The sequence below is a fragment of the Podarcis vaucheri genome (genome assembly GCF_965113315.1).
Source record: "Podarcis vaucheri genome assembly, chromosome: 13".
In the NCBI taxonomy this organism is placed as follows: Eukaryota; Metazoa; Chordata; class Lepidosauria; order Squamata; family Lacertidae; genus Podarcis; species Podarcis vaucheri.
Window position 1 is genome coordinate 7,624,687 of NC_138751.1, and position 61,601 is coordinate 7,686,287.

The 61,601-nt window shown below is 48.7% G+C and overlaps 3 protein-coding genes across 6 annotated transcripts; 1 reads left to right on the forward strand and 2 right to left on the reverse strand.

Annotated features, from left to right (window-relative positions):
- Positions 1-618: 618 nt before the first annotated feature.
- On the reverse strand, positions 619-5,668 carry MRPL52 (mitochondrial ribosomal protein L52). 2 transcript variants are annotated; one of them, XM_082194599.1, is made up of 5 exons: positions 5,523-5,668; positions 4,285-4,369; positions 4,039-4,106; positions 2,811-2,875; positions 619-784 (listed from the first exon to the last, which is right to left on the reverse strand). In XM_082194599.1, exons 1-5 carry the CDS (start codon positions 5,563-5,565, stop codon positions 638-640), a joined length of 408 nt encoding a protein of 135 aa, XP_082050725.1. In that variant the 5' UTR covers positions 5,566-5,668; the 3' UTR covers positions 619-637. The 2 variants fall into 2 exon arrangements, with proteins under 2 accessions (XP_082050725.1, XP_082050726.1); XM_082194600.1 differs by having other exon boundaries at positions 5,623-5,656.
- Positions 5,669-7,314: 1,646 nt separating this feature from the next.
- SLC7A7 (solute carrier family 7 member 7) lies at positions 7,315-25,992 on the forward strand. Of its 3 annotated transcripts, XM_082194589.1 has the most exons (11): positions 7,316-7,664; positions 7,815-8,035; positions 8,875-9,408; positions 16,459-16,584; positions 17,082-17,226; positions 18,417-18,540; positions 19,449-19,552; positions 21,579-21,675; positions 23,314-23,463; positions 24,394-24,577; positions 25,615-25,992. In XM_082194589.1, the coding sequence occupies exons 3-11, from the start codon at positions 8,877-8,879 to the stop codon at positions 25,695-25,697; spliced, it is 1,545 nt and encodes a 514-aa protein (XP_082050715.1). In that variant the 5' UTR covers positions 7,316-7,664; positions 7,815-8,035; positions 8,875-8,876; the 3' UTR covers positions 25,698-25,992. The 3 variants fall into 3 exon arrangements, with proteins under 3 accessions (XP_082050714.1, XP_082050715.1, XP_082050713.1); XM_082194588.1 differs by lacking the exon at positions 7,815-8,035 and having other exon boundaries at positions 7,315-7,664; positions 8,853-9,408; XM_082194587.1 differs by lacking the exon at positions 7,815-8,035 and having other exon boundaries at positions 7,322-7,664.
- Positions 25,993-27,545: 1,553 nt separating this feature from the next.
- On the reverse strand, positions 27,546-38,541 carry OXA1L (OXA1L mitochondrial inner membrane insertase). Its single transcript, XM_082194594.1, has 10 exons — positions 38,414-38,541; positions 36,406-36,549; positions 36,074-36,263; positions 34,380-34,523; positions 34,002-34,087; positions 33,416-33,580; positions 31,112-31,216; positions 30,159-30,321; positions 29,343-29,423; positions 27,546-27,722 (listed from the first exon to the last, which is right to left on the reverse strand). The coding sequence occupies exons 1-10, from the start codon at positions 38,501-38,503 to the stop codon at positions 27,619-27,621; spliced, it is 1,272 nt and encodes a 423-aa protein (XP_082050720.1). The 5' UTR covers positions 38,504-38,541; the 3' UTR covers positions 27,546-27,618.
- Between the last annotated feature and the right edge of the window lie 23,060 nt (positions 38,542-61,601).

A 61,601-nucleotide genomic window follows, 5' to 3' on the forward strand; every position in this document is an offset into this window, starting at 1 on the left:
CTTAACCTGAAACTGTTCTTAACCTGAGGTACCACTTTAGCTAATGGGGCCTCCCGCCGCCACGCAATTTCTGTTCTCATCCTGAAGCAATGATCTTAACCCGAGGTACTATTTCTGGGTTAGTGGAGTCTATAACCTGAAGTGTCTTTAACCTGAGGTACCACTGTATAGCCGTTTGCTGCCAGCGCCGCTCCAGCACTTTACGGACAGTGCCAGGATCCTCCATTTGTGGCGGCAACGGCGACGGAGGGATCCCGGCACCATCCGCATGGTGCTGGAGTTGCGCCGGTGGCAAACCGCTATACAGCGCATGTGCAGCATCGCTACGTGCAGCGCATGCGTGTGATGCCGCACATGCGTTGTATTTAGCAGTTTGCCAACGGTGTCGGGATCCTCTGCTTGCGGCTGCAGCAGCGAATGGAGGATCCTTCACATGTGGCAGTGCGATGGCTGCTCACGCCGCCGCGAGGTGACTTCTTGTCACCCCCGCAGATATGGAACCCAGGGCGCACCGCCCGCCCCCCCGCAGCAACGCCACTGTTCCTTCTTCCTTGGTATTAAAAAAGAGAACATTTTAAAAAAACAACCACAAATCAAGCACCAAATTGGAGGGGTGTGTACGTAGGGAGGAAAGTATTTATTTGGGGTCTTGCTCTTGGGAGCTTCCTTTAGGTTGAAGTCTGTTGCGTCGCTTTTCCTCTGCCTGTTGCTTTTGTTCATTCTGCTTAGCTTGCCACTTCTCCATCCCGTGATCCATTTCTGCGGAGATCATGGCTACCCGACGCTGAGGAGGCAAGGTGAAGAGCAGAGTGAGCTCAGCGCCTGAGGAAATCCTCAGCGGCCATTGGACAGGCGCAGTCTCTGTTGGCCCCATCTGCATTTGACGTTCAAAGCTGTATCATACCACTTTATATTGTCACAGCTTCTGCCTGATTCCTGAGAACCATAGTTTTTTTTAAATAACACACACACACACACAATCAAGCAGTATATAAATTTTAGGAAATAAAATAAAGGGTTCTGAGTGTTGTTAGGAAACCACTATTTCCCTCAGAGAACTATCATTCCCAGAGTTCCCTCTGAGAACTGTAGCTTTGCTTGAGTTTTAAGTGATTCTCTTTATTGCAGTCTATATTCATATTGGATCTGGAATGGTTTCTACACATGAAATTGCTTTTAAATAGCGTTGTTTCGTTTGTATACATGGAAACACTTTTTAACATATGGAATCTTAAAAATCGCTTTTACATATGGAACTGCTTTTAGCGCTGATGCTTTTTTAAACTGCGAAATCACTTCAAGGTGTTTTAGGGGGGAAGTGATTCATATGCTGGATCAAATAAATAAATAAAATAAGTACATAATCTGTTGCTGAGGGTACATTACGTTATGCCGTGAATTTTAAAACGGGTTTCAAACTGCACTGTCCTTTCTCAAGAAATCTTGAGAACTGTTCAGCAGTATTCCGGAAGGCACAAAGCTAAAATTCCAAATCTTCGTGGGTAGCGATGGGATTCAAACTGGTTTACGTTCATAGCTTTAATGGAAACGCACCAAGGCTCATGCTTCTCTTCCATCCTTATCCCAGTTTCAAGAGGTGAAAGAGCTGGCTGAAGTTGCTCAGCAGTCGGCACTCTGCATATGCTCATAGGCAACCTGCCTCTGAGCATATGCAGACTTAATTCATGGGATCCAGGACTGAGTCTGCCATTTAGATTGAGGTTGAATCCTGACAAAACAGAAGTACTGTTTTTGGGGGACAGGAGGCGGGCAGGTGTGGAGGACTCCCTGGTCCTGAACGGGGTAACTGTGCCCCTGAAGGTGTGCAGCCTGAGAGTCATTCTGGACTCACAGCTGTCCATGGAGGTGCAGGTCAATTCTGTGTCCAGGGCAGCTATTTATCAGCTCCATTTGGTACGCAGTCTGAGACCCTATCTGCCCGTGGACTGTCTCGCCAGGGTGGTGCATGCTGTAGTTATCTCCCGCTTGGACTACTGCCCTGCGCTCTACGTGGGGCTACCTTTGAAGGTGACCCGGAAACTACAAATAATCCAGAATGCGGCAGCTAGACTAGCGACTGGGAGCGGCCGCCGAGACCAATAACACCGGTCTTGAAAGATCTACACTGGCTCCCAGTACGCTTTCGAGAACAATTCAAAGTGTTGGTGTTGACTTTTAAAGCCCTAAACGGCTTTGACCCAGTATACCTGAAGGAGCATCTCCACCCCTATTGTTCTGCCCGGACACTAAGGTCCAGCTCGAGGGCCTTCTGATGGTTTCCTCGCTGCGAGAAGCCAAGTTATAGGGAACCAGGCAGAGGGCCTTCTCGGTAGTGGCCCCTTCCCTGTGGAACGCCCTCCCACCAGATGTCAAAGAGAAAAACAACTACCAGACTTTTAGAAGACATCTGAAGGCAGCCCTGTTTAGGGAAGCTTTTAAGGTTTAACAGACTATTGTATTTTAATATTCTGTTGGAAGCCACCCAGAGTGGCTGGGGAAACTCAGCCAGATGGGCGGGGTATGTATGTATGTATGTATGTATGTATAAATAAATAAATAAATAAAAATAAACAACAACAACAGACCTCTAGAGAGAAAATTCCCTGCCTCAGAACCCACTGTATCCTTTTCCTATAGGGCAACAGAATAGTAATAGCTCCAGATTGGCTCATTTCCATCTGTTATTACACCTGTGAGGTTTTTCGGCGTTCTGCCAATCCGGGAAGCCCCACACTCTTCCTTAACGGAATTCCAAAATTCCCCTCAAACCAGGACTCCTAAGACTCTTAGGTGCTCTGGCTCCCACTTACAGCCAATTTTTCGTTCCTTTCCTTCCGATGGAGATGATTTTTCATTGGTGGGGCTGGCCGCCCATCTGGGGTAGAGAAGAAACAAAAAAAGAAAAAGAGTTTGGATTTGATATTCCGCTTTATCACTACCCAAAGGAGTCTCAAAGCGGCTAACATTCTCCTTTCCCTTCCTCCCCCACAACAAACACTCTGTGAGGTGAGTGGGGCTGAGAGACTTCAGAGAAGTGTGACTGGCCCAAGGTCACCCAGCAGCTGCAGGTGGAGGAGCGGAGACGCGAACCCAGTTCCCCAGATTACGAATCTACCACTCTTAACCACTACACCACACTGGTGTAGAAAAAGGATACAGATACTTGCTCCTTCCCTGTATGCTCAAAAGTACAAGAAAGTAACCTCAACAGCACCTCACGCCAGGTTGTTAAGGTTACTTCAACACAGATGCATGCTCTCTTCCAGCCTTCCCAGGCTGGTGCTCTCCAAAGGTTGGACTATAACTCCCATCACTCCCAGTAAGGGGCTGATAGGAATTGTAGTCCAACAACCTCTGGAAGGTACCTGCTTGGCAAAGGATGCTACAGTCACACCCTTTTACTGCGCCCTCAGATCATGGCAGATAGTAACAAGTTTTATGGGCCATTTTTGTTTTAAAAAATATTTTTTTATTAAAGATTTCTTAGTTTACCCAAGTATGTGCAATGTCTCTTTTTTCAAGCTGTGTTTTCTACAGATCAGTTTCATTTGCTGTGAGACAGTAGTGTTACATTAGGAAGAAAAGGGGGAAAGAGGTGGAGGGAGGAATGGTGATTATGGGCCAAATTTTAACACTAGAAGTTAGTGCGCTTAGCGAAGTACATTGCTTCTCTTACAGATTAACCGAGTCAAAATAAAAAAATTCCTTCCAGTAGCACCTTAAAGACCAACTTAGTTAGTTCTTGGTATGAGCTTTCGTGTGCATGCACACTTCTTCAGATACACTGAAACAGAAGTTGCCAGGTCCTTCTATATAGTGAGAGGGTGGGGAGGGGTATTACTCAGAAGGGTGGTGGGAATGGGAGATTGGCAGATAGCTGATTAACCGAGCTGTGAGTTGGAGTGGAAGATGAGATTATAAATACTGACTTAGTTGGATCAATGGTCCGATATTATGTAAAGGCAACATTATTTTTATTTTGCAAGTCTGTAACTTAAATACAGTGAAACAAATAATACAAACACCCATTTTTCTTACCAGCAAACGACCAGTCGGGAAGGTCTGTTAAGGGTCCGTAATGTGAAGGGTTTATAGGGAAACCGTGCCTGGAAGGAAGTATACAGAGGGCAAAGTCATTTGCAGTGCTGCCAGAAAAGTAGTAGTAGTAGTAATAATAATAATAATAATAATAATAATAATAATAATAATAATAATAATAGAGTAAGTAAGATGAAGGATCCCTCTCTAGCTCTGAAGATGCCCCCCTCTATCTCTGGCACTCACTTCACTCTCCAGGCCCCACCAGACTGATCCACAGTACTGCAATGGAAGGTCCGAGACTTCGAAGCAATTTTTGCCAGCCGAGGTCCTGCAGGGTTAGAAGGGGAAAGAGAAATTCAGGATTCAGTTAGACTCACGGTGCCTTCTACTCTTGAAACCACTGCATATAGATAAATATACTTTAGGGGACACAAAGCTTTCTAAGCAGTCTTCTGGTAATTGTTACAACAACTCTGTTAGGCAGGTCTATACTATTATTAGTATAGTATTAGTATTAGTTTCAATTTCATTGTTCTGTATGGGACAATGACAATAAAGATTATCGTATTGTATCGTATTATTCTTATTCTTATTGCAAATGCTCCACTGCCCCAAGGCTACCACCAAGTTCATGGGCAGAGGCAAAACCTGACCCGAGAACTTTGAAAGGATGATGTGCTGTGTGGTAAAGAGAAGCAGGTACTCATTTGAATTAGCCCCCCCACCCCCACATTATGGCAGGAGTGGGGGAAACCTATAGTTCAGCATTCACCAAACCTGTGCCCTCCAGCAGTTTTCGACTACATTTCCCATCAGGCTGTGCTGGCCCAGGCTGATGGCAGTTGGAAGTCCTACATCTGGAGGGTCAAATCGCCTCTCCCTCTCCTGACTTACAGGAACATAAGTGAAGGCGACAGGATCAGGCCAATCTAGCCATCTAGCCATCCTGTATTCACAGTGGCTGACTAGATGACTGTGGGAAATCTGCAAGCAGGATTCGAGCCGTCTCCCCACTTGCACGTTCTAGCAATGGGCATTTCATAGGCACAACAGCACAATAGAATAATGCTATAGCCAGAGCATAAATCAGTTATAACAATTATGGGCTCTGGCAACAGATCGCGCTTAAAATGTAAAAAGTCATATTCTATTTTCATCGCAACGCACAAGCTAAAATAAACTAAGCAAAGGCCATTTAGAAATCTTTATATATACAGTATATAAAGCCATTTAAAAGTCGTGCGCCCCCCCTTTTTCAAAAGTTGCTAGAGGGGCAACTGTGCATGTTTCACCATCCACTTGGGGAAGACCTTTCTTTTAACCCGCAATCCTCCCATGCATGTATACTCGGTAAGGACTCCCCATCGGGTTCGGTGGGACTGACTCCCAGAAAAGCATAGAGCATCCTGCTTCTGGACAGCCATGCAAAATCCATAGCCCCGCTCCCTTCCCTAGCTCTCCCACCGGTAAGATTTCCGTACCCAGCCTCCGAGCCACGCAAGCTGCCATTTTGACACTAAACATCGGAGAAAGGGACCATGCGCTTCCGTTCGCAGAGGTTGTACGGAAAATAACACACACCTCCACTGGGAGCCGCCATTTTTAAACGAGCGCCGCCATTTTGGGATAATTCGTCAGCGGAAACCACCCACTTGCGGCCGGAAAGGTCGCGTCATCCGGAAGCCTTGCGAGACGTTAACAAAAAAAGGCCAGGAGGGCGCCATCTTGTACGGATCGTTTCATAGTTCTAAGAAAAAACCGTAGGAAAGAGTAGAAAACGCCCGAAGGCTCCGTAAACCCAGTCGGATATAGCTGCACATTCCCACAGGCCCCGCTCCAGGGCCTTGGGATCGTGAGCTGATCAATATTCCTAGTTGCCGAAAGGAGAGCTTTTCATTAGTGAGAGCAGCCATTTTGGTACGGAGACCCGGATGTGAGTACCGGCAAAAGAAGAGCGGCGCCATTTTGTGATTTAAACCGGAAGCTATATCCCCACTCACCGTATTGGGTTAGGGAACATGCTCTGCGTCGCCTTTTCACGTGAAAAATGCATTTCCCTTTCAGAACTAACACCTCTGTCTCTAACACAACCCATAGCCTCAGGAAAGGCGGCGTGCTTGTTTGTTTGTTTGTTTGTTTATTTCTGGTGTGCCCTGACTGCCATTTTTCTTAAGGGCGGAAAGGGGCTCTTTGGCCATCTTTGAAATGGGCAAGGCTTTTCCGTCGCCATCTTGGCCTTTGGTTGCTAAGGAAGCCGTCGCCCTTGGAAATGGCATAAACAGGAAGAGGAGTCGCATTGTGATCTGATATATATTGAACAGGCGTGCATGTATGGTTCATGCAAGTGGACTCCTCATGCATGATAACTGGAGCCCAAACCCCCTTGCATTTCAGTGAAGCCAAATCAATGCGTGTTTCTGCCTGTGATACAACTGAAATAAAAGGCGCAGGAGCACAGCCAGTGAAAAAGATGGCAGCCCTAAATGTAGCCACAGGGGTGGGGTCGGGGTGTTAATTTAACAGGGTGAACCCCTCCCCTGCTGCTCTTGTCCTAATTCTCTTACAGCGTGATCCTGTGTATACTTGCTAGGTCCTCAGTCCCACGCTCTTTATTGAACGGGGCTTGCTCCCAGGGAAGTGTACAAAGGATTGCGCTCTTGCAGTGTAATCCTGTTCGTGTCCCATTGAATTCGATTAAGCTTATTCCCAGGTAGGTGTGCATAGAGTTGCAGCCTGATTCAAAGCCGTTATATGATTTGCAAACGTGGAATAATGTGTGGCTCATTTTATCCAGAAAACGACTTGCAAGTAGCCAAGATGCAGGGTGTGTGTTGTGTAGCAATTGTCAAGAGTCGCACAGGACTTTTTCTGTCTGAAGAAGATTTAGATGTGGCTTGGAAAGTTGCCATCGCGTGTGATTTATACAGTCTGGGAAAATATAACATTTGAAGTTTGGGATTCCCACTTGCCATTCACTTGTCAAGTTGTGAAAACAACAACTCCCCTGCTCCAACTCCCAACTACTACTATCAGAAGCGAAGGTTAAGTCTGTGGATCATAGAACTGCATAGTTGGAAGGGACCCTTGAGGGTCATCTAGTCCAACCCCCTGCAATGCAAGAATGGTGGCGAGATTTTCATCTTGAACCAATCTGACAGGCTTGGTTGCCTTCAGGGCTGATAACTTTTTCATTTTGAACAAGCTGCCGATTCCCACAGGTCTCTTTGTCTCTGAAGAGGCGCTCTGTGTGACTTGAGAGGCTTGACGTCTCACAGGATGCATGAGGGGGCTGCTGCGGGAAACTGATAGCGCCGTTTGCGAGGGTGCACATGCACGAGACGTTCCTGCAGGAAGCCACTTCTTGGATGGCTCAGCCATGGGGTGCCCCAGAGGCACTGCCAGTCCTCTTATCTCCCATAGCACTCCTCCTGCCCCCACCTGGCACCAGACGGACCTTGGACTCGGTCAATGGCTCACCCTCCTTTACCCCCCTCACCCCGCCCCCGGCAACCCTGGTTAGTTCCTCATGTTAAAAGTGCTGTTCTGGCAGCTTCTGTCTCTTTATTCTTAAGCTGGTGTGGGGATAAGACGACAGAGCAGGAGGAGGAACTGCGCTGTGGACTGTGAGTATCAGTCAGTTTCTCTTTCCCATCATCCCCATCTATATACCCCTTTCTGTCCCCTAATAATATTGTGTGGGAGGTGGGTGGGAATCCAACCCCAGAACTGCTCTCTCAAAGCTGAAACCCACCCTCTCTTTTCCTGGTTCCCAGCCCCCTGCATTCTCCACCCCCCAGAAACCTCTCCCTGGGCAGAAGAGGAAATCTACAGTGACTAGCTCCCAGCCTCTTAAGATTACCCAACCATTACCTGTTTGGGCTGTTCAGATTTAAGAGATAGTGCCTAGGTAACCTCAGTGCCCCAAACTCGCCTTCCAGAAATGAGGATCGAGGTTCTAGTGCTCATTCTTTGCAGTTCTCCAGGCAAATAAGAGGTAAGAACCAGGCCCTGGGTCCCAGTATTTGGGAGGCAGAGGGTGCCTGCTTCTAGCACTTGTTTGTCTCCTGGGATAGCATGCTCCCCGCCCCCTGGGAAAGTAGAGGCACTCTTGTCCGGTTTCCTTCCTGCCTGTGCATGCCAACTTACACCCCCAACCTCTTTTCTCCCAGTGCCCTGTCGCAACCTGCGCCTCCTGGAAGAGAACGCCATCTTTTTGGGTGTTGTACCTCCTAGAGCTACTGCTTTATATTAGCAAAATGTGCCATGAGTACAGCAGAAACGGGAGAGTGTTCTTCAAGTTGTTAAGGAGTTTGGGAACCGCTGCCTTTAATGTGCAAGAGACAAACCCATCTTCTTGGTTTCGAAATGTACCAGGTGCAAGAGTACAAGATGCCCTAGAGCTCAAATGCCTCAGGTCCCAAAACACCTGAAAGATTGCTTACATCCTGACCCTCTTAGATGCTAAGATGGGCAGAAAGGGTCCTCTTGGTAGTTCCTCCCCCCTCTGAGGCTGGGGTGTAGGTGGAGTAGCAGGCCAGGAAAGGACATGATCTCTGGTAAACCCCTAAGGCGTGGGTCTTCTTCCCCACAGACATGTTTCTGGCACCTTCATTATACAGCTCCTGGAGGATGCTGAAGGCTGAAGACACCCCTCCTTACCCTGGCTTTTGACACTTGAGGTGTATATTTTTATCTGTATGATTGTAAATCGTCTCAAATGGTTTTTAATGTTACATTTCAATGATGCAACCTGCCCTGGGAAGCCTTATGGTTGTAGGGCAGGTGATTAATAATAATAATAATTATAACAGAACCGTTCCTCTTCTTGCCAAGCTATGGCCAAGACCACCCGCTATGAGGCGACTCCTCAGGATGAGCTGCCGGCCAACTCAGTACCCAACGGGACCTCCTCCCGCCAGCCCCTCGAGGACTCCTCCGCCACGTCTCCCGACGACTCCATGAAGCTGAAGAAGGAAATCTCCCTGCTCAACGGGGTCTGCTTGATCGTGGGCAACATGATCGGCTCGGGCATCTTCGTCTCGCCCAAGGGCGTGCTGATGTACAGTGACTCGTACGGCCTCTCCCTTGTGGTCTGGGCCGTGGGAGGGCTGTTCTCTGTCTTTGGGGCCCTGTGTTATGCAGAACTGGGCACCACCATCAAAAAATCGGGGGCCAGCTACGCCTACATCTTGGAGGCCTTTGGGCAGCTGCTGGCCTTCATCCGCCTGTGGACTTCTCTCCTCATCATTGAGCCCACCAGCCAGGCCGTCATTGCCATCACATTCGCCAACTACCTGGTGCAACCCGTGTTCCCGTCCTGCGAGGCGCCTTACCTGGCAGGCCGACTCTTGGCTGCCGTCTGCATCTGTGAGTGAGACTGCCAGCGGGAACTGTGGGGAGAGTATTTGGGGGGACCCAGCGAGGCTGTGTGAAGTTTGTTGGGGGGGGGGGCCATGAGTTGCTGTTTGAAAAGAAAAGTTAAAAAGCTCTGGCAGTGCCTGAGCTGATTCAGCCTCAGGTGGGCTGAAAGATAGCCCTTTCCCCCCACTTATCTAATCTCCCATTGTTCCTTTATCTTTCTCTGCTGCGACCTTTCCTTCCCAGTTCTGGGAAACTCTTTCCTTCCTTGGCAATGGTTTTGAATCTCCGGCATGAGGGAAGCTTCAGACTTTGTGCTTTGCCAAAGCTCCACCTTGAGCTTCTGGAACTGGGCGTGGGATGGACCCAGGAATTCTGACACCCACAACATGCCTTTAGCTATGGGAGTACCACTCCCCTCTCTGCTTTGGAAGGGGCGGCAGGGCAGGGGAGCAGAATTTGAGGGGGGGGGGGAGGGCTTACTGGGTATAACCAATAGATATGGCTGTTATCTCAGATAAGGCCCGGCTTCTAGCTCCCCTTGCCCACAATACATCTCACTCCTCTAGTTAGACATAAAAGAGAAAAGTATAATTACTGCCTCGCCAGGGCTCCACAGCCTTTATCAGCTGCCTGTTTGCTAGAAGTTAACCTTGTACCTCCAAGATGGAGAGATAGAATCATAGAAGTGTAGAGTTGGAAGGAACCCTGAAGCCCACCCAGCCTCATTCTCCTCCGCTGGAGCTCTAGGGTGGTCTCCAGCAAGAATGAAGGGGGTCCTGAGTCTCTGCTTGGTGGAAGATGAGTTGGTTAAAAGCTAAACTGTTTGCATCTGGGCAAGTCCGTGCCTGCTTGAGGCTGTTTGGGACTGGGTTTTGCCACCTGTTGCCTTGGACTGAGTCAGGTGCGTGTATTTGATCGGTGGGGAGGGACAGACACTCTGCACATGCTCAGAGTGACACCGCTTTCACATCAAGCCTTTCTGACTCATGGTCTGGTGATCCATCAGTGGTGTCTAAACCTGGCACGATTTAGTGCCTCCGGGGCCTCTCGGCTCTCCGTTCCTCCTAACCCTGCGGGTAATTCTGGGTCTCTCTCAGGAAATGAGTGACTTCAGCTGGGAGACGGGCAGTGTGCTGAGTCGGCAGCTGTTGTCCAGATCCAGCTGGCGAGAAACGCAATGTCAGGCTCCCCGAAACCGCTCCCGTTGCAACACACAGGAATGTGACGGCTGAGGGAGGCACGAGGTCAGGCATGAATGCCGGCGGTGATGGGAAGCTAGCCGAGAGCACCCCATAAGCCCAGTGTGTCTTCGAGCAAAGGGTGCCGGGAGAAGGTTAGAACAGAGGATTATGTGCCACCCCCCACTGCTGCCCAGGTGCTCAGTGCTTTACAAACGCTAACTCTGTAGCAACAGGTCTGTAAGTTAGGCCAGTGTAGTAATCCCCATTTCACAGACGTAGAAGCTGAAAGATTCATTAACCACAAACCCCTAAATTTGGGATTCCCCCCCAAACCTCTTATAGGGCAAGTGAATGGGACAATGTTGGAGTTTATGGGGGATACCCCTGGTTTGAGTATCAATTACTTAGTTTGAGGGGGGCACTACAAACCATGGGGTTCGCACTACAAAACCCAACAAAACGACCATGAAACATTGGCACAGGTTATGTTATGAATCGGGACAACATCACATTTCTGTGTGTTAACTACAAACCCTGGTTTGATGTACCAATTACTCAGTTTGGGGAGCCCTGCAAAACGTGGGATTTGCCTGACACAACCTTACAAAACGACTGCAAAACCCTAGAAAAGGTATGGAGGGTATCTCAAATTTAGGGGTTTGTAGTGTTACGCCCCCCCCCGTTCCGTATCAGTAGTTAATGATGTTGAAGCTGAAAATCAGAGATAGAAAGAGAACCTTTCTTAAGGCAGTGCTCTGAGTTTCTATAGTGAGATCTCTCGAGGATGTGGTCCTTGCCCAAGGATGCCCTCTTCTTAACAGCTGCCTTGCCCTAGATGTGACAGGAGCTCACACCCACATCATAGAATCCTGGGAACTGCAGTTTAGCCCTCACAGAGCTGCAGTTCCCGGTGCCCATTGCAAACTACTGTTCCCAGGATCCTTTGTGTGGGTGGGTGAAACATGATCATTAAATGTACTGTGTGGATGTGATGTATGATTGTCTCCTGGTGTGAGATTCCTACTGGCTTGTCCAGAATGCCATCCTTAAGGCCAGGCTCCTAATGCTGAGACTCAGGTCTGTTTTGAAGAGGAAAGCTGCCTCTCTTTGATGAGGAAAGTGCCCTCTGTTCATGCTCTGTGGCACCCTTGCTGTCAGGCAGCCAGCTGCAAGAAGTAGCAGCCAGCACTCCTGCAAGTGTATTTCTAGGTGGAAGTGGGGTGAACCATTAGACTTCCTTTTCTTAATGGGTTGGAAGAATATTAGGAAGGGTAGTTCTGTCCCCTTCTGCCCCAGATGTGTGGAGCCCAAGGGGCTTGCTCACACACAATGCTTCCATTTTAGGCTGGGTCACATCTAGCCTCAGATGAGATTATTTGGAAACTAGGCTGGGACAGAAAAGGTGGATTTGAGATGGCCTTGGTCCCCCTCTCCCCTGAACTGGGGAAACTGGGCTGCTTCATGCTTGGGGAATTGCTGGAGCCATGTGCAAGTGAGTTCAGCTCACGGTATGTGTGGTTTTCTCTGTTCAGAGCATGTCACCCGCCTGATAAGAGAGAGGAATTTATGGCCTTGTTTATAAAGAAGCAGAGCCGTTGTTTGCAAGGTGTCCCCAGTTCCCCCCACTCCTGCCAATAGGAAAGCTCCATCCACACCCTGGAGCCAAGGGGAAAAGGTACAAAGTGTGTGTGTGGGGGAACCTTCTCTGAGCCCCCCTGCCCCATGTCTCACATCACCCTCCTGCCGGGTTTGGGCGTCTGGTAGAAAGCTGAGTCCCACACAGCCCCTTGAGTCATAACAACTTGTTCCTGGAATAAACATAAAGATAAAGGTGATCAGAGTGCCAGGAGCCGGAAAGGGATAAACAACCAACTTCTCCACCTCCTCTCGAGGACGTCCCATCTCCCTCCCTCTTAATTCAAACTCTGGATGATCCTTTGTGCATTAGCCACAATCCTTGTTCTGTTTGCCCATGTTGTTTGGTTTTGTGAATGTTACCTTTTTTATGAGGGGCTAGGATGCGGAGGGGGTCCCCCAAGCTTCTCAGCCTGCAGAACCACCAGCCCTGCTTTGCATCCTCCTCAAGGTTTCATGGTGGGTGCATGTCTGTGTCTAGAAGCCAGAAGGGAAGGTGGAAAAGGTCCGTCCCCACAGCCGAAACACCTGCCTTCAGACATAAAAAGACCAGGAGCTGCCTTATACCAAATCAGGCTGCTGGGATCTGCCTGACTCATTGCATCCTGATCAAATTTGCAGATGACACCAAACTGGGAGGGGTGGCTACCACGCCAGAGGACAGGATCACACTTCAAAACGACCTTGACAGATTAGAGAACTGGGCAAAAACAAACAAGATGAATTTTAACAGGGAGAAATGTAAAGTATTGCACTTGGGCAAAAAAAAATATGAGAGGCACAAATACAAGATGGGTGACACCTGGCTTGAGAGCAGTACATGTGAAAAGGATCTAGGAGTCTTGGTTGACCACAAACTTGACATGAACCAACAGTGTGACGCAGCAGCTAAAAAAGCCAATGCAATTCTGGGCTGCATCAATAGGAGTATAGCATCTAGATCAAGGGAAGTAATAGTGCCACTGTATTCTGCTCTGGTCGGACCTCACCTGGAGTACTGTGTCCAGTTCTGGGCACCACAGTTCAAGAAGGACACTGGCAAACTGGAACGTGTCCAGAGGAGGGCAACCAAAATGGTCAAAGGTCTGGAAACGATGCCTTATGAGGAACGGCTAAGGGAGCTGGGCATGTTTAGCCTGGAGAAGAGGAGGTTAAGGGGTAATATGATAGCCATGTTTAAATATATAAAAGGATGTCACATAGAGGAGGGAGAAAGGTTGTTTTATGCTGCTCCAGAGAAGCGGACACGGAGCAATGGAGCCAAACTACAAGAAAGAAGATTCCACCTAAACATTAGGAAGAACTTCCTGACAGTAAGAGCTGTTCGACAGTGGAATTTGCTGCCAAGGAGTGTGGTGGAGTCTCCTACTTTGGAGGTCTTTAAGCAGAGGCTTGACAACCATATTTCAGGAGTGCTCTGATGGTGTTTCCTGCTTGGCAGGGGGTTGGACTCGATGGCCCTTGTGGTCTCTTCCAACTCTATGATTCTATGATTCTATGAACACTGACGGCCAGTGACTTTGCGAGGTTTCGGGCTGTTGTAAACAAAATCTGCCCTTTTTCCCTTATGGGGTATCCAAGAGCCCATATAGAGTCCTTACGTAGGTTCCCTATTGGTAGGAGAGAATAACAGAGGCCAACCAGAGAATATTGAGAAGCAAAGCAGCTAGTAAGCCTGATCTTTATTGATCTGTTGCAACAGGGTGCTCCCCTCACACGCAGGAGGATGGAGGAGGACCCAGAACCAAGGTGTGCCTGCCCTTATATGTTGTTGTTGTTGTTTAGTGGTGTCCGACTCTTCGTGACCCCATGGACCAGAGCACACCAGGCACTCCTGTCTTCCACTGCCTCCCGTAGTTTGGTCAAACTCATGCTGGTAGCTTCGCGAACACTATCCAACCATATAGCCCTTATATAGACATTTTTAATTCCCTGCCCTGGAGCTCAAGACCAGCCCTCCATACATCGTACATCCATTGCAGAAGGGGTGTAGCTCGAGACCACTCCACAGATACATCATGCCTACATCCCAGAAAAGGCGGTCTAAAATAGAAATTTGAATGTTGTTTTTCTCCTGTCATTGTTTATCTCCTGTCTGGCAGGTTCCTTGATTGGATACCCTGCTTGCTTGATTGGATACCCTGGGGAGCCTGGCCAGTCTTTTGTAATGATAAATACTTAGTTCCTGAGCCAGTTCACAGGCTCACACCCTATTCATACCTTAAATGTACCCTTAAGACAGGATTTGTGAAGGAAAAGACAATGGGGAGGCTTTTCCATTTTCCTTTGGCCTTGCAGAGAAAACATTTGCTCAGTTTGGGAATCAAAATGGTTTCAGGTCGGTCTTCCTGTGCTGATCTATGTACGTGCTTGGTTGGTACACTTATGAACATTTAACATATATCTAAGACCTCAAAATTCCTATCACAGGGCAAAGGCGCATTCTCTCAGTTCTGCCTGGAAATGCCATCAGGGATGGAACCTGAGACCTAGGCAAACCCCACTCCTTCTTAGGACTAGGAATAGGTGATAGACTCTGTGCCCTGTGTCCCACCCCCTTTCCATCTTTTGCTCCAACTCTTGGGCGCCATGTATCTATCAGGTCTCACACACGCAGGAAACGAGGGGAATGAAGGTCGCCTTTTAGCTGGGGCAATGCGTTCCTTTTGGGCCGAGGCTAGCATCCTTGCTAGACTCGTTTGCTGACAAGCCATTTCCCAACGCTTACTTTCGCTCTCTTTTTCGCTCGGTCTTGCATCACAACCCAGGAAGGAAGTAGGACTGGCAGGCCAGGGCTATGAGGATTGGACTGAGCTCAGCAGCTGCATTCATTTTCCATGGGAATAAACAGAAGCCAAGCAAGTAGCGGGCTCCAGGGAAACACCTCCCCACCCTTTAAAATCACAGAGAGTCAGGATTCAGATTTTGTCTCCCAGTGATATCTTGTGAATACACACTCTTTCTCACATCTAGTAGAAGGGGTGCATGTGAGAGCATCATCCCATGACAACGGGAAATGGAGATCGGAGGGTCATAGTGGTGTGGGGTGTGTGTGTGTGTCCTCCTTTGTGCCTGGTCCTAGACTAGAGATGGCTAACCTTTGGACCCAGGGCTGCAGTGCCTCCTTGCAATTCCTCCAGGAGTACACATGCCAGCCACGGCCTTGTGCATCACAAGACAGACAACACACACCCTTGCAGAGAGGCTTCTGTTAATAGCAACTCACGCCCAAGAGACCCACAAAAGAAGAAGAGTTTGGATTTGATATCCCGCTTTATCACTACCCTAAGGAGTCTCAAAGCGGCTAACATTCTCCTCTCCCTTCCTCCCCCACAACAAACACTCTGTGAGGTGAGTGGGGCTGAGAGACTTCAGAGAAGTGTGACTGGCCCAAGGTCACCCAGCAGCTGCATGTGGAGGAGCGGAGACGCGAACCCGGTTCCCCAGATTACGAGACTACCGCTCTTAACCACTACACCACACTGGCTCTCAAAAGTGGGGCAGTTAAGGGGTCAGGGAGTCTCCTCCTTCACCAGGTCACTCCAGGGGTGCAGCCACCCCATTTGCCTGAGGACGCCTTGGAAGGTTTGGTCCAACGGCACTAGACTTCTGTACCTTTTGTTTTATTTGCTCCTCGTTTGGAGCAACCGAGGACCTCAGTCCCTCCAGGCGAAGCGTGATCCTCCAGGTCTCTCTGTCCAGTTCTCAGAACTCTTCCCTGCTCTCTCTTATCCTTGAGGGCTTTTGCCTGGCTGGATCTTGGCCTCGATCTGCGATGTTGCCTCATGTTTGCCTGGGTAGAGAGAGGTAAAAAACTCTGATTCATACTTTAGAAGAGTTGCACCTGTTGCTCCACCCACTTTTGCCACTGGCCCCGCCCACGACAGGGAGGTGGCCCCCAGGAGGTTCTCTACAGGGGAATGTGTCCCTTGGGCTGCCCACCCCAATATTTTCCCACCTCTGCACTAAGAAAATAAAATGGAGTCCAGCAGAAAAATTACAGGGCAGCTGCGTCCATTTCTTCCTCTCCTTCTCCTCTCTTTCTTTCTCTTTTTCCCTTTTAGGAATCAGCCGCTTAGGCATGCATTTATATTTCCGTATTGGATATACATTTGAATTTAGAGAGGGAAAGGATTCAATGGGACTTTGCTGTGTATGTGGATGGTCTAGGGTGGAGGGGGCTGGTGTAATCCAAGGGTCCCTTGCCATGGGATGACCTCTGGCTTGTTTTCTCTTCCAGGCCTCCTCACTTTTGTCAACTGCGCCTATGTGAAATGGGGCACGCGGGTGCAGGATTTGTCCACCTACGCCAAGGTGCTGGCTCTCATTGCTGTGATCATCGCCGGCGTGGTCCGCATTGGGCAAGGTACTCCCATCTCTACCCCTGGTCTCTCCCCTCTTGCCCTCCCTTCACATTAAGGTTTAGAACGGACGGACATGGCACTTTTGATGCACATAGGCCTAGACTCATTGGAGCCTTCTTGACCTTTACTGTGTTTCGACCTCACTGCCTTTCGGTGTAGGCCTCTGTGCCCGTTCCGCAGTGCGAAAGCTGAGAGTTAGTGGTCCACTCCAGGCAACTCACTGAACCCACATCTGAGGCGAGACTTGAACCCAAAGCCCAAACCCAGACAGACCCACAGCCCACTTTCCCACATATTGTGGTTTGTGGGCTTTCGTTTGCACCTGAACAATTTTCGCCTGACAGCTGTGAGCATCTAGCGATGGCTTGCGCTAGGGAACAGTGTGTCAGCACCACAGATGGGACTTTTGTACCCATTCCAATTTTCCTGAGGCAGGATGTTTTTTCATTGCAACTAGAAGTTGACTGATTGACCCAAGTGTGGTTATCTTTCCATGTAGGACATTCGCAGAACTTTGCAGACCCTTTTGAAGGATCCTCCTGGCACACGGGGGACATTGCGCTTGCCCTGTACTCTGCACTCTTCTCCTACTCGGGATGGGACACCCTCAATTTTGTCACTGAGGAAATCAAGAACCCTGAAAGGTCAGCATATGCAGAGAAAAGCGTGGCTTTCGTCCTCAGCTAGCGAGACCGATGTGTTTTGGCATTTTGTGTGGGATGAGGCTGCAGGGACCTATTGGACAGCGCCTGTGACATCCCTAGGGACAAGCAACACTGTTCCCTCCTTAAAATCTGTGCTCTGCTTCTAAAGGAATTGAAACTGACTAGCCTTAAGTACCGCCCTCCCTCCCTGCTTCTCCTGCGAAGAAGTGTTGGGCTTTCTGTTGCAGAGAAATGGATAAGGGTCTTCTCCATACTTTGCCTGGAGAGTTGTTTTTAAAACAGCTGAGTGAGAGCTCTCCCTCTTGCGTACTTGAAAGCACATCATACAGTCTCAAAAAATGAGAAAAGAAAATATGGGTGTGTGTGATGGAGTTGTGGTGGCAGAACCCCAGTGATCCCTTCCATTCTATAAGTAGCTGAATTTCCTTTCCTCATTTTAAGGGGCTTTGTCTGCGATGGGCTCTTGTGGAGGAGTTCTGCCATCTAGTTGCCACAGCTGGGCATTGCATCACAGTCCGGGGACGGCTGAGAGAGGTTCAGCTTGCTTCCTGGGTCCTGCCGTGGGCTTGGCAGTGAAGGGAGACGCTGTGTGAAGCCTAGCATAAAATGTATTGGGTTTTGCAGAGCAAGCTGTAATCTAAAAATCCACTTTCGGCTAAATAATTGTTTAAAGGGATCTCTGCAGAAATGTTGATTTGATTGAATCAAATAATAGCTTGGCTTAAGAGGGAGGAGGTGGCAGTCTTGCAATTTTCATCACAGCAAAGCGAGTCTGCAGAGTCAAGCACTGTATTTTCTGCTTAGCTGGAGCATTTTTTCATTTAACACCCTGCTCCGCCGCCTGGTAATATTTTTCTCAATATTCTTTAGTACAGCAGGCAAATGAAAATAAAGGAAGCGAAGGGTGACACAGAGTTTCTTAGGCTACTTAGGGAGCAGGGGATTCTGGGAGCTGAGCCTTGGGGAGTAGGGGATTCTGGGAACTGGGTCTTGGGGAGCAGGGGATTCTGGGAACTGGGCTTTGCAAAGCAGCTTTCTAGGGCCTCTGGGTGGTAATGTGTATTCTGCTAACCCTGGGCATGACCGGGTTGCAGGAGTAGTGCCAAGGGAAGTACGAAGTGGGTGGTGGAAGGGAGTTAACACTGTTTTTCCTCACTGCCATTCCACAGGAACCTTCCCCTTTCCATAGGCATCTCAATGCCCATCGTCACAGTGATCTACATCATGACCAATGTGGCGTATTACACAGTGCTGAGCAAGACAGAGATATTAACAAGCGACGCTGTGGCCGTGGTGAGTAGATCCCGTTCCCTCTTCCTCCCGCCCCCAAACGACAAGTCACTTTGGAATCCAGTTGGCTGGTCCATGGAGGGCCATTAGCGTTGATCATTTACTCAAAAGAACAACTTCAAAGGGACATTAGTACAGTGTGAAGTAACAGAGGGGCAATTCATGAACAATTTTGTTGCAATGATTCGCAATGAGTTGCATTCTTCCCACCTCAGCCTCTTGGAGGACAGGCGCAAGTAGTCTCTTGTTGAGTTGGGAATGAAGTTTATACAGTGGTACCCCGCAAGATGAACGCCTCGGAAGACGAAAAACTCGCTAGACGAAGGAGTTTTTCGTTTTCTTAGCCGCTTCGCAAGACGCATTTCCCTATGGGCTTGCTTCGCAAAACGAAGCTTGCCCCGCAAGCTCCGTGGATAGCGGGGAAGCGCAGCGCGTCTTCCCCGCTGTCCCCGGACCTCTTTTGAAGCAAGGGGCGGCGGGGAGAAGATCGCTTCTCCCCGTTGCCAGCCCCGCAATCTCTGGGGACAGAGGGGAAGGCTCTCCCCTCCGCCCCTTGCTTCAAAAGAGGGGGCACGCGCCTTCCCCTCTCTCCCCGGACCGCTTTTGAACCAAGAGGCGCCAACGGGGAGAAGCGATTCTCCCCGCTGCCCCGCCCCTTGCTTTAAACAGGTCCGGGGACAGAAGGGAAGGCGCGTGGCGCTTCCCCTCTGTCCCCGGACGGTCTCCATAGGAACGCATTGATTGATTTTCAATGCATTCCTATGGGAAACCGTGCTTCGCAAGACGAAAAACTCGCAAGAAGAAAAAACTTGCGGAACGAATTAATTTCGTCTTGCGAGGCACCACTGTACTAGAAACCCCCTGCAAGGCATTCACCAACTCATTTTCTTCTCATGTCCTCTTCCTTCCAGACCTTTGCCGATCAAGTATTTGGAGTTATGAACTGGACAATCCCGCTGGCTGTTGCCCTGTCCTGCTTTGGGGGCCTGAACGCTTCCATTTTAGCGGCTTCCAGGTAACCTGCATGCATCTCCCATTATAAAGATGTGTGTCTGAACCCACATGCCTGCCCGGCACTTGTGTGCATTCCTACACACACTTCCGAGAGGTTTTGGACCTTCCGCTAGAGTTCACATGTGTGTTTGCTACGAATATGTGTTTGCCCATGAGAAGTTCTCGTGCAAGAACAGTAAAGAAAGGTTGCTTTATTACAGGGGTCAGCAAGCTTTTTCAGCAGGGAGCCAGTCCACTGTCCCTCAGAGCTTGTGGGGGGGCCGGACTATATTTTGGAAAAAATAATAATGAACAAATTCCTATGCCCCACAAATAACCCAGAGATGCATTTTAAATAAAAGCACACATTCTACTCATGTAAAAACACCAGACAGGCCTCACAAATAACCTAGAGGTGCATTTTAAATAAGAGGACACATTCCGCTCATGTGAAAACACGCAGATTCCTGGACCGTCCGTGGGCCAGATTTAGAAGGCGATTGGGCCGGATCCGGCCCCCGGGCCTTAGTTTGCCTACCCATGGTTTATTACATGAGAGACAGGAGTGTATAAATGTTGCTTCAGGCAGCAGAGTTGCAATATAAGTGGGCAGCAACTTGTAGAGTAAGAGAATCCCAAACTATTCCCCAAAGCCTAAAGAACGTGAGTGTGACAATTTTGCCACAGAACCTAGAATAAAAAACAAAACAAGAAAGGTGAGGGAAAATGTATACCTGTCCTATCATGACTCCTAGTGTCAGGCTGGTCTTTGACTGTGTAGAATCAAAAGGGGCCGATGTTGGTGCTTTTAATATCTCATTAACCATTGAAAATCTTAGGGTGTAAGTGCTGTTTTGAGCCAATGCATTCTCAACATTGAGGGGACAGGGTCTTTGGGACGAGTGATTTGTTAATTACCTACATTCCTATTCTGTTGTCTCTTCCTACAGTTTCCTGCCTATTTCCCTATTTTGTTTACCCTGCATAATTGGGACTTGAAAGAACATAATCCTAGTTAGAAATTAGAAGACTGGTTATCTTGTTTGTTTCCTGAGTTCCCCGAGTTTATCTCTTTTTACAGGAGGTGTAAATTAAATTTTGCTGGTAACACCAGATTACTGTGCTAGTCTTTACCTAAAGTATTAAGAAGGTCAGGAAGCCTTACATGACATGTTCATGATAAGGAGTTGTACCAGGGTCAAGAAAGTTCATAACGGAGATTTCCTTCTATATCAAATTATGCCAACTTTTACTTGTGCCCATGATCTTCAGAAATAAACCATGGAAAACGTTCAGATTGGTCCACGCCAGTCCACTCCCAGCCCTGGGAGTCATTCAAAATGTAATTTTGGAGCTCTTCCATGAATGGATTAACACCTACTCATTTTCACCAGAGGAACCGTCAACCACATTTGGGAGGGGGGAAAGGTCAGCATGCCAGAGAGGCCTAGTTTAGAAACTAGGTAACTTTCCACTTTTGTGCAAAATTCTGTCTTGCACGGAAGTCTTCCCCCATGTGGTAAAGCTTCTCACGTATGAGAAAAAATAAATGCCTGGATTGACCCTCAGAAACTCACCTGGGATCCCAGGAAACTAGGGGTAAGGCTGTCAGTGTGGATGCTAGCCATATGACGGCTGTTCTCCACCCACTGTTGGTGGCAAAATGATCTGAATCTGCCCTAATTTTACTTCACTGGAGGAGGCGTTGTGCCACCCTGCGGGTATGGTAAACCTCGCTGAGTGCCAAATATACATCTGTCTCTCAGAGAAAACCCCACCAGTAAAGTTAAGCAGAGGAAGAGGGACTGCAGGAGTCTGGGCTGTGGAAGTGCTTTGGGAAAGGCCGGTTCCCTTGTCTGAATGGAGTGTCCGTTCTCTTGTTCTTTTGAATTGACACAGTGGATTCTGGGAACTGTGCCAGGCCCCTGGGGGGGGGGGGAAGGCAGCCTGACCCCTTGCCCTGCCCCTCTGTGGGTCTTGGTCACCAGCTAGGACAATTCTGCTCTGCCTCAGCCAGCAGCTTCCTTACGCTCCCTCGCTCTTGCCAGGTTGTTTTTCGTTGGTTCCCGCGAGGGGCACTTGCCTGATGCCATCTGCATGATCCACGTTGAGCGGTTCACGCCTGTGCCAGCACTGCTTTTTAACGTAAGTCCTGGGTAGCCGGGGAGAACACCCTCGCCTGCATGGCAGGGGAGGAAGGGAAGCCAGTCTTCCAACAAAACAAAAAGCAAAAAGCAAAAAAGGGCTTTTTGTAGGTCCTGGCAGCCTTGTGCAGTGGGAGACGACAGACCTCCCCAGGTTCACTGGCTAAAGACTGCCGCCCTGATCTCTTAATCGGCTTAGATGGGATGGGGAAAACTGAATTTGTTACTGATCAAATATTTTGGAATGCAAGCTCATTTATTGGACTGCTGCATTTCAATTAAAAAACCCCTGTGAATGAACACACACACACACACACACACACACACACACACACACACACAGAGAGGAACCGTATGCCTATTTATTCAGAATCCCATCCCACAGTATCTGCAGCAGGGATAGAAAAGGAACCATTTTCATCCTGAGGGCCGCATTGCCTTCTGGGCAACCTTTTGAGGGCCAAACACCGAAAACCCGGAAGTGAATGCTTCTGTTTTCGAACGCGCCTCGGAAGTCAAAAGGCACCTGAGGCGCGTTTTTCATTTTTTTCTATTGACTTTGCAGCCAGCCCTTTGATCCTTGGTTTTCGAACGTTTTGGAAGTCGGACGGACATCCGGAATGGATTACGTTCAAAAACCGAGGTTCCACTGTAATAACTCCCTTCCAAGGCGATGTGCAAGATATAATAAAAATGGTTAAAACAACTGAAAGGCAAACGTAATACAATATTAACCAGACGTCCCATGGCAGTGATCTATTCTTACTGCTGGGAAAGCTTAAGTGAAGAAATTTCCCGAAACTGCAGGCTGTGGGCACCTGTCTTATCTCGACAGGAATGCTTTTCCACGGAAGAGGGGCAGCCGCACCAAAAGCCCTGCTCTGAGTTCGTGCGGAGCGGCCTTTCTCCGCAGACCACAGCAGCCTAGATATCGCTCCATCTGTGAGGCGAACAGGGCTGGGTCTTGGATGCGAGGCTGTCCTAGAAACCAGCAAGACAGCTGCCCTCGGCTCCAGGAAGACGGGGGATCAAGCGCCATGAGTCAGCACCCAGAATAGCACAGACCTGCACTCCTGGGAGATCTTGTGGGGAGAATGTGGGTGGCCCTTTTTGGAAGGGCTGAGTTCACGGAGTCACAGTCTTCAGGGAGAGATGTGCCTATGTGTTTGGTTAGACGGTGGACGCTGTGTTGCTCATTGCATTTCTGTGCCTCACCTTTTCCCCCAAGGAGCTCAACATGGTTCTTCCCCTCCTTGTTTAATCCCCACAACATTCCTGAGAGCTAGGCTAGGCTGAGAGAGGCAGGGGCCAGCCCAAGGTGGAGCTTCATGGTCGAGTGAGGATTTGAAGCCTGGTTCTCCATGTCCTGGTCTGATGCTCTAACCAGGCATGTCCAAAGTCCATTCCGGGGGCTTAATCTGGCCCACTGGTCAGTTTAATCCGGCCCCTGTGGCAGTTTATTTCTTGGGGTAAAATCCTAAAAGAACCTCAACAACTTCAATCCTAAAAAAAGGTCAACAACAGCCCTTCACTTAATCAAATCTGGCCCTCTTTGAAAAAAGTTTGGACACCACACACTGACTTCCTAGCAGAGCTTATCCCACTTACCATCTATTCCCCCCCCCCCCAATCATCACAGGGAGCCATGGCGCTGGTCTACCTCTGCGTAGAGGACATCTTCAAGCTCATCAATTACTACAGCTTTAGCTACTGGTTTTTTGTGGGTCTGTCGATCGCGGGGCAGCTGTACCTACGCTGGAAGGAGCCGTCGAGGGAACGTCCCCTCAAGGTAGGGCAGGGGAAACCCTCAAAACTCGTCTTTGAAAAGAAAGAAAGGATCCCACAGCCTGCTATTTTGTGCTTAAATTGACAAGGCACGATGCATGCTTCCCCTCGAATGCTCATTTAGGTGTTCTGCAGTGCTGATCACGCACCCTTTCCTGTGAATGGTGCAAAGTGCTTTGCTGCATTTATCCCAAAGTCCACCTCGTCCAGTATCCTTTGCAATGGTCCCAGCCAGCAGGAAGTGGTCCGTAATAATTCAGCCAGTGGTTCTTTCTAAAACTGAGCCTTCCTAAAACCGAACTGCCTCTCTCGCAGAGCATATACATTCTGCCCGTAGCCCAGCATCCTTTGCAATGCATCATGGCTGTGGGCAGGTAGTCGCTGTGGCCGAGATTCCTGCCAGGAGGGGGTGGGCCAGAATGGCTTTAATAGGCAGAGCAGTGAGCTCCGTGCTGGAAATCAATGGCCCCAGACTCCAAGAAAAAGAGTAGTAGTGTAAGGCTGAGAAAAGTTGATGGAAAGTAAGTTCTCTCGCTCTGTATAATAGTGGTCATAATTTTATTATTTGTACACCACCCATCTGACTGGGTTGCCCCAGCCACTCTAAAAGCATGTGGCAAGGACCGTGAGCTTGAGATGGCTCCGGAAAGGGGATTGTTGCATTCCCGGTGTGGTTGCTGTGCTGGTAGCTAAGCAGAGCTTCCATGTTCAGGTGCAGTATACCCCCGAGGACTAGTCGGCTGGAGGCGAAGAAAGTTCATGGCCGCCCCCTTCATTCCTTATGATCTCACCCAGCTGCTTGCTTATTGGAAAGAGACTGCTGTACCCGTTGAACTGAGCTTGTTCCCCCTCAGTTCTTCGGAGGTGAGCCTGAGGTGAAGGCGGGGAGGTCGTTTGAGATGCCAAGTGACGCCCCTTTCTCTTCCCCCACCAGCTCAGCATTGTCTTCCCCATCATCTTCTGCCTCTGCACGGTCTTCCTGGTAGCCGTCCCCCTCTACAGCGACCCCATAAACTCTGCCATTGGCATTGCCATAGCAGCTTCCGGACTGCCCGTCTACTACCTGGTTGTGAGGGTGCCTGAGCAGAAGAGGCCCCACTTCTTGCGCCGGGCCGTGGGTGAGTCAGAGGGGGAAACACCCTCCTCTATTTCACTGATGGCTTAGCTCTCCCTGCCCCACTGCTACTACGCTTAAACAACAACTACGCTTAAACTGCAACTACGCTTAAACTGCAGAACAGAAATTAGTGTTGGGTCCCGATAGCGGAGGGAGCTTTGTACTTCCCCCCACGATGTTGATAACAGCAAACAAATGTGCTCCGCCTCTCCAACACCCCTTTCAGGTCTTTGAAGAGAGCTACCGTGTTGTCTCTAAAATCAACTGTCTTCTCTAGGCTAAACATACCCAAACTCTCTGAAGTCCCTATGAGGAAATGTCAAAGGGAGTCTGGAGATGAGTAAGAGGGGATACGATAGTCATCTTAAACTGGGCTGGTTCTCCCTGAAATATTTACAGTGGTACCTTGGTTGTCGAACTTAATCCGTTCTGGGAGTCGGTTTGATTCCCGGAATGGTTCGAAAACAAAGACTCTGCTTCCGATTGGCTGCAGGGGCTTCCAAAAAACGTTTGCAAACCGGAACACTCACTTCTGGGTTTATGGTGTTCAGGAGCCAAAACGTCCGAGTACCAAGGCGTTTGGCAACCAAGGTACGACTGTATTAAAAATGCAGGATCCATGTTGCATAATTGGACTGTAATGCACAGGCAGAGTTGGAGGGGAATTTTATTATTATTATTATTATTCTAACAATAACCCTCAAAACCACCTGCTGCTTGAGGCTTGGACTGCAGGGGTTGCCAACCTTTCTAGGGCCCAACTGTTGCCTCACTCACTGACGTAGAGCTTGCAGGATCAGGCCAGTGGCCCCTGTAGTCCAGCATCCTGTTCTCAGGATGGGGCCAACCAGATGTCCAAACGAGAAGCCTGCAAGCCGGATCTGAGTGCAAGAGCCCCTTTTCCCCCTCCTGTGTTTTCCTGCAACTGGTATTTTGAAGCATTTATGCCTCCGACCGTGGAGAAAGCACAGCCACCCCACAAATGCTCCCTGGCTCTCTCTGGCCTCCATCTGACGTGTCCCTTTCCTCCCTCCGCAGCCTCCATGACGCGGCTCATCCAGCTCGTAGCCTTATGTGTCCTGACGGAGATGGATCCTGACACAGAAGCGAAGGATCAGTGATGCGGACGCTGTCCAGGGGCAGTGGGGAGGCCGGCTTCTCCCCCTCGCCTGCTCCTTCTGTAACAGACTCTTTGGTGACCTCTAATTTATTGTTTGCTACTTGGCCAGACCCATTCGCGAGGAAGTCTTTGGGGACTCTGCCGGGACGGCTGACGCAGGAACTGAGAGACTCGCTCGCCTATTTTTGTTCTCGTCTGTGAAACGCGGGAGTGTCTCTGTGTCCTTTTGCCCTCAGCAGCTAAGTCCCAATAAACCCTCAGAGTGCCACAGGTTTGCCTGTGGACGTTTATTCTTACCTTCACGTCTGCAACCTCCGAATTCTTGGGCCTGCTGTCAAATGAGCCTCACGGCAATCTTAAGACACACCTTAAACAGTCGGACCAATGGCTCACCCAGCTCAGTCCTGTTTCTGCTGACCAGCAGTGGCTTGGCAGAATTCTCTCCCTGGGGATTGAACTTGCGACCTCCCGCATGCCCTAGCTCCGAGCTCTGCCCCTTCCTCTCCACACTTAGGTTTTGCCGCCTCCTTCCTCGAGTCCCTCCCCTCCTTGCTTTCATTTCCTTCTCAGTGATCCCTTTTCCACAGCCTGCCAAACCTATTCCTCCTAGAGTCCACTGGAATGTAAGTATATGAGGAATGTACAGAAGACGAGCCCGGTGGATCAGGCCCATGGCCTATCAAATGCAGCATCCAACCAGGTGCTTTGGGACCTGAGGGCAAGAGCACGCTTTCCTCCTCTTTCCAGCCACTGGCATTCAGAAGCAGCGCTGCCCCCAACTGTGGAGGCAGCAAGCAGCCACAGATCGCCTTATCCTCGCCTAATACGCTTTTAAAAACCATCACTACCTCCTGTGGCAGTGAGTTCCATAGTTTAACTATCCGCTGTGTGAAGGAGAACTTTATCTGTCTCTGAATCCTCTGACATTCCGCTCCACTGGGTTTCCACAAGAGTCTAGTGTTATATGAGAGAGGGAGAAAACTTTTTCTCGGTCACCTCTCACTCACCTTTTCTGTAAACCAAGTGCTACTTCTCCTTGATGATTTCGGTTGCTCTTTTCTGAACCTCAAAAATCAGAGTTGGAAGGGACCATGAGGGTCATCCAGTCCAGGCACAGGCAATCTCGGCCAGCCAGATGTTTTGGGACTACAACTCCCATGATCCCTAGACAACAGGACACTAGTCCCGGTCAGGGATGATGGGTATTGTAGTCCCAAAACATTTGGTGGGCCAAGGTTGCCTATGCCTGATCTAGTCCAAGCACCTGCCACGCAGGAATCTTTCACCCAACGCAGGGCTCTTTATATTATCATCAGCCAAGGCTCATGGCCTAAGTTGGTTTTGGGTGAAGGTTCGCTTTAATCCCTCTGAAAGCGAGGGCAGGGATCTGGCATGCCAAGATTACAAGAGAAGACCCCTAGCTGGATCAGACCAAGGAGTCTGTCGTACTAATCCTGCATCTCATTGAGGGTTGCTTGGATGTTGCCAGGGAGCCAACAAATGAGGCATATAAGGCAACAGCCCCTTCCTGGGTTGGGCTCCGTTCTCGCAGCCCACTATCTAGAAAAAGGATAGGGAACCCATGTCCCACCTGTAACCCAAGTCCCATCATTCCTGACCTTTAACCTGGGGGCTGCTGGAAGCAGGAGTTTAACATCAACTGGAGGGTTCCTCCATCCCAAATTCAGAGGCTTACAACTCCTGCAGGTTCTGTTTGTCTACATTCCCGTGTGGAAACTTTGCGGGAGAAAAAGTGAGTCGGGGAGAAAAATCTGGGAAGCACCAAACGTGGCAGGAGGAAGTTCCACATCCTTTAATTACCTAATCTCAGAAAACAGAGGAGTGGGCCAGGGGTGGGGAGGTGGGAAGGAGAAGGGCTCTTTTCCCTGTGCAAAGTCTTTTGGTTTGGTGTTGCTTGCCGCTCAGCCTAACGTGTCCTCCCAGGGTCTCTTTCGTGGCGGCGGCTTTGCAGGACCCGGCTGGTGCTGCTCCAAAGGGTTGTGGGAAAAGGTCTGGCGCAGCGGCCCTGAGTGGAAGAGAAGCCCACGCTTCGTTAGTTTGTTTTCGCAAAGTGGGCAAGGAGACTTGTCAGCCCCCACCCCGGGAACTGCATTGAGAACAGTATAAACACAAGCAGAGCCGGGCTGAATAATCAGAGCAACTGTCTACCCAGCCTGTCACCCCAATGGCCAACCTCACACATCTGGGAGTCCCACAAATAGGGTCTGAAGGCCATGCCCCTCCCTGCTCATGTTCCCTAACAGGATATAGTGGCATCCTGAGTCTGGACCCAGACCAAAGCGGTGGGCAACCTTAAGCCCTCCCCCAAGTCCTACCATCCCAAGCCAGAATGACTGGCAGTATGGAATGAGGGGAGCTGGGAGCCCACTCTGACCTGGTGGGGCACAGATGCCCCAGCCCCTATCTTAGCTACTAGCCCACAACGCATCTTGTGGCAGTGAGTTCCGTAAGTTGATCATGTGCTACGAGTTCTTCTGCCTGTCCTGAAGCTACCACAAAGTCAGTTTCACTGGTCTATCCCGAGTTTCTATTATTGTGTGAGAGAGAAACTTCCTCTCCCCAACCCATAATTCTGCAAACCTCGATCATGCCTCCTTGCTCATATCTTAAGTTGCCATTTTGCTCAGCTGAAAAGCCACAAATACTGCAGGCTTTTCTAAGAGGGAAGGGGGTTAAGATGAAGCAATCAGTCTCACTCCCCAAATTATTTTGGCTGCCCTTTCTGTAAGCCCCCCCTCCTGCCCTACAGTACCATGTTTTTAAGATGTGGGGGGCAGAATTACAATATGTAGGATCAGAAAGCCCATGTGTAATTTGTAAAACGTATTCTGATAGCAAAAAAGAGGTTCTTAGCACACCAGATTTCTTTTTCCTTTCCTTTCCTTTCCTTTCCTCTTTTCTTTTCTTTTCTTTTCTTTTCTTTTCTTTTCTTTTCTTTTCTTTTCTTTTCTTTCTGAGCTTCTAGCATTGATACAACCTCAGACAAAATGTACAGGCACTTTTCTCATTTTTTTTTTAGTTATAGATCAGCCTACTCATTCCACCACCCCCTTTCAGTTTTTTTATTTTCCCACTGGGAGAACGTGCCCCTCACCCCAGGAAATATTCCTGCGGACGCCGTGCTGGCAGCACACAGAATGTTACCCTGGACCTGCCGTGAAGGCCCATTTTCTGCAGGGAATGGGGGGGGGGACCGGTGATCCTGGAACGGGCTGTCCCTTCCCCTTGCTCCACTTGGCAGGCCAATATTCAAATTATATGTCACTTCCTCGTGTGGGAGGCTGACCTTCCCACAATTGCTAACACAACTGCAGAGGCCCGAGTGAAATAAACGCCAATGAGATGAAGACGAAGAACCGCTAACTTATGAATAGGAGACGTATCGAAACAGTCGAGGACCTGCAGAAAGGGCCAGGAGGGTTGCCCTGAGATAATTGCCTCTTCTCAAGCAACGAGATGACAGCAGAGAACTGGGAAAGGTGGTGGCCTCTGATTTGCACATTGCAGAGCAAGTGGAAGGAGCAAACCATCCCAGGATCCCCTCCTCCCTGCAGGAAAAGGATGGCACACAGGCCTAGCGGCTGTGGATGGCGGCAAGTGAGGGCGAGGGGTGCAGGAGGCTTACCCTTAGCTGCCAAATTCAGGTGGTTTTTGATGCGCCTCTCCCTCTCTTCCAGCTGCTGAGCCATCTGTGCATTTTTCCAGCCTGGAGGGGGGGGCATGTGGAGACGCAAGTGAGTTAACCCCGTAGGAGCTGGAGGCCTTTGAGAAGCCCTTATCCCCTCCCTCGCACCGCAGCAGCCTTCGGCCACCCTGCTCCTCCCAAATCAGCTTTCTTTTTCATTTTCTGTTTTTAAGTAAAAATAAAAAGTGGAAAAGGGTATACTACATCATTATAAGAGCTAACAATTACAGTTATCTGTATATTTATCTAGTATACAGTCGTGCCTTGGATGTCGAATGGAATCCGTTCCAGAAGTGCGTTCGACTTCCAAAACGTTCAGAAGCCAAAGCGCGGCTTCTGATTGGCTGCAGGAAGCTCCTGCAGCCAATCGGAAGCTGCAGAAGCCCCGTCCAAAAGTAGTTAGGAAACCGAAACAGTCACTTCTGGGTTTGCGGCGTTTGGGAGCCAAAATGTTCAAGAACTAAGCTGTTTGAAAAGCAAGGTACGACTGTATAGATATGATTACCATCCAAATCCATATATGTTTATTTTTAACCTACTACGGGGCAACGACCATTTGTTTCCCAGTTATCAAACTCCGTATGTAGTTCAAAAAAACATTTTCCTCTGGAAATTTTAGTTTTTCCAGCACAGTCATATTGATAAAATCTGCTCCTTTCTCCCCAAACCTATTAACTGTAGGACACTGTAAAAACGTGCATTTTTAAAAACAACACTATGCTCACTTCATCTCAAACAACGTGCTGACTTAATCACCTTTCTTGAAGTTTTTTATGAAGCCTCCCTGAGCAGGCAGGACGCTGGGGTCGTGTTGCACCCGCTCGGGAATGCCAAGACGGGCGCGAACTGCGGGCAGCCGCAGAAAGGCCACTTGCACCAGCGAGAAGAGGTTGGATGTCAGCCAGTAGGTGAAAACGGCCTGCAGGGAGGGAAAGAGAGAGAATCAAAGACCCCTTTCCTTGGCCCACCCTGTTGCAACAGGACAGCTGCCCTGTGGCATGAGAGGTGCTGGAGAATTGGGGGTCAGCGGGGAGGAAGTGGGAACAGCAGCCCCACAGGAAAAGGCGTTTTGGGTCCCCCTCCAGGTGATAAAAGTTCAGGAAAGTCCCCCACAGCTCCCATCTGCCCAAGCAAGCATAAGTAAAGGTAAAGGGACCCCTGACCCTTAGGTCCAGCCATGACCGACTCTGGGGTTGCGGCGCTCATCTTGCTTTATTGGCTGAGGGAGCCGGCGTACAGCTTCTGGGTCATGTGGCCAGCAGGATTAAGCCGCTCCTGGCAAACCAGAGCAGCGCACGGAAACGCCGTTTACCTTCCCGCCGGAGTGGTACCTATTTATCTACTTGCACTTTGACGTGCTTTCGAACTGCTAGGTTGGCAGGAGCAGGGACCGAGCAACGGGAGCTCACCCCGTCGCGGGGATTCGAACCGCCGACCTTCTGATCGGCAAGTCCTAGGCTCTGTGGTTTAACCCACAGCGCCACCTGCATCCCGCCCAAGCAAGCATAGCTGATGGCAAAGAATGATGGGAGTTGTAGTTTGGCAACATCTGGAGGACAGAGTAGTCCCTGCAGGTTTCTGAATCAAACGGGGGCCAAGGCTGAGGCAAAGGAACATGGGTTTGTGCAGGGCAAGTCAGAACCGGCCACGAGATGTTCCGTAGGAAATACGTAAAAAGCAATCGCAATCTGTGTGCGGCGGCGGCTCACCGTTGGGAAGGAGATCGTGAGAGGCAGGATAGCGAGCGGCATCACCCGGAAAACGGTTTTCATAAGGTGGAGGTTCGGGTTCGACACTCCGGATTCTGCTCCTAGCTGCAGAGAAGGTGGACACTGTTAACACTCCTGCCATTTCCCCCATTTTTCACTGCGTTGTCCTTTCCTACATGAGGTTTTCTGCCAAGCAGGAATTTTGAAATTTGTGGGGGTGGGGAAAATTTCTAGCAAAGGACAAGATCCAAAGGTAGCCACAGCCTCGCGCCCTCGGCAGTGGATCCCATCCCTCCAACACCTGGCTTTAGGAGGTTGACTGCAGCCTGAATATCTAGGCCCCAACCCCCAATTTATTTTGGGATAAAGCAAATTTGGAACGTTCCGCTTTCTCCTTACGATCTCCTTTGGGTGGGACAATTTTGGAGCTTTAGGGACAGACCAGAGAAACACTGATCTATTCTCTTCTCATGCTAGCGTCAGGAATAATAATAATAATAATAATAATAATAATAATAATAATAATAATTTTTATTTATATACTGCCCTCCCCAGCCGAAGCCAGGCTCAGAGCGGCTAAGAACAGTAAAAATAACACAGTTTACATCGGCAAGCCGTTTCCCCACAGGTTCTTGCATGAAGGAGCAGACTATAAGCTAAGGAATAATAAAAATAATATGCTGGCTAACTTTTCTGGGAGGCTGGCATCAGCTGTGGTTGTCCTCTGGGTGCTGATGCCGGGCCTGTCAGCAGGGCCCTCATTGTGGTTACTTAGAGAGCCAGTGTGGTGTAGTGGTTAAGAGCGGTAGTCTCGTAATCTGGTGAACTGGGTTCGATTCCCCGCTCCTCCACCTGCAGCTGCTGGGTGACCTTGGGCCAGTCACACTTCTCTGAAGTCTCTCAGCCCCACTCACCTCACAGAGTGTTTGTTGTGGGGGAGGAAGGGAAAGGAGGCTTGGCAGGGGGTTGGACTCGATGGCCCTTGTGGTCTCTTCCAACTCTATGATTCTATGATTCTATGAGAATGTTAGCTGCTTTGAGACTCCTTAAAGGGAGTGAAAGGCAGGATATCAAATCCAAACTTTTCTTCTTCTCTTCTATCTTGTAAACAACTGAAAATGGTTTTTGTCGCTACCCCTGTCTAATACAGACCCATAATATTAGGGGCACCAAACTAATTCACACATCTGGTCCTGTCTAAGCTCTGTTTCAGAGCCCATGAGGCCTCTGGTCTCTTTATTTCCTATTTGTTCTGTGATATGCAGACACCTCAAATTTCTTCATTAGTCCACTAATTCATTTGCCTTCCCCACACCTTCTGCCCCCACAGCATAGGAGCTAGTATCCACAGAGAGGTTTGTTCTCCACAAACCTCTCTTAATCCCCCTGTCATTGCCTCTTGCAGAATCCAATGCCTAACTATGCCCTGTGTGAAAAAAACACTTTCCTTTGTATATTTATAATAAAATAAAATAAAATAATAAGAATATTTCATTTATACCCTGCCCATCTGGCTGGGTTGCCCAAGCCACTGTGGGCAGCTTCCAAGACATAAAAACATAATAAAACATCAAACAGTAACAATCTGATCCAATATAAAAGTAAAGTCACAATAACTTTAAAATAAACCTCTTATATCAAACAAAGCAAGATTCAACAATCCCTAACAGTAAACAGCAAAATTAAACATCAGCAAATAATACTCAAATAGTTCAACCACAATAAAGAATTACCAATCTATAATCAATAAAAATAACAACAAATCACAACACATAAAATACCACAAAACCACACAAAAGTATCAGATTGAGAAACAAAGAAGCACAACTTATAAAGCTATTTTTTTAAAAAAATAATAATCCCTGAACTCCTCTCTTCCCAGCTACTGCTGCTGCTGTTTTCAAAGTCATAGTCTGGGAAAGGCTGGGTGGGGCAAGGCAGGTGGAAAAGCCATTGCCTGATGAGGAACAGAAAGTCTCTCTCCCCTCACAGTTCTTCCACTGGAGCAGCTCTCTTATGAAGGCTTCCAGAATTAGAGGTTCAAATGTTCAGCTTTGTTGTATGCCCATGAATTCAAGCGTTATGGAGAGGGAGAAGAAGGGTCTCCCTAACTTACTTCCTCTACACCAGCGGTAGAGAACCTTATCGGCTCCATAGGCCAGATTCTTAACCCAGATTGGCCACATGAGCCAAATCTGACAGCGATGTGATGTTACATGTGAGCAGGCAGCTGCCTCTAGTCAAATTCCATTGTATCCATGAATGCAGTAACAAAAGGACCTCTGGAGGGACCCAAAGACTTACTTCCAAGATGGCCCACATGGTGACGGTCACGGTCAGGGGCAAGACATAGTAGGGATCGGCAGCTGTGAGATCTGAGAACCACCACAGACCCCCAGTTTGAAGGCTGGGCACAGGGAGCTCCGCCATTTTGCGCAGGGCAATGAAGAACGAGATGAAAATGGGTGCCTAAGAGAGAGAGAGAGAGAGAGAGAGAGAGAGAGAGAAAGAAAGAAAGAAAGAAAGAGAGAGAGGATGAGTGTGAGAAGGGGAGGAGGCAGAACTGGGAGTAATAGTCATATACCACACACACAATTTAAATATTTATATTTATTGACGCTTTCATGGTCCCTCCCCCCCAATAATTTCTATTTGCGTCGCACGAATCGCTTCAGGGCACCCCGTGTAAAAAGCGCCAAATAAATACAGTGAGTTATAAATAAACGAACAACACAGACGTGAAATTTGGGGTGGGAAGCTTCTTTCAACTGACTTTCGTATCTGGTAGCTTGCATTAATTGCTGTGACTTGCCCTAAAGCCTACAGGGAAAGGGCAGGATGTAAAAATAGAACAAAAACAAGCCGGCCTAGCAGTGGGGCAGAGACTCACTTGGACCAGGGGAACAAGAAATCCTCGTAGTGGGTTGACATCGTGGGTTTTCTGGTAGAGGTTCAGGTCCGTATAAGCTTTGGCAACTGTGGGAGAAAAGCGGAATTATTTGCAGGGAAGGCAAAGGAGATTATCGCCCACAATCTCCTTCTACAAGCCCTTTGCCCTCCCCTACAGATCAGGTCCCACCTGCTGAGAAAATGTGGGCAACCCTATTCCTTGAGAGCTCCACTCTCTTGCCTCCCCAGCCTTGTCTCCTCCTATCACCCCAAGCTCCACCTCCTCGATTCATTCAACGTGGTCCCTTCCAATGTGGTTTGTTTGCAACCCCAGCTCTGCCCCTTTTCCCCAGAGCCCTGCACTTTGCCCCATACTCACACTCAAATTTGTTCCCCGAGCGCTTGGCCTCATTCATGCGGGTGGTCAGCTCTGAAATCTGCGGCATGTGGTTGTTGAGCTTCACTGCCTCCCTCTGGCCCTTCACGATGAGCGGGAAAACCACGCAACGGGCCACAATCGTCCCTAAGGAGTTTGGTGGGGAGAGAGGAGGACACCCGTTACTTTCAAGTGCAATGGCTGCGATGTTACCCACAATGCAATGCCAGAAATCACTACCTTACCCAGAATGCACCTGGGTACTTCTGCCTGGGCTGATCGCTGAAGAATGGATGCTTTTGAATTGTGGTGCTGGAGGAGACTCTTGAGAGTCCCATGGAATGCAAGAAGATCAAACCTCTCCATTCTGAAGGACATCAACCCTGAGTGCTCACTGGAAGGACAGATCCTGAAGCTGAGGCTCCAATACTTTGGCCACCTCATGAGAAGAGAAGACTCCCTGGAAAAGACCCTGATGTTGGGAAAGATGGAGGGCACAAGGAGAAGGGGACGGCAGAGGACAAGATGGTGGGACAGTGTTCTCGAAGCTACCAGCATGAGTTTGACCAAGCTGCGGGAGGCAGTGGAAGACAGGAATGCCTGGCATGCTCTGGTCCAGGGGGTCACGAAGAGTCAGACACGACTAAACAACAACAACTTCTGTTTGGAGGCTTGCGCAAAAAGGGTAGGCGGGCAAACTTCTCCTGCAGAGGCTGAAGGCATCATTTACCCAGAAGGCAGTAGTGGTGATCATTAGGGGACCACACATTTTGGTTACTAGCCTGCCTTATTAAACCCAGAGGTTTTCTATATTACATCTCTCCAAGCGAGCTAGAGGGCACATTCCAGTCAAGCCAAAGAATGAGAGAAATGTGGAGCAGGGCAGGTGAGGGTGTGCGGGCTTTGGGGAAGGAGTCCTGAAGGGTGAAGAGAGAAGCCTGGAAAGCTGAATTTGGCCCCAGTGCCCAAAGTTCAGCTGCGGTCTCCGTCTCAGAGAACGGGCTGCACGTTTCCTGCTGTGCTCCTTCTCCGTGGGGCCGAGTCACAGCGGGGAAAGAGCAGAGGATGCTGGCTTAGCACTGCATCTGGCTTTTTGTCTATCTAGCCCAATACGGTGGAACCTCGGCTCCCGAACGCCTTGGGAGCCAGAATGTTCTGATTCCCGAACGATTGAAAACTGGAAGTGATTGTTCTGGTTTACAAACGTCCTTTGGAAGCTGAACGTCTGGCGTGACTTCCGATTGGCTGCAGGAAGCTCTTGCAGCCAATTGGAAGCTGCGCCTTGGTTCCAGAACTGTTTCGGGAGTTGAATGGACTCCCGGAACGGATTAAGTTTGAGAACCAAGGTTCCACTGTAAAGCAGCTCCCCAGGATCTTTGGCAGAGATGCTTCTCTCTCATCAGCACCAGTGACCTCGTCGTTTTAACAAGAGATGCTCTACGCTAGGAAACTGAACTTGAGGTACAAAATTTGTGTTTGGGGTGTGCGTGTATCACCTCACGTCTCTCTCTGGGCTGTGCACAATTTTTGGCTAGAGGATGTAACCTGCCAAGTGCTAAGCTCAGACTCTATTGCCAAGCTCTGGTTCCTTCCGGCAGCAGCATTCCCCAAGCCACGGAGCCAAAGTGCCCACTCTGATGACGCTCTCTGCCAGCCCAAATCTCCACCCGCTTCCCCAATACAGCAGGCCCCTTCACCTGCCATGATGGCTCCCCACCACGGCAGCCCTATATCCACGTGGAGGGACTCCAAGAAGCTCTGGATCAGACCCACCGGGGTGTGGGACCCCAGGCCCAGCTCTGCAAAACTCTGCTCTTGGACAGCCTGGGCAAGGTCCCCCGCAGAGAGAGCGCCCTCTAGTGGCGGGGAGGATACAGGCTGAAGAACCTGAAGAAGGAAGAGGAAGGAAAGTAAGTTAGCACTGATTAATCTGAACGCTCTCAGCCCCCAACTGCTAGGTTCTCTTCGCTACCTTCATCTGCAACCCTCCACCATCACCTTTCAAATTTCACAACCATGCTGCTCTTACCTGTGTGCCAGCAGCTGCTGCTGTGCTTTGACATCTGTTTGTGGGCCTCAACAGGAGAACGTGGCAGCCGTTTTGAGGTTGTGGGTGAGGGGCAAAAGGAGATTTAACTCTGAGCCACGTGAATGGGACAGACGTTCTGTGGATCTGGAAGGCAAGTTGTGAGAATCAGCATTCTGAAAATGGCACTTGCTAGGAAGATGACTACCGTATTTTTCGCTCTATAGGACATACTTTTTCTCCTCCAAAAATTAAGGGGAAATGTGTGTGCGTCCTATAGAGCGAATGCAGGCTGTGCCGCTAAGCCCAAAGGCAGAACAGGGAGACGGAGCGCTGCGGAGCACTCCGTCTCACTCTTCTAGCTTGGGGACGGCTGCGCGCAAAGCCTCTCCAGGGCAGCGGGGTGCCTTCGCCCCGCTCTCCTGCAGAGGCTAGCAAGGCTGTTCCCAAGCCAGAACAGCGAGACGGAGGGCTCTGTCTCGCTCTTCTAGCTTGGGGATGGCTGCGCGCAAACCTCTGCAGGGCAGCGGGGCGCTGTGCTCCAAAGGCTTCAGGGATCTTTGAGGCTGGCGGTGGGGGGAAGCAGCGCTTCCCCACACGCTCGGGTGAATGCACCTTGAACGCACCTTGTTTTAGAGGGGGAGAACAAGGAAAAATTGTTTTCCCCCCTGTTCTCCCCCTCCTATGGTCCGGTGCGTCCTATAGAGCGAAAAATACGGTACTTCTGTGATATACAGGAATGTGTGCGGAACAAATTCCTCAGATTTGTTATCAACGCCGTCTGATTCCATTTTTTTTTGTGGGGGAACCACTTTAAATTTACAGGGAATCAAAATTCAGTTGTAAAACCATTTTCTCTCTTGTGCAAGTTTTAGGGAGCAGGATGTATTCATAGTTGAAAGTTAAAAAATTATTTTGGGTTGGGTGGAGAGTGGGGCAACTTTGGGCAACCAGTCTCTCATTCTAACCTATTTCACAGGGTTCTTGAGAATAAACTGGGGAACATGGGAGAAACATGTATGCCACTGTGAGCATTTAATATGTATATTTATATACATATATTAATAATCTATTAATTCTGGACATAGTTTAGAAAGCAATAAAACACAATAGGGCAGAAAGGGTGAATCATATTTTGATGGACAGCAGATGTAAATAATATACATAATATAGATAAACCAACCCAGGTGCTTACAAAGTTGAAGCACTTTTAATTCCTCCCCCCAGCATTTTAACATTTGTATGTTTTATAGCACAGTTGTACATTTGTAAACTGCTTTGAGGTTTTCTTTTTTACAATCAAGTGGTTGTGTAGGTTTTACGAAACAAAAGACTAGCGCGTCTTGCGATTCATAGAAGCTGGGGCACCTTAAGCAGTCCTGTTGCCTCTCAGTGCCTATAATTCTTTGCCTAACCATAGCTTTTACTTGGCCCAAGCCCAGACCTAGAAGGGCTTGAGGGGCAAAACCCAGTTTTTGAAGAGTGGTCAGGACTGCTGTCTGCCAGCCTGACTGGAACTGGTCGCAAAGGATCAGTGGAGCTATACCACGGGGGAGTAGTTTCAGTGACAGCCATTTAAAGACTGATGTTAAGCTGATGTGAGTATATTCACTGAGATCTCTCCAAGCTGCCCTGAAGGCTTTTGGCTTTGTCCTCCTAGCAGCCAAAGACTCTTTACACCCCAGCTGGACTTCACACCGGCCTCTCTCTCAACCTCGGGTCTCCAGGTGTTGTGGGACTACAATTCCCACCATCCCTGACTACTGGTCGTGCTCGCTAGGGGTGATGGGAGTTGTAGTCCACCAACATCCGGGGACCCAAGGAAGGCCTCAATCCTCCTCCCCCCCCCCACAAATAAAAGGTCTTCTCCAACAGCTGCGCGACAGGAGGCTCCCCCTCCAAGGAAACTGCACCAAGCTGCTAGTCCCTGGGGTTCCGGCCCGCAAGGTCATGACCCCGAGGCCAGGGCAGCGCCGCAGACGCATAGCGCCCGCTTCCCTGCATCACCCACCTGCCTACGGAGGCTCCCCGCGAGGGGCATCTTCCCCGGCAGCCCAGACCGGCTCCACGCTCTCCCGAACGCCGCTGCGGAAGCCGCCATAGCTCCTCGGCCCCACCCCCGGTCGCGTCACGCGCAGCTCTCGCGAGGACTGCGTGACGCCCGCGCAAGGCTGCCATCTTTGTTAAGGGCAAATAAAAACCCTTCGACTTAGCGCGAAGGGTCGACATCTTGAGTGAGGGCAACTCTCCTCTCGAGACCTTGAAGTTCCTTTTTTTTTGTTTCGGGCGCAGGCGTGTGTGGGGGAAAGGCATGTAACCGCTGAAAGGGAGGCCCCAGTCGATTCTTTCCCCGGCTATGTTAAAAAAGGGGGGAATAGAGCAAAGTGGGCTGGGGCCATGTTCAAAAATAGCGAAGCTGTTCTTCAATTTAGCAGTGGGAGAGAGGCGGGGTTGCTGATGCGGCCATGTTGGTTCCGGGCAATATAGAAAAAGCGGAAGCGCGGCCATGTTGGTTATGGGCGATATGGGAAAAGCGGAAGCGTGGCCATGTTGGTTATGGGCGGTTTGGGAAGAGAGGAAGCGCGGCCATGTTGGTTATGGGCAATGTGGGAAAAGAGGAAGCGCGGCCATGTTGGTTATGGGCGATGTGGGAAAAGAGGAAGCGCGGCCATGTTGGTTATGGGCGATGTGGGAAAAGAGGAAGCGCGGCCATGTTGGTTATGGGCGGTATGGGAAGAGAGGAAGCGCGGCCATGTTGGTTATGGGCGATGTGGGAAAAGAGGAAGCACGGCCATGTTGGTTAATCTTCGCTGATTGGTACAGAGCTTAGTCAAGTTTAGCACGTGTTTAATTTTACTTTATTTTCACAATAATTCTATAACGCTTAATTTAAATACGCGCGCACACATTTAAGCTGTTTATACAAAACAATATTCAATTCAAATACCAATAAAAAGTTAAAAACAAGTTGACGTCAAACTGATCAAAACGGAAATAAAACCTGCAGTCTCGAAATACATTTCATAAAACCTCATGTTAAATTTACGTTTTACAAAATCACACTGTTGTTACTTTGATTATTATTATCGTCTCAATTTATTGCCCACTGTAATCCCAGGTCCGATGATGATTTCACATGGGTGCTCTGGAAAAGACCTCATACTGTATTTGCTAATAGCATTATTTGTTAGCAGCAGTGCTGAGCGGGAAGCCGCGTTTTGCAACAAATTCCAATGAGGAACCGGGTGCATTCATCAGAAAGGTCACAGGAGGGCAGCAGAGAGCAAGGTGTGGAGGAGCCCCTTTGATCTTGACACTTTCATGCAGTTTTCTAAAACCTTGTTGTCCTCTTCACATTCTGCAGAGATGGGAAAAGATGGAAATAGAAAAACTCTTTTAGACTTAGGGACCTGGCACCCAAGTCCCGGGGGCCCCACAGCAGAATTAAAGCTGCCCCTTTTTCTTGTTCCCTTTAAAAACAATCTCACTCCCTTCTTCTTTAGTTATATACATAACCCCCCTTTTCTTATTAATACATTATCAATCATTATTCATCCATTTTATACACTTCTTATTCATTTCTTACTCATTTTTCATCATTATTATTACCCATTAATTCACTTAATTTTAAAAAAATCTCATTAAAGAATCTTATTTTACTTCTTTTTTCTTTGCCCCTTTCATCCCTATTTTATCTTTTATTTATTTATTTATTATTATTTATCTTTTAGATCTCACCACTTCAACATTTTGAATTATTATTATTATTCTAAGTATCTACTTCTCCATCCCCTCCTTCCCCCTTTCCCCCCGATTTACTTACTATTATGGTTCCCCCCTTGTCTTTTCTGAATAAACAAACAAATGAATAAGAATACTATATATCTATATGCATATGGGGGGGTGGGTTATTGGGTTGTTTTTATTTTTATTTCATATTTTATGGTTTTATATTTTGATTTGGTTCTGTAACAACCGCCCTGAGACCTCTGGGTATAGGGTGGTATATAAATTCAAATAATAGTAATAGTAGTAGTAGTAGTAATAATAATAATAATAATAATAATAATAATAATAATAATAATATATTCCCCCACCAATTTTCAAAAGGACTTTCCCCTCTTTTCTTTTTCTTTCCCTTTTCTTTTCTGTCTTCTCCTTTATCTCACACTCTAACTTGAATCACTACCACAACTTTTGATTTTTAAATATAATTACATTAGCCTTTAATTTTTTAAAAACTCTTATCTGTGAACTCCCAACCCCATCTCCCACCCTTAACTTGACTCCACTCCCTCTTGTGTGTGTATGGACGTGTGTGCACAAGTCAGTCTATCTGTAAAAAGCCTCCTACTGCCCTCATGTGGACTTAACCACTTACTACAAGTGTCTTAAAAAGCGGGTGGTGCTGTGGTCTAAACCAGTGTTTCCCAACCTTTTTTGGGCAAAGGCACACTTGTTTCATGAAAAAAATCTCGAGGCACACCACCATTACAGCCCTGTGACGTCAGCGCGCAGCGTCACGCCGGGAGGGACATGAATTGCTAGCAAATTACATAATCACCTCCTTGAGGGCTGGCTCATCTTCTCCGAAGGCAGAACCCCATTAATTAACAGCACAGACTCACACCATAGCCAAGACGAGGGGGGAAAACCTCAGTCATGCACAGTCATGCACATGTGGGGGCTAAATGAGGACGAAGACCGGACAGAGAGCAGGGTTCAAATCACCCCACCTGGCCAGGACAATCCCTGGGTGCTCCCTTGGGCCACTCGCCTGACCCACCTCGCAGGGCTGTTGTTGCGAGGATAACACGGGGAGAACCCCCGGGAGCTCCTTGGAGGAGAAAGCGGGCGATGAATGCAATGCACGAAATATATGAGAGGCGACCAGGTTTTGCAGGTGAGGGCCCCCCGCCAGCCTCCGCTTCCAACACCCGGCGCAATGACGCCAAAGTTTTTCCCCGGGCTCGGCTCGGGGAGCAGCGCTGCTCCCCCCCGGCTCCCCTTCGCCCTCCCGGCTCTCTCTGCCACCCACTGGGGACCCCCCTCACCTGCCAAGTCCGGAGCGCCGGTGGAAGTTGCATGCATGCATGCAGGGCGCCGCGTTGCCATTGCATTGCACTGCACTCCATGCAACGCCTGCACGCATGCATTGCCTTGCACGCCCGCCAAGGGGTCTCCCCGCGGTCCGATGCGTCCCCTCTGGCGCGGATGCAGCATTGCAAAAATAAAAAAACCCCGATGCAGCCCTACCTGGGGGGCAGCCTCCGCCTCTGCCGCTCCGCCGCTCCGCCTCCGCGGGGATCCCCGGGCTCCATCCTGCCGCCCGATCTCCGCGGGGGCGCAGACAGGCTGCGCGGGGTCTGCGCGGAAGAACCCCTGCCTGCCCGGCCGCCGCCGCCGCACTCATTCCATGGCCGGGAGAAGAGCGCTTCAAACAAAACGCCCGGCCCGCCAGGCCACGCTGGGAAACGTAGTTTGCGCACCCCGCGCGGGCGCGGAGCCCAAGGGCGAGGGGACTACGGATCCCGGCAGCCCCCAGGAAGGGCCTCCCCGGAGGAGGAGGAGGAGGGAGGCGCAGAGCGGGAGGGAGGGAGGGAGGGAACCCCAGGAGTCATCTAGTGACGGCGCCCCAATCGAAAATTTGACTTTTTTAAAAAAAAATCTTTCGAATTTTTTAATTTTTCCCGCGGCACACCAAGCAACATCTCGCGGCACACAGTGGTTGGGAAACACTGGTCTAAACCACTGAGCCTAGGGCTTGCTGATTGGAAGGTTGGCGGTTCGAATCCCCGCGACGGGGTGAGCTCCTGTTGCTCATCCCTGCTCCTGCCCACCTAGCAGTTCGGAAGCACGTCAAAGTACAAGTAGATAAATAGGTACCACTCCAGCGGGAAGGTAAACGGCATTTCCGTGCACTGCTCTGGTTCGCCAGAAGCGGTTTCTTCATGCTGGCCACATGACCAGGAAGCTGTATGCTGGCTCCCTCGGCCAATAAAGCAAGACGAGCACCGCAACCCCTGAGTCGTCCGTGACTGGACCTAAGGGTCAGGGGTCCCTTTACCTTTACCTTTACAAGTGTCTTAACATCAAACCATGTTAATTTGCATCCCAGGTTGTTGCTTGTGGGGCATTTGGTTGGCCACGTGGAGAGCAGGTTGTTATACCAAATGAACCACCATTTTCTTAAGTTCTCTTTCTCTATATTGAAGACTCATGGAATGAGAGAACGATGGAGTTGGAAGGGACCCAGGGGTCATCTAGTCCAACCCCCCTGCTACGCAGACATCTCAGCTAAATTGCTGAAAAAAATTGTGGCAAATAGTTCCACTTTTTTTGCTGGTTTTTTTTTGCCAGTTCCAGGGACACTGGAAGGTGTGCTATAGCTTACCCACTGTAGCAGAATTTAACTTCTTAAAAAATGAACGAAATAGACTTTTCTATTTTTGTGTGTGATGTCCTTCAGAGAGAGGCCACACCTGCATATCAGAAACTGCTCTCAGTTTCCTATCTTGAACCAATATGCTTATGTCCCGTTGTCAGGGAACTGATATCAACTCAGAGGCAAGAGATGGAAGGGCAGTTGTGTTATAGGGAGCATTTGAAAATCTTGCGAAGCAGTTCTTCCTCCGGCGAGGAGGAAAGCCCCACCTCCAGTGGAGAAGAGGTGCAGGGACCAGGGAATGCTAGGGAAAGCCTCAACACCGAGCCTGAGCAAACCGGAGAGGCGGGAAGTACGCCCCTGCCAGCGCCCATTCTGCGCAGTAGGCTTCAGCGCAGGGAAGGGCGGAAAAGGTTGGGTAAATATACTCGGAGTCGAGTGTGGATTTCATGCTCTTTATGCAGCTCATAGTAGTGAGGAATGAAAGTTCCCCCAAAATATCTGCTTTATATACATTATTTACACAATGGGCCACACGTGATTGGCTAATTCTGGGATTCTCCTGTAGGCCAATCAGGTTGCGGATTCACTTCCACCTGGAGCTGGATTGGGTAGCTCCTGCGGACCAATCATACTGTTGCATTGTTCTAGGACCAATCAGACTGCTGCATTCTGAATCCTATTGTTCTAGGACCAATCAGACTGCTGCCTTTTGAATTCTATTCAACTCAGTACATAACATTGGGGGTGACGTGACTTTTATGCTGGGGGAGGTACAAAGACCAACCACTCCCAGATTCTGCTAGCGATTGAGCCAGACATGAATTTACGACGCTCTTCACTGTAAATAGTTTGCACCAAGAATAAAGCCTGGAAAAGACAGGTCAGAGTCTTGCCTGTTTACTCTCGAGCAACTGCACCAGCACCAGACACCCATGATATAGAAAGAAACATGGAATGGGCCTGACTTAATTCATTAATTAATCTCAATTCATTAATTAACCCCCTTTTATAGATTACCGGTAGTTAAACGAATGGTGTTCACAGCAAATGCTGCTTTTAGTATCCTCAGATATGAACCAGACACATCCTTGTATTAGTTTAGGTTTTGATAACAACTTTTACCCAGATATGTTTTTTTATATATTTGATGTTTGTTTATATTTGATGTAGTTTCATTTTGCTTTGATGGCAGTAGGCTATCCTGAATCAAAATTATAGCAGAAGTTGATTTAGCCCATGATTTATCAAATGAATTTATGTCGTGGCCTGAAGCAGATTGTGGCATTGGACTAAAGGGAGGCCCTCAAGGGGCTTGTGGGTGTTGATGGGAAACTGTGCTAGAGATAGATAAAGCAAAAGTCTTAAGTAATGTTGCAGAAGCCTCTTTGCTCTTTTCATCACCAGACACTAAAAGGAGAGCTGAGTATGAGCATGTTGTATGGAGGGAAGATACTGTGAAGCATATGACAGGATATTGGACTTGAGCCCGGTGGAATGTGACCCAGATTCAAATATGAAACTCCCCAGTGGCTGTTCTAAGGATTACATGGGATGGCCACATATACAGTGGTACCTCAGGATGCGAACGGGATCCATTCCGGAGCCCCGTTCACATCCTGAGTAGAACGCAACCCACGTTTGCGCGTGCACAGGTTGCGATTCGCTGCTACTGCGCATGATGTCATTTTGAGCGTCTGCGCATGTGTGAGTGGCGAAACCTGGAAGTATCCAGTTCCGTTACTTCCAGGTTGCTGTAGAACGCAACCTGAAGCATATTTAACCCGAGGTATGACTGTATACAGAACTCGGAATTCTGCAACCCCCAACTTGGATACAACTGGTGGTTTATCATTTTTCTTTATTATTAAATTCAAATCCCACCTTTTCACCAAAGAGTTGAAGGTGGCACAGATATGCCCTCCGATCCTCCTGATTTTCCAGGGACAGTCCTAGAATTATGAAAGCCACCCCAGTTTCTGATTTGATCCTGGAATATCCCAATTTCTCCCCACCAGTGCCGAGTTCGGTGAGGAGGTTGAACTTGCACACGTCCCGAATGAGTGAGGGAGCATCGCGTTGCCTCTCCATGGCTTCTCATAGAGCGCAGGCAAGGAGGAGGAGAAAATACCACCAGCAAGGCCCAGCCTCATGTGATGTGTCAGCTCTGAGGGGAGACAGAAGGCCGGGACACCCTGTGTGGGACGAAAGGGGGAGTGGAGAAGAGCGCATTGAGTCTTGACTTTTTTTTTAAAAAAAATGTTTTGTGCATCCGCGTTTGATCTTGCTCCTTTCGGAATTTTATTTATTGGTGCGTGTGTCTTTTTCTTGTTAAATCTACCACAAAGGATAAAATCACATTAGAAAAACACCAAATACATAAGCAAAATGAAAATGAAAATAACCTTATAATCTGGCCAGAACACGTTTTAGAAGGGCATTGGATAGCAACCAACCAAAGATCAGGTTAAAGAGGAACATTTCTGCCTGGTGCCTTAATGTGTATAATGGAGGGCCATTAACAACACAAGAAAACTCCTTTCCCCTTGCCCTGAGGTGTGAACAGAGGCAGGGATTTCAAGTGATGGGCTGGGTGTTTGAGGGGACAGGAAAAGGCAGTTTTTGAGCAAGGTTCCCTGGGAAGAAGCAGCAGGAGAGGAGCTGAGCTCCATCTTGGGCAGGCAGGCTGAAGGATGCCTGCGCTGCTGCCCCATGAAATGACCATGCTGTAAGATTTGCACTCCCACCATGCAAACTGAAGGTGTAAATAGGTGAATAAACCATGAGTTTGACCAAACTGCGGGAGGAAGTGGAAGACAGGAGTGCCTGGCATGCTCTGGTCCACTGGGTCACAAAGAGTTGGACACGACTAAACGACTAAACAACAACAACAATAGTCTTTACTGCATTTTCTATTCCTCCAAAGGGACACAGACCCTGTGTGAGTGCCAGGGACCCCATGGACTCTTGCCCCCACTCGGCAAAGAGAAGGACAGGCATTCAACTTTTGTAACAATATTTTAGGTCACACCATAGATTTGTATAACAGCATTACAATATTGGCTGTTTTATTTTCAGTTTTTTTTTACTAATGTGGCTGCAGGGATCTGTTTTAAATGAAGGGGTTCCCAGCAACCAGTCTTCTTAACCCCAATCAGGTTCTTCAAGCTGCAATGCATGGAGTCAGGACACAGGATGTGGGCTTGTATACAGGGGTGCCATCTTGCCCGCAGGATTGTGGGTGCCCACAGCCATAACATGGAGGTGCAACATCACACGCACACGCCTGCACATAGTGCTCATTGACTTTGTGGGTGCCCAGCCCCTGCAAATTACATTATTGTGGGTGCCCAAGCACCCACGCCCCCCTGGAGTTGACTCCTATCCTTGTATATTTCCTTCTCATTCTTGCTGGTGCTATTGTGATACACCACACAGGGCCATACCCATGTATTTTTACAGGTTTCCAATTAGCGTCATTTTTTGGATTTGAGCCAGAACACAATTCTGCCGTATTTGTCAGTGAGAAGATGGGAAGGAGGAGATTTCTGCAATTTTTCAGCAGGAGGGAAATGCCAGTGAAATGGAGGATCTTGCTGGCTGTAGCGGAAGCAGGCAGAGGGAGGGGTTACCAGCTGGCTGCAGAATCTACACAGAAGTGGGCTTTTGTGCTACACTGGTGGATGGCCGTGGCCTGTGAACATGGCTCTAGAGTAGAACTTGGTTCAAAGGACAGCAGCCAGGTGAAGACAAACAGGATTGAAGTGACGCTCTGGGGGTCATGGAAAGCAGGGCAGGGAACATTGCAATATCACATGCTGATGATTGTGGCATCTGCCAGAGGGCAGGCGAAGAGGAGGAGAGATTGCCACCAGCAAGGCCCAGCCCTGTGTGTGATGTGCCAGCTCTGAGGGGCAGGCGGAGGGTAGGGCCGGCCTGGGTGGGACAAAAGGGGGACTGGAGCAGGTTTAATCTTGCCCCTTTCTTAAAAACATATTTATTGGTTTGTGTGTGTTTACCAAAGAATAAAATAGAACAAAATGGGGACTAAGGTTTTTTGTCAGGGCGGTGGAGGGACTGTGTGTGCGATGTCCAGGGACTGCTTAAAATCACATGATCCAACTTTGAATGTATTGTTATAGATTTAGTGGTGGCATAGCTGTCAACTTTTCCCTTTTCTTGAGAGGAATCCTATTCGGAATAAGGGAATTTCCCTTAAAAAAACGGAAACGTTGACAGCTATGAGTGGTGGAGATCCTCCTAAACCCAAGAAATGAAGAAATGTTAGGATCCTGGCACCATTTCCCTTCTCTCTTTATGTTTTGGGGTGGGGGGAGTATGAGAGAAAAGGAGAGGCAAAAGCTATTAAGTTTAGACATAACTGATGGACAACAATTGGTATTGGTGTATTCAAGTTGTTGCAAAGGTTGGGTTTGAAAAACAATATTGGCTTAAAACCTCCCGTATCTTATAGTGTAACCTCTGCATTAGCTATTTGTTGTTGTTGTTTATGTGCCTTGATGATGGAGTCCGGCACGCTTTCCTGCGCCACACTGGACTCCCGTGCGTAGCTCACTGTCAGCGTCCTTCAGCAGAGTCTCCGCAGCGGAAGAAAACTGTTGCAATGTGTGTGTAATAAATCAGACTGCACGCAGGCTTTCTTGCTTATCTCCAACAGTCTTTAATCGTGTAGAAAAACATCATAAATCAGCCCGGCGAAAGAGCACACATCTTTCGCCTCTCGGTCAAAACCGAAAGAGAACTCACACACGGAGAACGTTCCCGTATGTGAACATAGCCACGCCTCAGAATGTGAGACGTCACTCGGAACTGTTTAACCCTGTAAGTTCTGATTCCTGTCTTCCACTGCCTCCCGCAGTTTGGTCAAACTCATATTGGTAGCTTCGAGAACACCCTAAATTAGCTATTTAGGGAGGTATTGAAATGTGTGGACTGGGCCACCAGGGCAAGTGTCTGAACCTTCATCTGATAGGAAATGTTTTGCAGGAGTGGGCAACAGATAAAAAATGTGACATTGAGGAGGATCGTATGGCGGAGGGAGTGAGAGTGAGAAATGTCCTTATTTTCAAATGAGGAATGTTGGAGAGTATGCATACAGTGTACTCTGCCTCCCCATTTTATCCTCAAAAAACCCTGGTGAGGTGGGTTATGTGGATAGACAGTGACTAGCCAAAAGCATTCTAGTGAACTTCATGGTTATGTGCTAAACACACTTTGCTTCTACAATAATCAAACTTCAACACAATTTTGCAGGGAGATTAATCCGTTCCCCACTTCTTTCCAGAACCCACCCACCACCTCAATCAAGTGATCACATCAAGAGATATCTGCGGGTTTGCTCACTTTTATTCAGCCTTAGGCTACCTAATTACATGGATATTATTGAATCTGGGATAGGCTGAGGAGGGAAAACTGGGATAGGTTGAGAAAGGGGTGTGCATCACTTTTCACAATGGGATTTCTCCTCAGGCCTCTGGGTGGGCTCCACGGGGCCTGCTGTGCGGGTAAACGTACAGTAGTATGAAGTGTCGTTGTTCCAGTCAGAGTAGGGGACAACCACCTGGCTGAAGGCCAAGAGGGAATCCTTGATGCTGCCCTTCAAGACTCGGGGATTCACATGGTGACCTTCAAGGAGGGCATTCTTCACCCACTGGACAGAAACTTCACTTGCATTGAGCCCTATGACCATGCCGGTGAGGATTGTCTGTGCTTGCTGAAGGCTTTTTATTTTACGGTTGGCGCGATAGAGGTTCTCACGGAGACCGGTCCCTTTGTCTTTTTAAGTTTTGGGGTTGGGGAAAGTATGAGAGAAAGGGAGAGGCAACAGCTATTAATTTTAGACATAATTGATGGACAACATTTATGACACCATTTAGTGCTGATAATTTTCTGCTGGGTTCTCTGACAAACATTTTTAATCTGTAGATAGAGGGTGTAGATCCTTAATGAAAGCTTTAAGGAGCAAATGGGATTTAACTGAAGTTCTTGTGTGTGTGGACCTGAGTAGGAAGATCTGTGGCACATACATGGGGCTTCCTTGACCTGGATGAGGACATGGTGGGATAGTGGAGATTCCAGGAATATTTACACAGCTCCTTTCCCCAACATATATAAAGAAAGTGCCCAGCACAAAAAGTATCTCAGCCTTCCCAGAGAAGGTATTGTTGTATAGGCTGGGTTTGAAAAAGAAGGATAGATAAAACCTTCCCATATCCAATGATACCATCTCTGCACAGTTGCTCCTGGAAACAATTATCCCGCTCCCAAACCGTGCTTTTCAAAGGAAAACTAAGTCCCAACTGTGTCGAGAATTTTTACCTTCAGGTTCATTGACTTTTGTTTCAGACTCAGGGAGAGATACTCGACAGATGAAGCGGTGTACCTGCGAATTGCCTAGTGGTTTAAGGCTGAAATGTGCTGTGTTACCAGTCCTTGCACTTATGATGCTGGAGGTGTTATCTGATTGGCCACCTTCCTCCCAGGTAATTATCATGTCTGCGGGGACAAAGCCAGAGATAGTGCACACAAATATTGGACCTAAGGGAACAAAATAGACAGACAGACAGACAGACAGACAGACAGACAGACAGACAGATGAAATTCCTGGTTTTTTAATGACTTTATATTGCTGTTTTTATGGTTCTTCTGATATTGCTTTACAGTTTTTATGTTGTTTAGTGCACTATTTAAGATTTAAGCAGCATAGAAACCTCTACTTTTCATCTCACTCCTTCCAGTCTTGCTTTTGTCTGCCATCTGTTCTTCTCTACACCCCTGTGATTTTCCTTCTCTCCGACCCTCTTTCCCATGCATATTCTCTTTTCGTGGAATCATAGAATTCCAGAATTGGAAGGGACCCCAGTGCTCATCTAGTCCAACTCCCTGTAATGCTTACTTACTTACTTCATCAAAACTTTTCTAGGCATTACAAATATAGGGCATCCTAAAACATTTAAAATATATACAAATAAACGGCCATGTAAAATATATAATGATGAGGAATTTCATTGGGATTTCTTCCTGCTAAATAATGCCATTTAGCACTCCAAGAGATACTATTAACAAAACCTCAGCCCCCCTTGCAGTTAATTCCAGGTTAATCGGATATTTTCATTGTGCCCAAAAAGGGGGAGTAGCATGCGTTTGCATAGCAGGTTGTAAAATGCACAGCAGAAAAGGATATGTTCTGTAGTGTCTGGCACATTCAAAGAACATCCATGTCTTTCATTTCTGGGGATGTTTAAAAATCTGCCCTTGACAAAAGCTGAAGGAAAAACATTCAGTCGGGCTAAGATAAAGGTCCTGAGTTGGACAGAAATTATTAATTTTGAGATATGTGACCCTGTTATCTTGGGGGAGCAAATTATATTTACACCTGGCTTGATTTTTTTTTTAAAAAAAGATATTTATTGGGATTTTCAAAATATTACAAAAAGAAAAAAAAAATAAAATAGAGGCAGAAGAGCATACAAAGGATAAAAATAGTTTTTTTAAAAAAAGAAAAATTCCAAATGAGAGAAAAAAAACAGAAAAAAGAAGAATGCAAAAATCACAAAATTTTAAAAACATTTAAAAACAAATTCATTATTTTCAAATCCTTAACTGTCATTGCCTTCTTTCTTAGACCTCCTCCCTTTCTTTGTATCCTAGTTATTAATTATCCCAGCAAATCCTTGACCTTATCTTTCTATAATAAAATAAACCTTAACACTTAAAACTTAAATCTTATCCTTACCAACTTCTCATAATCATAATATTGTTTCATAATTCTTTAAACATCTTTACTAAAGCCAAGTATTTTCATTCCAACATTTCCCTATCATTCATCCATTTTATAAAACAGTTCTAATAGTAAGAAAAAGAGGCATCTTCATCCAGCGTCCCTTCCTCCTGGTTCCGGGTTTTGTCAGTCCTTATTCCCATCAGTCTAGCCCATTAACCTGACAACCTTATGTCCGAGGCCCTCAAGTCTCTTCCATGACCCTTCCGCGGCTCTTCTTCATATTTGTAACTGTATTTTCCCTTGTCTCTTGCTCGTGATAACTCCAGCTTGACAGTGTTTTTAATCCTTCTCACCAGATCAGCCCCTTTTCCATGTTCAACAATGAATTCCATGTAGTATTTAAGAGCATGTTTCAAAGGCCCTCCGAAATTGAGAGCCCCCATAGTCCCAAACATCTCATGGCCCATTGCCATATTTGAAAAGTCCAAACATCCCAGCATAGGGGGGGGGCGATCCAGCCCCCCATTTCCAAACCGAACCAAACTTTTCCTTTCCAGATATGGTTTTTTCCACGTTCCTTTGTCAAATCCAAAAAATCATATTCCTGTTGGGCCTGTTCTGTCAAAACACACTCCTGATTTAATGTCAAAAACTCCTGTTCTGTCAAGACACACTCCTGATTTAAATCCTGAGTGGGATCCACATATACTGGCTTGATGTTGTTATCCCCCCTCCCATGTACCTTAATCTGTTTTGACTATTGCAATAAATATATTGCTCACTCGAATTATACAAGGGTTTCAAGATCTGATTTGAATACCAATAGATCTGATTTTCCTATGTAAGAGTTGGAACTTCTGGATTTATCAGAGTCCGTAAGTAGGTCAGAGAGTAGACTCAAAGGTTGGCAACAAAATGGAAATGCAACCCGTATATTATAGTGCTAGCCCACACCCAATATTCCATCGTGTATATTCCTAGTTCTGCACACATTGTCTCATACATGATTGAACTTGGGAGCCCCAGGAGACGTCTCAAGACGGATGTGAGGGTGATCCGACTGAGACATCTGTCACCCCATTGATCGCCAGGGCTGATCTGGCTGACCTGGCTGGCTAGGCAGGTGTCCCCCTGTTTCATGTGCGTCCCTCCCTAAGCTGCACGCTCAGTGGAAGAGGAAGACTATCCCAGGTAGAAGGAGTGTACCGTTCTTAGGTCAAGGTTTGATGATAGCTGCGCTCCCTGTCTAGATAGAACCTCCCTGATAGAATCTCCCTCTGTAATGCAGGAATCTCAGCTAAATAATTTCAGCTGCATAGTTTGTGAGAGCCCTGCCTTCTTTGCCCCTATCAGAAGAATGTCTCTTCTGTCCCCTAAACCTACAAAGACCTCAGCACACAGAAACAGGCACTTACAAATGTTAATAAAAGGGCATTTGTTTTGGAACCATGGCCCTTTGGAATGACTATCCCGTTTACTGCTGGCAAAGAAGCAAACAAGTCGGAGTAAGAGAATCCAAGGGTTGTTATTGCTCTGTTTCTAAGGGTGGTTCCAGATGCCCAGATTTCAGGTACATGTATGAGAAGGCTGCAAAGAGGAAGGAAAGAGAAGCAGACTCACGTGTATCAGCCTGGGAAGAAGTCAGTGGCAGGCTGGCCCCGCAAAGGAGTCCCACAAATGGTAAGAAGATCTTGGCCCACATTTTAGGATTCAGGGTGAATGGCATGTGGGCCACCAGGCCTGCTTATATAGCATCCTTCCGGAAACTTGCATGTAATTGGGATTTGTGGGATATTCTAATAGCTATGGGGAAGTTTGCCTATTGTTATTATTTCATTTGTATGCCACCCTTCATTAGCAGATCACAGGTGAGGATATTTCACCCCTCCCATTGAAAGCATCTGCTGACAATGTTTCAGAAAGGAGGGGGCGGATTTTGTTCATTGCTTCTTCCGCTCCAGCCTGTGGAAGTCTGAGTGTTATCTGTATATAAATAAGGTGACTGCTCAAGCAGCTGTAACACTCATGCAGTCCAGCGTCTCCAATTAGTCTTTAGTTAGTTTATGCAGTGGCTGTAGATAATAAAAGAAGTTATACTTCAGAGCTGTCGTTCGTGTGGTTCATACTCTGCTGTGTTCCGCTGACTTTTGGAACTGAGTTTGGTGCTGACAGCTCTAAGTTGTGAGTCCACAGCACGTAGACCTGCTCCCTGCAGTGGATGTTCTCTGGAAGTGTTTTCCCAGCTCGCCTGGCCCAGTCGGGGCTGAAGAATCATAGAATCATAGAGTTGGAAGAGACCACAAGGGCCATCGAGTCCAACCCCCTGCCAAGTAGGAGGTTGAGCCCAGTCGTTGGCACTGGCTCAAAGGCGAAGCTGACATCGGTTATGGGCCCAGTGACTTCTGACGCTGATGCCGGACGCAGAACAGAAGCTGCATGTTGGATTTATTTGCAGTGCCTAGAAGCAGAGTTTCTGGAGCTGTTTTCCACGCTGCTACTGTTGCTTGATTTATGGAGGTATGTTGCTGGATGCCAAGAAAAGAAGATAGCATCCCTGTTTGCCTGTTAATTGCGCTCTGAGTGGGAAAGAGAGTGGCTGAAGGAGTCTAAGACTTTATTTTGTGTTGCACGTAGGGAAGTGTCTTGCTTTAATTAATAGCAGACATGGCCTGTGCAATACTCCTCCCCCCCATTGTGAAATGAAGACACGGGACACAATATTTTAGGTTAATGGGCATAAAAAGGCCACAACTTTATTGATTACAGAATTGAAAGGTATTGGCTTTAGGCATTGGCTCCTATCGACTACCCGGCATGGTGACCAGGAGGGTTGTCCACAAACCGTGGGGGGTCCTGTTGAAGTACGCCAACTAGGATCCCACGGGTGTCACCGCTCGGGGGCGTGCCGGAGGCCCTTACCTCCCTAGGTTTCGGACAAGGCAACGCCCCCCGGAGTCCTCTACCGGACTACCCCTTTATTTGGGGGAAGGTGATGGCGCTTCCTCCCCTCTCTCATTTGCATAACAATTCCCCCTGCCAATGCCTAACCGCCACTCGAGCGAAGCTCGCCGCCAATACCTTTTAAACCTGTAACCAATCTCTAATCCCTGCAATGATGTCTCCCAACCAAATGTCATTTCCCACATTTGAAAGATGCACGCCATCCCATCTGTAGAGGGCCTTGTTGCTGTACTGGATGCTTGGGTGGCCAATGACGCACCCACCCAGAGCCGCCACTCTACGCTGCACAGCCCGCTCTAAAACCTTTCGAGCTTTATTGACCCCAGCCGGGCTCACACAGTCCCTCCATGTCCTCCTTTCCAGCAGCGAGGACCACAAAATTGTGATGCTCGGGTAAGCCGCCATCAATTCAGCCAGATTGTCAAATATATGCCATCTCAAGTCAATCGCTTTGCGATATGCCAAGTCATTTCCCCCCAACTGAATAACTAAGGCATCTGGGGGGCCGTCAACGGCAGCTCTCGCCATCACCACAGGCTTGAATTCGCTCCAGCACATCCCTCTTCTCGACAACCACGTCAGCTCGACATTAGCAGGCAAGTTTAAGTTAGGCCCTAGCCCGGTAGTCTTGGCTCGAACATTGGCCCAATGGACAGTGCTGTGGCCCACCAACCAGATGTGTATCTTTTGTGATTCTGTAAGGAAATAAATAGAAAGATCGAGGTCAGGTTTCGTCACCATTCTCAAATTACCTTCTTAAGTAGGCCCTGTATGCGTTAGACTTCCACCGGCCCAGATCTTTTATCCTCTCCAAGGAGAGACCAAGGTGCACTGCCGTGGTTGCCGCACCAATCCTGAATGAATGAGCGGCAAATTCCTCCGCGGGCAGGCCACAGGCAGACAAAGCTTTTCGCATTACTCGACTAAACTGGTGTCGAGCCAAGGGAGAGCCGTCAGCATGGATTAGGAAGGGGCCTGGACTACTGGGTCTTAAGTAGAGGAAACGCCGTGCATCCCTAACCGGGCAGGGCCCAGTACCTTGGGCAGCTGTGAAACGCAGGAAGGCTCCCCTACCCTGTTGATCCGTCTTGGAGCTGCGCACCTGAACTAACAACTCGCTTGTCGATAGGGTTATATCACTTATGAGGATGCCCCTCAGGCCGTGGGTGGCCCCTCCCTCGCAGACCACTTCCCTTACGCGGAGGGCCCCGAAGAAGGCTATGGAATAAGCTGCGGAAAATAGGCGCGCTTCGTATTTAGACCAGCAAATTTCGCGTAATTTTACGTGTATCTGGGATAAAACATCATAAGTTATGGGCCTCCTCTTATCGGAGCTGGGAGGCTGGGTCCAGCGCCAGCCCTCAAGGGTCTTACGTACTATAAACTTAGCGCACGGGCCAGTGTCGAAAAAGCTTTTACAGAAATATGAAATCCCGGCGGACTGAATATTGAGACTCTTGGGTGCCCGGCCCAATTCCTTCAGGTATGCCAAATAATGTAAGACCTCCCTCGTGGAGGGAACATCATTTGGTATGACTTTAGGTAATCTACTGCGAAATTTGAGGAAGTCGGCCCACGCTTTCTTGTAGGATCTCATAGTGGAGGGGGCAACTGCACCGAATACTCCCTTCAACACTTCCTGCTCCCAAGACTCCAGAGATGCTCCGGGAAAGGCATCGATGACTGCTCCGCCTCCGGCGCTAACGAGCGGAAGCGCTCCATCTGAAAGCGAGACAGAGCATCCGCGATATCATTATTAATGCCGGGTACGAATTTGGCTGCGAAATATATATTGTGCTCGAGACATAGGAGAATGAAGGACTGTAATAGGTTACCAACCCTAGGGGAGCGAGCAGACTGCCTGGAAAGAACTGCCACCACTGCCTGGTTATCTGTGTTGAAACAAACCCTATGATTGCAGAACTGCTCAGTCCAAAGATGAACTGCCACCAGGATAGGGAAGAATTCTAAGAACGTCATGTCCCGAGAAATGGGTTGACCCCGCCACTCTTCTGGCCACCTTCTTGCGCACCATTGCCCTCTGAAATAGACCCCGAAACCTAAGGACCCAGCAGTGTCAGACTGCACCTGGAATTCTGTGTTGAGAGTCCTAGACTCCTGCCATAAGGATACGCCGTTGTAATTTTCGAGGAATTGTAACCAGACTTCCAGGTCATTTTTGACCTCTTTGGAAAGGCGGACCCTATGCTGGGGTGCCCTTAGAGACAATCTGGCTAGCCGTCTGCAAAAAGGCCTGCCCGGTGCCACCACCCTGCAAGCGAAATTCAGGTGGCCCAATAGGGATTGGATCTGTCTTAGCGTAACCTTCTTTAGGGGCAGCAGCTGCTGAATCACCTCCTTGAGAGCTAACAACTTTTCTTTGGGTAATTTGGAGGTTTGGGCCACAGTATCCAATTCAATGCCTAAGTAAATTAAGATAGTAGCGGGACCCTCAGTTTTTTCGGCGGCTAGGGGCACCCCCAGCTCGTCTGCCAATGCCATGAAGGCGTCCAAGAGCACCGTGCATTGCGGCCTGTCCTCTGCCACCAAAATAAAATCATCGAGGTAATGGGACACGCCCGACGACCCTGTCCTGGCGCGAAGGGCCCATTCAAGAAAGGTACTGAAGGTCTCAAAGGCAGAGCAGGCCACGGAACATCCCATGGGCATAGCTTTGTCGATGAAATACGCCCCCTCGAATCGGAAACCCAACCAACGGAAGTCGGCCGGATGAACCGGAAGCAAGCGGAACGCGGACTCAATGTCGCATTTGGCAGGGAGTGCCCCAGGCCCAAATCTGCGGATCATTTTTACAGCCTGATCAAAGGAGGCGTATTTCACCGTGCAAAGCTCTTGAGAAATCGAATTGTTGACGGAGCCTCCCCTTGGGAAGGAGAGATTGTGGATCATACGAAACTCCCCTGGGGCCTTCTTTGGCACGATACCCAACGGGGATAAGTGAAGACCCTCTACTGGGGGCTCTGTGAAAGGACCTGCCACCCTGCCTGCGCTAATTTCCTTCTCTATTTTTTTTTGGACTATCTCTGGCCTCTCCCTAACAGATTTTTGATTTTGAGGGTCCCCGGTGTTAGGAGGGGTGGACACTGGGATTCTGAACCCCAAGGAGAACCCCTCCCACAGGTACTGTGCCGCCTTTCGATCGGGATACTGGTCCAGCAAGGTCTTGAGGGGCTGGAGTTTGATGGGAGAGGAGGCTAAACGAAGGTAGTGGTTACTGACGGTTAGCGGGCCCCTGATGGGCGGATCCGGGGGGCACCCCTATTATTGCTGTGGAAGAACCCCCGGCCCCCCCGAAAGGGCTGCTGCTTGTTCTTGAAGCAGGCTGAGGCGGGGTGGCTACCCCAGCACCGCTCGCATTCGTGCAAATACTTACAGGAGGGCCGCGAGCATACGCCCCTGTTGTATTCCCAACATTGTCGGCGGCGCTTCGGCTCTGTCTTACCCGCCTTGGAGGCCTCCTGGTTTTTCTTCTTGATGTAGGGGTTGACGTCTTCGCCCCAGAAATTAGGATCCGTTAGATCCCAGCGGGTAGAAGGCAGGACAGACGCGTTTCTACGGAAATTCTCATCATACGTTAGAGCAGCGTTTTCTCCCGCGAGGGCGTGTGCCCTCCTGACGTGGGCCAAATAGGCAACTAAATCCATAGAGCGCCTAGGATAAGCGGCGCACACGACTCCCATAAACACCTGGTACCCGTCCAGCCAGTTCTCAAAGGTGCGCTCCGCCCTAGGCGTCCTGTACCTCCGCTTACCATAAGAGCGCCTCTTCTCCCCTTTTCCCGTTAGCTTGGTCGGAGGGAGAAGGGTGAACATGTCCACGTAGTCCCCACTGAGGATCTTATTCCTCTTCTTCTGGGACAAGTGGAACCCCAAGATGAAATCGGTGGATTGATGAGTGGCAACTTTAACATCCTCCACCAATGCCCCATCCTTCCAAGACAATACGCCATTAAAGGCCTTACAATGGGAATTGGCCCTCCTTTCGTGTGCCCAAAGCGGGATCCCGTGATTCTCTTCCCCTAAAACCCAGTAGCCATCCATGGGGCCCTCGCCATCTGAGTTGGATGATGACGTACCTGAGTCATCCTCGGTCTCTGATTGTTTACTTCTCTTCTTCTTAGAGGACATGTGCTTCTTCTTAGACTTCCTCTTCCCACCTTGCACCTCAACGTTGGCTGCACTCGAGCTTGCTGCCGGCTGGGGGGTGATCGGTTCCACGTGCTCTTCCTCCAGCGCGGAACCATCGCTGTCCTCAGTTGAGCTGCCGTGGGCCTGCTGTTCCTGAAATACACTAGGCATGTCTGGGATTTGTGAGCCATGGTTAACACTGGAGCCCTTGGACGTGGCCCTCCCCTTGCCAGAGCCCTTAGCTGGCGCCTTTTCTTTGCCTATGCTCTGGTTTGATTTCTTAGAGGTGGCTGCCCTGGAGCGGGTATTGGGGCGACCCATATTCACTGTTTCTGCCTGGCTACTGCAGCCTGCGATAGCAGGGATGTCCTGCTGGACCAGGCCGGGAGGAGTGTCAGGTATGACATCTTGAGAGGGTTCCTGTACTGCAGGTACCCAACTCCCTTTCGACTTGCACCGTTTATAAAACGTTTCAAAGGCCATAAAAAATTGGGTGAAATCTTGAGGGTCACAAGGCAATGAAGGGATCTGGGCACCCCCATTGCCCGCAGGAGGTGCTGGCAGATTGGCTGAAGTAGATGCCTGCTGGTCTCCTCCAGAAGCCATTGTGTAATGGATGGGTAACTGACCCTTAACTATACGACTAGAGATTTAAACCTGGGCAGCTAGTGGTGTAATTTGCGCCCTGCGCGGTGTTGTCGGCGCTGTATTAGCTCGCAGATTACTAACAGTTCAGTATTCTCAACACTGGCCTACCTGTTTACCGATTGAGCTAGTTCAGTAATATCCAAACCGCCTAAGCCAAGGCCTTAGTCCCAGCTAATCTTAGCAAGGGCTGCTGCGACCCAATTGGTTCTGGAGTATTGGTTCCAGGTGCTATAGAGAGGCTAGCGGGTAATCAGGGCTGCCGCCCTGAGGCCTTCAGGTGTTTGCAAGGGCCTACCCCTCCCTTTTATTGCTGAACCTCAACTATTTTTTATTTATTTATTTTTTGATAATTTTTTATTTATTTATTTATTTATTTATATATTTTCAAGATGTATTTATTTATTTATTTATTTCTCTATCTATCTCACTATCTATTTATTTATTTATATTATCCAAAGCGAATGCTATATGGCAACCAGGTGGGGTATAGTTATAGATTTGGAATCGGAACCCCCGCAACAACCCGCTCTGCCGGCTATTCCTTTCCGTGGCGGGCAGGCGAAGCACACAGCAACAGGCCTCACTTTGCGAATAAAGAAATAGGACTAGAAGGCGTTTGAACAAAACTGTAAATTTAGGAGCAGAAATTACCCTTCTGGCAAGTGACAAAGCAGCCAAATTGACAAGCTATATAACTGGTCAGGAACAAAGCCGGGGCCGCGACACTGAAGTAGACACACCTAAAATGGCCGCCGGGGCTTGCCACGTGCCCCCTACCAAGATGGCGGCCGCTGCGTTAAGGGTTAGGTAAAAAAGGCTGGGACTGAATTGACACACTCAAAATGGCCGCCGGGCTTAAGCACGTGGTCCTTGCCAAGATGGCGGCCGCTTTCTGTCCCTTTTTCCTGCCTATCCTAAAATGTCCGCACGTTACCCCTCACGTTCCACCCCCCCAAGACTTCGCGCTTTCCCCTACCCTCACTCCCACCAGCCCTGGACTGGGAACCGCGACCTCAAAGCGCACGCGCCGGCGGGCTGCAGCCGCTCAATCCAGGAAACGCGGCAACAATCAAAACAGAACGTAAACCCGAGGACAAGGGGGGGGGAAGCACGGTAAGCAAGACGGGAATTATGTGGGAGGTCGGGGAGCGAGGGGAGCGGCAGACAGAGCTGCAATTGAACGGAGGAAGAATAACGCAAGAACAAATGCCGGTCGGGGGGTCAAAGATGTTTAATGCAAGCAGGGGCCCCGGAGTAGCGCCGCAGCCTGAAGAGCGGGGGAAGGAACGGTGGAGTTAAAGGAGTTGATGCAGAAAGGAAACCAGAGAGCAAGGGAGGCAGGCTGGGGGCGACCCTCCCCGCGGGTAATGGGAAGAGGGGAGCAGGGAACGATAGCCGCTACAGTACGTTACCGCTCTTCCTGTGTCGACGGCGGCCCGAGGCTCCCAGCGCGGCCCGAGGTTCCGTTGAGGTGAAGCCAGACAACGTATTACTGCACAGCTGCCCGCTCCCTCAACCTCCTTTTACAGCGCTACCCAGCAATACCAAGTGATTCAGCCCTTTTGCAAGTGATACCAGCTCCGGCGGGGATGCGCGCGAGGCGGAGGTTGAGGCTTGCGGTGCTGAGACGCAGCGAAGAAAGGTGGAGAAAAAACCTCTCTGGCGCCCAGGTGGAAAGAGGGCGGTCCCCGGGCGTGCCTGGCCTTAAATAGGCCAGGTCCCTCCTCCCCGGCCAGCTGATAGGCTGGCCGGTTCGGTGTCACGCCTGGGGATTCCCTGTTCTCGCGTGGGGGAAAAGGCCAGCCCCCCGCGCGGGTGTGGGTGGAGCAGGCCCGCAACCCCATCTCCTCCGAGGCGGAAATGGCTTTGCGCTCTGAGTGGGAAAGAGAGTGGCTGAAGGAGTCTAAGACTTTATTTTGTGTTGCACGTAGGGAAGTGTCTTGCTTTAATTAATAGCAGACATGGCCTGTGCACATTCCGGCCAGATGGCTCTATCCTTTCCTCTCCTCATGCCCGAGACCTATCCAACGTGGCAGCGCTTTTACAGAGGGAAAAGCTATTCCACACCATAGAAGATGACCCTCCCCAGGAGGATGCAGATGAATGGCCTGAGTGGCATGTTGCAGACATGAGAGCCCGGGGGACAATTGTTTTGAGTGTTTCAGACCACTTGTTGGTAAACTTATAGGGTCTAGAGACTGCATGAGCTGTTTGGCATAAACTGAGAGATATGCATTTGAGACAAAATGCCGGTTCCAGTGTGATTTTCTTCACAAAGCTGTGCAGGCTGCAATTAAAGAGTGTAAATCTGATCAGCAGACATGCAAACCAGCCCACAGTTCAAGATTGGAAAGCGCTTAAATGAATAGCGAGATATTTAAAAGGAACTGTGGATTACAGATTGAGACTTACTAGTCAAAAATCTGGAGGTCTTGAGATCTATGCCGACATCAGGTGTGTGCTATTTGTGTGCCAATCAATGTCTTTTTGATTGGTCTTGTAGAAAGCAGGCAACAGTAAGCTTCAGTTCTTGCGAGGCAGAACTTAACGCTTTAACTCTTTCCCTCATGGACATAGAGTGGTTACAGCAACTGTTTGATGACATAAAAGTAAAGGTCACTTGTCCTGTTCAAGTTTATCAGGACAATAAAGCATGTATAACGTTGCTCCACTCAGAAGGATGTAAGCAGAGGACGAAGTATCTGTAAATCAAGCTTCATCGAGCTAGGGAATGTATCCAAAACGGTATTGTAAAAGTGTCTTATATGCCGGGGAAAGAGATACCTGCAGATGTTTTAACCAAAGTTGTAAACAAGGAACAATTTTTGGTGTATGTACGTAAATTGCGGTTATGTTAGATTCTGCAATGGTTGGCATGAAAAGGGGGAGGATGAGGATGATTCACCCCTCCCATTGCAAGAATCTGCTCACAATGTTTCAGAAAGGAGGGGGCGCATTTTGCTCATCGCTTCTTCCGCTCCAGCCTGTGGGAGTCTGAGTGTTATCTGTATATAGATAAGGTGACTGCTCAAGCAGCTGTAAGGAAGATTGGGACCTTAATTCTCTGCTGCCTTGTGATGAGGGAGTACTGATTGGCTAATGTTTGTCTGAGCCCCTTATTCATGTACAGCATCCCTATACAGTATGTGGAACTGGCACTTTTACCAGTGCTACGTAAGGTACATTCTGCACTTGCAAGGAATTGGTTCTCTCTGCAGCCGACACCACCACTTTCTTGTTTAACATTCAAGGATTTTGAAAGGAGACTGGTTTCTTTGGGCCTGTCTTCTTACTTAAAACCATTACAGCAGAA

Excerpts from the sequence above, each read along its gene's own strand:
- MRPL52 (XM_082194599.1), bottom strand. The coding sequence starts at position 5,565 with ATGTTTAGTGTCAAAATGGCAGCTTGCGTGGCTCGGAGGCTGG. Across the intron at positions 4,370-5,522 it reads TTGCGTGGCTCGGAGGCTGG|GACCTCGGCTGGCAAAAATT; the intron begins GTACGGAAATCT and ends CTAACCCTGCAG. Across the intron at positions 785-2,810 it reads AAAGGAACGAAAAATTGGCT|CGTCGGGTAGCCATGATCTC; the intron begins GTAAGTGGGAGC and ends TTGCCTCCTCAG.
- SLC7A7 (XM_082194588.1), top strand. The coding sequence starts at position 8,877 with ATGGCCAAGACCACCCGCTATGAGGCGACTCCTCAGGATGAGCTGCCG. Across the intron at positions 16,585-17,081 it reads CGTGGTCCGCATTGGGCAAG|GACATTCGCAGAACTTTGCA; the intron begins GTACTCCCATCT and ends CTTTCCATGTAG. Across the intron at positions 24,578-25,614 it reads CTTCTTGCGCCGGGCCGTGG|CCTCCATGACGCGGCTCATC; the intron begins GTGAGTCAGAGG and ends CTCCCTCCGCAG.
- OXA1L (XM_082194594.1), bottom strand. The coding sequence starts at position 38,503 with ATGGCGGCTTCCGCAGCGGCGTTCGGGAGAGCGTGGAGCCGGTCTGGG. Across the intron at positions 34,524-36,073 it reads GTGGGGAGCCATCATGGCAG|GGACGATTGTGGCCCGTTGC; the intron begins GTGAAGGGGCCT and ends CAAACTCCTTAG. Across the intron at positions 30,322-31,111 it reads TCACGATCTCCTTCCCAACG|GCCGTTTTCACCTACTGGCT; the intron begins GTGAGCCGCCGC and ends CCCTCCCTGCAG.